The 63,120-nt window shown below is 34.7% G+C and overlaps 1 protein-coding gene across 1 annotated transcript; it reads left to right on the top strand.

Moving 5' to 3' along the window:
- Positions 1-18,634: 18,634 nt before the first annotated feature.
- LOC150093056 (very long chain fatty acid elongase 7-like) lies at positions 18,635-62,854 on the top strand. The gene is made up of 7 exons (XM_090414133.1): positions 18,635-18,814; positions 30,500-30,580; positions 32,505-32,561; positions 35,350-35,455; positions 35,805-35,941; positions 57,964-58,015; positions 62,820-62,854. The coding sequence occupies exons 1-7, from the start codon at positions 18,635-18,637 to the stop codon at positions 62,852-62,854; spliced, it is 648 nt and encodes a 215-aa protein (XP_090270259.1).
- Positions 62,855-63,120: the final 266 nt, after the last annotated feature.

Raw genomic sequence — 63,120 nt, 5'->3', positions numbered from 1 at the left:
AAAACGACTATATTTTGCAGAAAAAAAAACTTGCCTATGAGATGTTCTCGTTATTTTCTGGTTATTTTTATTGCATCTGTTTAATGTCGTCATATAATAATTTTTACAATATCTGGAGGCCAGTATATTTTTCAAATATTATGGATGTCACGTCTTGAATTCACACTAATATATGTTGTGTTTCGCACGTAACTAATTTAACCTTGAACACCTATGCGAATACAAAAAATATTCGCACAGGTAGCGAATAGTGTTTGCTTGGGGATCAGAATCCAATGATATCAAAGACACTTACACTTTTCTATGGGTAAAATGACGCCAAATAATTCCCATTTTTATTTAATAATGTTCAAGTACGAATCAGACTCATATTAGCAAAATTAACTTAATTGTTTCACTTTAATAACAGTAAAAATAGACAACTCGCAAAGGCATAACATTCCTAAAATCAAGGCGCATCAGCATATCCATTAATATTTAGTCTTCACCCGCACATGACTGGAAAGTGACCAGAAGACTTTACTTGTGTTCTTTTATTCCCATCTTTCTCTCTCTATCTAGATAGTAGTATCGATTTCGGAGTTAGTTCCAGTTAGCTAATCTGCTAGCATTTTTCGTCTCTTGCAGAGCTTGTATAGCCACCCAGGGTAAATGACCTACCATCTAAAAAGTCTACATCTTCCTGTGATCTTTAGATAGAAAGTCATCAGAATAACGTTAATAGCTTGAATACCAAATAATGCTTTTAATTATGCTCAAAGTTGCGCTCCAAAATTATCCCTGTCATAATCCGCTTTTCAGTTTTTCCTGCTTGTCCACTATCTACGCAATAGAGTGGAAACAAATGTATACTTAGCCCATTCCAAAAAGTAATATAAAGTATAAAAAGTCAACTATCCGACAGTTGCCTTCACCTTCGTTCTTTGGGAGAAAAAAAATGAATAAAATCATCAACAGTCATTCTCTTTACTGTCCTACATGCTCACCAGCTTATAATAACAATCGTAACTCTACATCGCCTAGCAAGCATTACCCAAAGCTATGGAAAATTTTGAGGAATTCATATGGTTGCACTTCATATTTGTAGATCATCTGATCAAATCTGACATCGAAAACTTAGTTACCAGGACTACCATGTTATGATCTGTCTTCCATTAGTTGAAACTGACTCCACGGTTTCCACTCTGGTTAATCACTAGATGTAATGGTGGAAAACTTTCTCTCTTTCTTTCTTTCTTAGTTACTAATACTGGATAGCTTTCTCTCTCTTCTTTTTCTCCTTCTTCCGCTTCTTCCACTCCCTCTTCTTCTTCTTCATCTTAAAGATTCATTTCAATTACTTTGTCTTCAGTTGTTCAGATAGTCTATTTCATCATTATGACTTTCCTGTAGGTGTGCTCATGGTCGCTGTTAGCCCGAATTTACATCCTCATTCTATCACTAAAAACTAAAAAGCCTTTCTTACATTGTTTTCCTCAAGTCCTACATCATTCCGGTTGTTCATCAAATACGTCAATAGATTTCTTCATTTTCCCTAACCATTGGCCCACATGTCGCTATAGTTTTTGCCATTTCTTCAGCCATTAATCTATTTCATATCTGATTTTCATATAGAAGAAATAGTATTTATTCATTACATAATTTGTGTATGTAAATTATTGAAGTAATTATTGAAATTGATTTTTCAAATTTTTATTCGAGATCTGTAATGCACAGTGGAAGACCAAATATGATACTTCGAATGACAGCGTAGTCCGTGAGATGTAGCTAGCTCATCCCTATTTCAGGCACATAGAGATAAATTGACATCTGAAATTCCGTACATATTTAAACGACCCCTAAGTTTATATTGACGACAAATACTAAAAAAAATCCCAAAGGTATGCACATCATATACGACCCCTGGATGTGTGCAGGAATTCTGAAATGCCATCAGAAAAAATGCGCAAATAAAACGTGATTTATTGTTCAAAAATATCTATAGAATGCATTAAAATGAAAGAGGATAGGGTACCCTTTATAGCAATATCATATACAGAATTATTTTAAGTGCCAAACACTGTTGATTACATGTTCCATGCCATGTGTATTACCAAACATCATGATTCAGCCATTATAAATGCAGCCTATTAGAAAATAGCATGGAGAAAGTATATGAATAATGATCTTAAATTAGTAAGGCATGTAATAATCTGTTAGCGGGGTTGTTTGTTCAAGATAATGTGAACCAACAAAGGCTATCTAAAGATTGCATTTACGTTTATTAAGGAAAATTTCTTCCATTTGAAAAACCCTTATAAGTGTTTACATCCTACTCACGATATTCCAATCCAGCATTTTCTGACCAATGGGACATATCTTTCTACCAACTGCGCATCGCCTTCGTGTTGTAATAGAACACCGGATACGGACAGCATAAATCGGAGTAAATCCCCACTGGAGATTGAATTTATATTTCATGAAGAAGTCTGTATATTGATTGAAGCATCTAGTCCCTCGTGTCTTCAGCAATACGTCATAAGTAAGAGAAACGAGTGGGTTGTTCAGTCAGTTGATATTGACAGTAATGTTCTGCATAATAAAAGACTGAAATGACGTCCATGAAGCAGGAAAAACTCGTCCACTAATCCCTGGATATTTGTATCGATTTCTTAATTTTAATCGCCTGCAATTTCCCCAAGACACAAATAGTCTTCCTAAACACTTATGCGATAATCGTATTACTTATGTCCTTGTAACTTAAGATAAAATTGTTTCGAAATGATAAGCATTTAGCTATTTTTAGATACGTGTAAAAAGGATAACGATCTATTCGATTAGATTCCTTAGTGTGGGTACACATCTAGTAACTAATTCTAATATGACAGAAAGGATTTTTTAAAAATTTTACTTATTAGACGTCGTCACGGTTTTGGTTTAAATATAATTTAAATTTAATTTTGGTTTAAACTGCAAAAACTTCATTTTTTCATATTAAGAATACTTAATTTTTCAATGAAATAAATATCTGCATATTTATTTAGAAATACCCAATGTGTAGAAAACCCTTATAAGAATCATCCTTTCCGATATAGTAACATTTAAGCCTAAAGGGGAAAAAAAACAGACGAGTACGGGAACTAAAGCGTCATTCCCTTCTGCTGAACATCAATAGAGGAACTTTAACTGAAAAAAAAGAAGAAAAAAAAAGAAAGAAAATGAAAAATAAAGGGAGGAAAAGCCATTTGATTTTACACTTCACATCGTCGAAATCGCTTCACTATGCTATACACTTAACCGCAAGAGGTCACTGTATATGCGATCGCTCCCAATGCGATCACCAATTTTTCCTTACTGCCTATGGAAGAATTTCTACTATGTATAATTCAGAAGGTGAATGCTTCCCACATACACATAAAAGCGAATAAAAAATCCAAAAGAAACAAAAAAAAATTCGTGTGGTCCATATTAATGTTCTCTGAGCGTGCATTTTTGAAAGTCTCTTATTCTATGAAATTTAAAGATGTCTGCACTTACTTTTCCTTGTTGTTCGCCACGCTTCATTAATATTATTAATAATGAGATCCCGGAAGTGGATTCGTTAACCACATTTTAGTAGATGTTCATTTCATATATCTCATTAAATAACGCATAATTTAAATAAACTATAAAGATGTAAACAGAATGCGCTTATTCATTTTAATTCATATATGCTTAATTTGAGAATCTAAATAATTTATTCAAGTTGCAAACATAAGGTTCGAATTACGACAAAACCAGTTTTTATATTTGGCTTTTAAAAAGTATAATAAATGCAGCGTCGTAATTCTTCTTGTGTTAAAACTCAGATAGAATTTCCTATTTCGTTGAGCAGTCAGCAATTGTTTTTATTTTACCTTTCAAATTTGATGAAAAATGTAGCAGGTTAGCTTAGCACCTTATGTTTATTTATGCGAAATTTATTGAGACGAAGTCACATGAAACAATGCTAAGCAGTTTATATCGGGTACGAGGCTACAAGGCAATATAAGCGTCGCCTCAAGAGACTCAGAAACGAGATAAATAATATTATTATTCATTCATGTTTTATTATTAAACAATAATATATGTTAATAAAATAATGTATAATAATATAATTTTAAATGTAAAATATAGTTTATTAGAGAAAACGTTTATATAATAATTTAATAGAAAAACTGCAGGCACAGCTTAAAATATAAATCATTTGTTTGGTACAAAGGAGCTGGACGAAAACTTAACATGCTGTTGAGATTAGCGAGCATTTTTTTTTTAAGCTTAACAATCAATAGTATTGGAATTGTGTGTCTTCTCATCCCATATTCCATGCATTCATTAGTCTGTTTTTTGTGGGGTAAGTAAAAGATAATTTATGCAGATTTATATGTGTTTTGAGATATTATATTATACAAAAATCGCGATAGAATTGAAACATTTTAATTCATTATCTTTCACCATAGTTATAAGAATATGCTATTTTATTCATCACAAAAACTAAAGCAAATAACAATGCTAATTTTGAATATGTACTCGTATAGGGATATGTATATATGATTTTATTGTTGTCAAAAGAAAAGTCGGTATTAAAGGGGTTCTTCAAGTAAGAATTTCGAAAAACTGTGTAGAAAAAAGAAAAGAAAGAATAATTATTTATTTTAAAATTCTCCATTCGTAAATGTAAGCATGATGTCAAACAAAGGATTTATTTGCTTGGTATAAATTAACGATATGTATCTATATATAATAAAATAGTTTCCTTTTTTTTTTTTTTTTTTGAATAACAAGGATAGGGCGTACGTTTCCATATTTCCTTGAAAAATAGAAGCAACAGCTTGCATCTGCCATATGGCACGTACTATATGACAGGAAGCAGCTGATGGAGAAATGAAGGGGTTGTCAATAACATATGTTATCTCAAGAACGACAGTTGTGTTTCAGCGATACGTACTCGATGCTACTCCCAAATATTTTGTATTCCACTCAGCTTAAAATTCAAAACAATCACTGGGGAAAGAGACTCTGGAAATATACAGAACTCACAAAATATCCACTTTTTTGAAAATTTAAAATAAAGACAAATATGACATTTTAGCCTGTGCGCGCAGAACTTGGAATAAAATGGTATTTCAGTTTTTTTTTTTTTTTCAGCTTTATGTAAACATGTATTTTCATCATGTCTTTAAATGCCGCTAACTCCACAATAATTTAATAGAAAAACATAAATATATCATCTTCCATGTTTTACAAAACGAATTACTTCTTTGTGATAATCACAAAAAATAGTAATTCTAGAACTGTTACCTGTAAACTTGAGTGAAGCATTATACCAAAAGTTAAATGACTAGATGCAATACATGTAGTAAGTTGCCCTGAAAGTTTTCGAGAAGTTTCTATAAATAGCTAGTATACGTAGTTTATATCGTAAGTAGTTTAAGTCACTCATACAATGCTATTCAATTGCAATACCGAAACAAAACACCAATCGAATAATTCTGTTAATTCAAGAGTTTATTCCTTTTAGAATTATTAGTATTATAATAAATGCATTTACCTTCATTTAAATACGAACATGTTTTCTGCCGAGTTAAGGCTATTATGTTTAATTTCGGAATAAACCTATAATTAAGATAAGTAATTTATTAGACTACTAACTTGCAAAAGTGATCAACTGCGTTTTAATTAACTGAACATTAAAGCTATTCGAAAAAAAAACTGTTAAGCTGATAATAAATTGCAGCCAAGATTTAGCCGATAAATTATATAATATATATAAACATTGTTTCATTAGTAAATATTAGTTATGAAATCGAAATATTTTCTGTAAAACGACAAGTGCCAGTAGAGGGCGCCACAATCTCAAAATTGAAAATCTTTTTTTTTTTTTTTCTAATATCCAAATATTACTTTTCCTAATATCGAATATTTTCGAATAAATAAAATTTTCCTATTTATTTTAACAATAAAAAGATAAGTATAACATTTAATGTATAATGTCCAATCTTTAAAATTACTAAAGATACTGTGAACATTAAAATAATACATATTTTTATATTATGAATATGTGTAATGAGAAGCAACAGTGAATGCTTCGATATGGCTTGGAGAATTGAACTGCGTATTTAATGAAGTAGTGTGAGATCGCAAATGGCAACTCTTTATCATCCTCATGCAGCTTCGGATGACAAAAAACATCTGATGATCACATCCATCATTCTTGTTGTCATGTTTACGTAGATTAACTGGAGATTTCTTCATACAAGATCTTGTATGAATACCAGAATGTAAAAAGTGCTATTTTGATGAGGATTATAGGTGAAGAATAGGAATGTATGATGAAAATATATTATTTTTTCTCAATTTTGAAATAAAATATCGTCCTGTTCATAAGTTTTGTTGTTGTATTGTCGAAGGGTAGCGGCATTTCTTTTTTTATAAATTTTAGACTTTAAAACGAAGGATAATAAAATAATAACAGCCTTTATTGTAAAAATATGCGCTAATAATAAAATACTAAACGATTTAAACTCAATAATTAAATATATAAACTAAAAATATATCCCACACCTAGGGAGAAAACAATTAAATAACTATAAATTCCATTTAACTTTCAAGAACCATTACCCTTGGAGGGTAATGGATAGCAATGCTGTAGCCAATGAAGTTCTAACTGAGTAGAACCAATGCGGAGATTTGGACGGTCTTTCGCCCACGAATGAGTGGCCTAGAGATCGTCCGATATTTTTGAGATATCACCTTTACTTAAACAAGCGGTGATTAATACCCTTGGAGGGTAATGGATGGCAATACTGTAGCTAATGAAGTTCAACTGAGGCTCGGCTATTGCTGTTACCCTCCTGCCATGATCAGAGCTTTAATAGCTCAATAACACCTTATCCCTACACTGTCCTCTACAGATAAGGGGTAAGATGAAAAGCATTCTTGCTTCGCCCCTTTAAACCAGTCCTTATAAGAATATAATAAGAATGTAATGCTAGGAGGAAGATGTGGTGATTAATAATATCCTTGGAGGGTAATGAATGGCAATGCTGTTACCTTTCTGCCATGATCAGAGCTTTATAGCTCATAATAACACCTTATCCCTACACTCTACAGAGAAGCATTCTTGCTTCGCCCCTTTAAACCAGTCCTTATAATAATGTAATTCAGGATAGATGGGTGCCATAATATCAATATCATAAAAAAGAAATGGAATTGAGAGAGAACATATAATAACTAATACAGCAGATGAGAAGCTGAAAGATGAAAGAATTATTGAAACTGACAGTTTCGTGTGTGCTGAATTTAGTATCTCAGAACGCTCACAGGATTCGTTGCACAATATTGGAATTTTAAAGAGTGTCAGTGAAAGCGTGCTTCCCAATAAATTAAAAAAAAAATCAATGAAACTTTACAGCTGTTGAATCCATTAAAATATCTTTAAAACAGGCATAATTAATTTAGTGATTGTCGGGAACCAGGCAATTGGCTGCTTATATTGTTGGGAAATAAATAATATCGTGTAATGGAATATTGTGAATGTTGGCATATTGATGAATTTTATTTGATTTTATTTATTTATTTTTTTAGAGCTACTAGAAAAAAGGAAGGAATAATGCTTCGAGGAATGAGTTTTATCAGTCTGACACATTAGCCAATTGTGCGATGTTAATTCTATTAATAACATTGTAGTAATTATTATGCTGCGTGGTCGTACATTTAACAGTAGGTAGTCTGTCGTTTTTGATTAGCTGCGAACAGACAGAAAAGAATGAAGTTTTTCCTGGCAGAGTAGCGCCATCTACAGTTCTAAATTCAATTATGATTGATTTCAAGTTATTCTCAGAGGAACTTCCTAGCTCGTGTCGATTCGCTGCTATCTGTTTATTGATGAGATTGCTTAATGAGATTTAGGGAAGTGGCAGTAAGGATTTGTTGGAAAAATAAACAGGGAAATGTATTATTTATCGATATTATGTTAAAGGAAGAGAAGATGTTATTATGATGCATAGAAACATAGGACTTATAACTGTGTGAATAATAATTGCCGAATTATTTATTTATTTTTAGAAATTAGCATTATTCCTGAATCCATCTGTGCTGTGAAGAATGCTTGGACGTCGAAATTTGATGATTTTGTTTTTAATATTTTACCTGTTCTTTAATCATTTCTTCGTATCGATTCAGACCAAATTTCGAATCCACTACATGCTTTCAATATTTATGTGATAACGTCATTGCTCTTTAACTAAAATACATTATGAAATATCTTGCACTTAATTATGAGATAGTCTATGAATATATTAAAAAACTCAGCGTAAGTTAATTATGAATCTCAGTAGCTCATCCGGTATCGACAATCTCGTGGAAAACCCCAGGCTCCAATCTTGTCTAGGACTTGAAGAGCCTTTCTCATGACTTTTCAACTAAATGTACGTTAGTCGGTCACATACGTGGAAGGTTTTTCTTGCCAAAGAAACAGGTAAAGTAGCCAGGATAGGATTAATTGCGCTACTTTTAGAGGCAATCAGATTTCAAAGAAACTAATTTGGTCCCTCCATTGAGCCTAAGACGAAAGAGCAAGATGAGACAGCGTAATTACAAAATCGAATTAACTGAACGAAAAACTACATTATTAAGTATTATGCGTTTGCAGACCTGCCTTATTCAATTTATGATTACTTATATGATTTGAATGAGAATTTGTTGGATGTTGCAAATTACATACTGATATTATTTACTAATACACCACCATTTTGTTGATCATCGTTTAAATGTTTGTATGTGCAAATATTCCCGTGCTTCACCTTCGTTTACTGCATTAATACATGATGTCTGAACACCATTCATTGTGATTTTTATCCTTTTATTATGATTATTATTATTATCGACCTTATAAGAAATGATGGAGTACTCATGCTTTAAAACAATCTGCTTGATGCTAAACAGGTAAAATGTTATTTCTAAATTTGACCAAGTTCTAAGTCTTAAGAGGATGAGTGAACAAGATAATTTTTATGATAGGAAAAAATGATGTTAGTTTTGTACTTATTTTAACGGATTTCCATCTAAACTTTTTATGTTATGGTTTAGTTCAATGAAGTAACAAAGGTTGTATGTAAATGCAAAGGTATATCTCTCATCTTTGTTATTAAAGTCATGATTCAAGATCAGAATTATGGTGTCTAGTCCAGCCAATTCCATCCAATCTTGATAAGCAAATCAAAAAGGTATGATAGAGAAAGTTGCTAGGAAATCCTGCATCATTAATATCAGAACAACATTTATGTAAGTATCAAACAAAGCATCACATAATAAGGTAAATGAAGGTCCTTTTCTACCCACTGTTATCAGAAATGTCTGCTCAATAAACTCTTCACAGAATTTTTCTTTCGGAGAAGATTATGGATTCTTAGAAAAACTTCAGTAGTAACTTGGTGGTAAATACCAAGGAACTTCTATCACTCTTTGCTTCTACTAGAGAACAAGAAATGTTAGGAAAAGTAAGAAAAAATAGAAGTAGTACTCACCCCTCATGATGAAGGAAATGATCAATTAGCGTCATCTCTTCACAATGCACAAATATGAAATGACACGAATTCAATAGTTTCCAAAGAAATTTGAAGTTAAATTAATAAACAGAAGAAATGGTCTAAATTTCTTCTGTCACATGTTCTAAATTCTGTAAGAAAATAACAGTTGGATAAACTTCGCCCTCATAATCAGCACTTCCTTTGATGGTTAGAAAGATAACAAAGCAGTCACTTTGGTGACATTTGACAAAACTGGTGACATTTACCAGAGATGATGAGAATATCGTGATGGGAAGATAGGAAGTTCCTCCGGGATCATCTGACTCTGAATTTAATAATCTGGTCTCCCTGAGTTTGGAGTGCTATTGTGTAATGTTTACTGACTGGTTTGGGAGAGCGAGAGCGAGAGAGAGAGAGAGCAGTCTTCTCATGTAATTATAATGATTTAAAGAGTACGCATGTAGTTGCAGAATATGTAAATAGTTCAGTTTATTATGCTGTTCATTTCGTCAAATATAACTTGAACACACATGTCAGTATTATTAAATTATATTTTCCATTACTAATTCTGTAAATACTCTTAAATGTTTAATCATTCGAATCTCTTTATCTGCTCTTAGAAATACAGAACACGTGACAGAATATTTGTATTCAAATTTTCATTGCGTGTACGCTCATATTCACTCATTTTGAAGTATCTAGGCGAATTATCAGGAAGAACATGAATAAAATATAAGTAATTGAATAACTAAATGAAAATTTACATGATAACGTTTCCACAGAATTTTCGCTGGAAAGAAACACAAAAGCTGAACGCTAAATGACCTTTAGAAGAACTGTCACGTACATGAAGCTGGTCTGCAGCGAGGGTTTCGCCTCGTGTAGTATCGTGTCGAGAATGTAAGACGGTGCGCCAAAATTTGTTTATGATCATACCGTCCATTTTGTTGCAGTTATATAATAACTTGAGCTGATCATCCACAAACACTTTCAGCGACTCTAGTAATTTTTTTTTGTGTGCTGTAACTTGATTTGTTGTTTGATCGGCTGTTCAGATATCTGAACCGTAGGTATTTTTTATATTCTTTTTCGCATTTCGACAACTGTTAAAAAACATTATGAATTTGATAAAGAAATATCTAATATTTGTGGACTATAAAAGCATATGACATTATATATTAAAACGCATTCTGGGATGCAATTGTGATGTTTTTGAATATCCAAAAAGTATATAAATATAATAGAACTTCGATAAAGAATTATATTGTAATCGGAAATCCTCTGCAAGGCAAGTTTAATTCAGGAATATTTTCGTCAATTTTTGTCACTGTCCTTGTTAGGGAGGATAAATGTAATTGAATTCTCCCTGACTCCTGTTGCAGCGTCACCTGCCTGTAATCACGATCATGATTATTCACATGAAATACAACATAGATTTTGTTCTTAACAGATAATACGACTCTTAATAAGCAATATTGGAAACGGACGATTTCATGATCTGACCACAACCACCATAGTTATTTTATGCTGGAAATGATTGGGGGGGGGGGGAATGCTAAGATTGATGTGTACAAGAGATTCCTAGTTACCATCCAACGATCTAAATGTGCAGTTTTGTGAGCCGTCATTATCATATCATAGTATGCACATTAATAACAGTTTTCCAGATTACTAAAAAAAGAGAGTCAAAAGGCTTCACTTCGGCGATGCAAAATTATTTAAATTAAGTGGATATTGAATCCAACATTATTTCAAATCCGAATAGAGAAACTACAAGAGGTTCATGCCGAATATAGATAGAAACTATAAACGTTTCGGCGGATCCAAGCGTAAACGAACTTTTCATGACCACAAAAAAGGTCGAAACCGGCCTGGGTAGTAATCCCCTCATAATGTACAACATCATACATGTCTGCTAGGAGATGTATGATGTTGTACATCAAGGCTTACTCCACCTTTACTACGAGTTTCCCCCTGTCATATAGGATTTGCTTGCACTCGGATCCGCCGAAACTTTTATAGTTTCTATCTATATCTATATAGATAGAATATTCGACACGAAATTCTAGTAGTTTCTCTATTCGGCTTTGAAATAATGTTGGATTCAATATCCACTTAATTTAAATAAGTTTTCCAGATGTTTACAGAATTCTTTTAATATCTGATATCATCTTTAATTACTCCACGGACAATTTTTAATTTTCTATAACTTTTCATAATTATTAGATATTGTTCTTTCATTAATAGTAATGACTGATCACTTAATTCTTCTTCTTTTGGCTCTATAGCCGAAATCAATCACTGATCTCCTGGATTTGTTGGCTCCAACAGTGTCTGTCCAAAACTTTAGTTTGGACATCATAATATGATGCTGGTATCTTGATTAATGGTGTCTATCCATCTTTTATCAATAATTTTAATATCTACTCTCTCTTTTTGGTTTTATTACCAATCTATAATTGCTAAAGAAATTAGCCCGTTACGTCTTGCCTGAACGTAACTCATCTATTATGTATATGATATACAATACTGAAGTCTCAATCCACATCCGTTTGTCTAATTATAAAAAAGCAAGATTCTAAGATAAATCATTAAATTAGGATACACACACACACGCACCTTTTTAATTTTAACTATTTTTTTTTACGTCCAGAATAAACGACATGTGAACATTATTATTAAATCAAAAGACGAACAAACGGTCCGTAGTCATCCTCAGTCGTATTTTGACCTTTCCGTAAGATAAGTTGCCTCCACACTTAGAGGATATGCTAAAAAAAGGAATCTTGACCATCTGATCCATCGACGTCTACTCAGGCCTGATAACCTCGGAGTTTATCTTGTGTGTTTATCTTAGTAGCGTTGAGTACAATGGCACCTGAGACATCTGTTTGTCATAAAATTTGAAACTCTTTCTTACTCACTGTTTATACGAATAAGCGATTCACGCTTGTATAGATCACTCTTCCTTACATAACAAAGCATTTCTCCATAAAGCATAAATCTGGCTTTTCTTGTGAAACAAGAGCAGACATCGTTCTTCAAAAAAAAAAAAAAAAAAAATTCATTGTGGTTAAGTACCGCCTGTAAATTCGAACGACCATCAAAGGAGAAAAAATTATACCTTTTGTTAAGAAAAAACTGTGAAAGAAAAAAGGAGAATAAAAAAATGGATGTATTATTGTGTTATTTAGAATGGTTGCTTTGGGAAGATATTTACTTAAGCTAACGATACTGATGTTCAAAATATTTCTTAACTCTTCTAAAATATCATTGATTTTATTTTTATCCTTTCAAGACGAGTTTCAGACAGATAAAAAAGGGGTCAAAAGTATTTAGAATGAAGTGTGTAGTGTAGCAGAGTTAGTGATAAAAATACGATACTTTTTTTTATAATGCAGAAATTAGTTCAATGGAAACATGATGTGGGCTTGTACGCTGTCCTTGTCTTAAAATGCCTGCTAAAATCAATCAGCCATCCGAATTTATTTCTCCAAATATGAATGGTTTAGCCTTTTTTTTAATTGTTTTTCATTTGAACTGATCCTATGATTTGCATTTAAAATGTCGAACTTGGAAATCTCTCCAAAGTGAAATTCAATTTACTATTAATTTATAAATATTAAATGTATCAACAATAATAATTTTACTCAAGTATTTTATTTATTTAATCAAGGAATATGATATACACATTTCATAACATATATAGGATATGTTATGAAATACGCAAAGAGTATGGAGAATTGTGTGTTACCAATGATGCAACTCATTGTCGTAAGAAAAAAATATCTTTAAGACTCAGGAACAAGGACTCTATAGATTATATGGATCATGTCATATGGTTAATGTCTGCTACTTTAATGTGAACATCAATAATAAGAGCAACTGCAGATTATGTGATCAGAAAGATGAAACTGTAGAACATGTAATCAGTGTCTGCAGCAAAATAGCTCAAACTGACTATAAATATCCCCATGATCAAGTGGCCAAAATAGTTCATTGGCATGTATGCAAAAAATATGGCTTTCCTACTTTTGGTAACTGGTGGCAGCATTAAATAGAGACAGTATTGGAAAACGAAACAGCAAAAATTCTCTGGGACTTTAGAATACAAACTGATCGGCATTTGGAACACAATAGACCTGACATCACAATTATCGAACATCGACAAGTTTGGATTTTGATATCGCAGTACCCAGTGATAACAACATTAACAACAAAGAACTGGAAAAAATGACTAAATATCGAAGTTGGCCGGCTGTGGCTTAAACACACCAAAATCATCCCAATAGTTATCGGTGCACTTGGTGCAACTTCAAAGAAGCTATCCAACTATTTTAAACAATTAAACATATTATTTAAATATTAATATTATTTTAAACATATGACCTACAAAAAAAAAACAGCATTACTTGGAACAGTCCATAATTTACATCGCTACCTGACAGACTATTCTTAGATTCTTGGGCAGAATCTGAATTGTTCTGTTTCACCAGTCAAATTGTTGTTTAAATGATATCTTGTTTTACGTGAATAAAATAATAATAATACTTTTTTTTACATGCATACATATTGTTTTATTGATTTCTAAAATATTTACACAATTACAATAATCATCTTTAATGACATTCCTACTTGTAATTTTTTCAGCACTAAGTGCTGCATATGTGATTCATTTTCTACATTGCATTTCAATTAAAATTTTGATAATAATACTTTTTTGCATCTATATTTACAACACTTGTTCTTCTAATATTAACAATGAAGATTACAGGGAATTTTTGAATAAAGGATAATAATAATAATAATATGATAATGTCTCATATAAATTATATTCATAAATTAATAGTAATAATAATAATTTATATATATATATATTATTTATAATACATTACACGAATAAAATTGTTCATAACAGATACGTACACGTACATAGTATTTTTTTAAAATATTAATAATTGTTTACATTGTATATATTATAATATTAACATTGATGATTATTACAGACATTTTTTTGCATGTTTACACATTATGTATAAAATAACAATTTTCTATTTTCATCGTACAGAGTATTTATATCTACAATTAATGCATATTACACTTGATGCTCTGTACATTATATTGTACGTTGTTTAAGGCACATTATTTCTTTTCAATATTTTTTTTCTTTGGATACAAATTCATGTACTTTTTCTTTTATATTTGCATCTTCATTATTATTATACACCATACTGACTGTATTGTTACATAATTGGCAGTTTTTGATTTATAAGGATTACGTGTGGATGATTAAGGCAGATTAATCCCACCTACTTCGAAGCTTGGGTTAGCTTTTATGAAGAGAGTGGGATTAGCCTTCACTATTTATGTTGTTAATACTCTTTATGGATGGGAGATGTAGGCATTGGATGCTGGTGATTTGTGATGTGTATATTCAGTACCGTCGACAGGGTGTAGCATAGAGGCAGCCTGTCTCACGGCACAGCTTAATAAGGGCACTCTTTCAGCCATTTTGCAATAGACGACGCTGTTGCTACGCTAACAATATCTCTTAGCGTAGCAAGTGCGGAAAGAAGTTTTTCCAAGCTTAAGCTGGTTAAAAATGATTTTCAAACAGCAATGACCCAAGAAAGATTAGTCTAGCAACTATATCGATAGAGGTAGACATAGCTTGTAATTTAAATTTAGAAGAGCTTATAAACAGTTTTATTATGCGATATCCCCGTAGAGCAAACATTTAATTAATATTATTAATATTATCTTGTAATAAAAACAAAGTTTGAATTGGAGATTTTCTTATATTTTTGTCTTATAATCCAACAGGGGCGACTTTTAATTCTTTGCCTCAGGGCGCGATCTAATCTGGCGATGGCGCTGCGTATATTAGTGTTAATGGTATATTAACTTTGTTGGTATATTTTACAGAGTTCGTATTTTAATGTACTCGTCTATGAGTTTTAACTTTCTTGGTAGGTTGTTGAGTTGCGTGGGTATCTGATGTGATCACACAAAAGAACCGTAAGAGTTGTTCAAGGGTGCAGGGATGTAGAGAGTTGTAGGTCATGTTATCCTTATATATCTCTGTTGTTTCGACAGGTGATGTTGAAGTAATTCCTTATTATTGTTATGTAGTGTTTCAGGTTTTTAATGCTCAGGATTCTGTGTGTCACCATGTGCTGGTCGGATATTGGTTGTTACGTGTAAGGTGTCCAAATCACTGTTGACACGATTTTCCTGTGTAGTGTTTCTAATTTTGTTAGGTGGCTGTTTGATATGTTTGCATAGACTGTTATTCCGTATCTGAGTAGGGATTCGCAGATACCGTGATAGAGGAGTTTTTTTTTTTTTTAAGTTAGATGGAATAACGTCTTTTGCTTGGAAGAGTTTTCCTGCGATGATGCGAAGTTTGGTATGTAGGTATTCTATATGTTTTGTCCATTTAAGGTGGAAATCTATGTAAAGACCAAGGTATTTCGAATGTGTTACAGGTTTGATTTCGCGACATTGACAGTTTTTTTTTTGTTGTTGTTGTTAATGCAGCGGTATGTGTGACAGTGTATCGATAGTCGTGCGGGTAGCATGATTTTTTGGTTGTGTATTATCAACATCTGTGTTTTGGTGCAGTCGATTACAATTGCGTTTTTGTAGAGGTATGTTGTGATTTCATTTAGGTCTTGTTGTGCTTTGCAGAGAGCTGTGTTTATGTCTGAGTGGATTGCTAGTAGTGCGGTGTCATCTGCGTACAGAAATATTTGGCTTCTTATGGCCAGGTTATGAACATCGTTAATGTATATGTTGAATAGAGTGGGTGATAATATGGCGCCTTGAGGGACACCGTGTTTAATTTGTATACCCCTGCTGTGACGTACTATTTTTTGTTACTTGTGTTCTGTTTGAGAGATAGTTCCTGAACCAGGTATGCAGTGTTCCTCTTGTACCTATTGAGTATAGTTTGGTGAGTAGTATGTCATATTCAAATATATCAAATGCTTTTGTTAAGTCAAGTAGTATAAGGACGGCGTACCCGTTTTTATCGAGAGCTTTATTTATTGCCTCGGCGATGTGATGGTGCTTTTTGTTTTCTGAAAGCCGTATTGGTTTTGTGAGATGATGTTGTACTTCTGTAAATGCTTCTGTAGTCTGGTGTGTGTTATTTTTTCTAGAATTTTTGAAATGACTGGTAGGGTAGCTATTGGTCTGTAGTTCTGAGTATCGTTTCTTTTACCATGTTTGTAAATTGGCGTAATTATTGTAGTTTTAGTTGTTGTGGAATAATGCCAGCGTCGAATATTATGTTCAAGTGTCTCAAAAGTATTGGATTTATTTGTTCAAAGTGTGTTAAAAGGTCTGTGAGTCTTATTTTGTCTCTTCCTGGAGTGGTCTTTGGTTCTAGCTGTAAGAGTGCTTCTTTCAGTTCCTGTTTTGTTACAGTATTATTGTAACACCTTTTATAGGTGTTACAATAATAATAATAATAATAATAATAATAATAATAATTTCTCTTAAAAGTTGAAAAGTATAGGAATGTGTTATAGATTACAACCATACTTTAGGGAAGATGATCCCAATCCCCTTTTTTGTAAATAAAACAAAGTACATTAAAGATTGTTTGTTTGTTTTTTTTACTTCGTAATTTCTGGTTGTTAAAGAAAACAATCCACTAAATTTATAACAGTGCAGATAATTCGGCAGTATAAAGAAAATGAGTGCCACTTAAAATAATAACATCAAGATTACAGATAGTCCTAGACTCATTGAACAAACGTAATGGCCTTTTATGGCCAAAGGAAATGGGCTTTAATTTTATATATAACTTTTTTTTGGTAGTAATAAGGAGACATAACCTATCTGTTATATCTATGAGCCGCATTTATTTCATTTTCTGTTCAGTTGTCTTCTGTGATGAAAAACTCCGGTAACTCATAGGAAAAAGAAATCTTTGTAATCTCTTGAAAAAAGATTTTTTTTTTAATATTTAGCAGAAAAATGTGAGGATGAATACCAATTTAACAGAGAACGATATCCTTTGATTTTTATAGTTTATATACACTGTTATTTGTCTTTAAAAACATGAGAAAATAAACTGATTGATTAACTTAAATATTATGTTGTATAACTACTTACTACCTTTCTTACTTGCAAACTATGGGGAATTTATTTCTTAAAATTCATCTTTACGTTCTGAATCATATTGCCTCGCTTTTACTGTTAAATGCGATTTAAGAGATTCACCAAAGACCTACATTTTCAAATGAGAGCAGTGCTCATTCACACTGATGTCATCAAGTTACATCACATTAGATACAGCCACGTGTTACGAATTCCGCGAGTTGTTGACGTCACAAACGTTCTATTCTCAGCGAAAACAAATTAGATGAATAAAGATAAAAGATGGTCTTGATTCCTAAAAAACAGCACATGCTCGTGCAGCTCCGTCTGTAGGGAAAAAAAAGATGCATATTTTTCATTAAAGAAATAATTAAATGTACTTTTATAATTAGCCAAGCGTTACGGTTACAGTGATGAAGAATAAATCATTTAAATTTATGTAAATATCATTATGATTAAGTGTTGAACTTTTAAAGTATTAGAATTGAATTAAATGTAAAGCTTGTTCTGCATTTTTGACCATTTTGTTCCCTTTTTTTTATTGCTGCATTTCATAAGAAACTTGTTAAAGCAGGCAATTATATTTAAGAAGTCCTGAAGAGTTTTTGTGGATTCATTTGTTTTTAATAATTTGAGTCATATGTGTACGTGGTAATCGATATTAAAGTGCTCAGTTTAAGGCCTTGTGGAGCGTCGTCCAGTGATCTAAATGTTAAGATTGTGCTTCATGGGGAAGCGATATTTGAGAATAAAAAAGCAGTTCCAAAATTCTGCACAACAGGGGAGGGGGGGGGCGTTGTAAACACCAGATGCATGAAATTTGCACATCAGGCAACCAAGCAAGTGCCAGGAGGGTTTAGAAACTTGAAAACGGGATTTTTACCTTCATTTTGGTTGTCAATACCGTCCACACTAATGACACTAACCTTACCCCAATCTGCGCGACGTCGCCTGAACAAATGTCGATGAGATCCACATCTCCATGTGCTCTGCGACGAATGACTACTCGTTTTGATGAAACAGGATCATTGGAGGTTACACCTGGCAGATGTCGCAAACCCATCAGTTCACAAGTGAATGAAGTTGCTACTGCCGTTGTGAAGCAGGCCACAAATAACAGTGCTGGTTCTTGTGGTGCACATTATGTATCAAGACACATGGGTGTACCTTATACAATTGTCAGGAAAATACGGAAGCTTCTGCATTTCTATCATTCAAGATAACAGACACAGGAGTTGCGCCCACAGGACTTTGAAAGTGGACTCTGACATGCACTTCAAGATTCCTTCTTCGAGTTACACTAAACCAATATGCAATCCAACAAATTCCTTTGCATTCACCCAAAGTTACTGTCTAGTAAGTGTTTACAGCTTCTTTTATCATTGGACCATTCTTCTTTAAGGACATTCGCCAATCGGGTTCTGGGACCTGCTTAGCTACTACTGAGAGGTATCGACATATGCTAAACAATTTTATAGTGACACAGCTACAGCAGCACAGCGCATGCATTCATTAATTTTAATGTACGATGCCTCCCCTCCCTTCACACATCGGTCGATCCATAGAGGAAGTTCTTCGAGGACTTCCTCTATAACCAACATTTCGCGTCAGCCAGAGTGATCAGACGTGCCTTACCCACCAGAGCTGAAAGGCAGCACGGGCGCAACATCAGTTATCTGACGATTTTACATCAAACCATTGTCCGGTACATTCTTCTAGTATAACTGTACAACTTAAACATAGGTTAGTATGAATTTGTAGAATGTCTCATTTAGACCATATAATTGTAACGTTTTGAACAGTTTTTTTTTATCACTTATCATATATCTTTTTCTCGTCTAGTCACAATACTTAAATGCATATCATTATTACATTCCCATTATTTCTCATCGTAAAGTAAACTTTTGGTCCTTACGATTCCTATTTGTCCTGAAAACGGATTGTTCTTGTTCCCAATTCTTCTGTTGTTTCTTCTATTACTAAAAATACTGCCAGCAATGTATACCAACCACAAAATAACAGAAAAAAAGTTGTTTAATCTTCATGATCCAGTTTTTGTTCTTCGTGATAATAACTGCCCATAGAAAATCTACATCTGTCTCTGATAAACAACTTGGCGTTATTTTTTTTTAAATATTTTCTGATGTTAGATACTATATTATCTGTAGGTACCAAGTTTTAAATTGGTGTTCCTATATTTATGTTTTCATTCAATATTCGTATTAAAATATACGACGTGTGGCTATTAAATAATGATACAAGGTGCGCTGTGAATCGTGCACTCGTAGCAGTGGGATGCGCTTGGGCTGTGAATGACCTTGAAGGTTCTAGAAGCAGTTGAGATAAGCATTGTTCGCTGTCGCTCGTAGTTAGTCTGTAGGCAGTTATAAAAGAAACACGTGTGATGTCGCTTTGCCGGAATAATGTCTGATGTTAAACTCGAGCAGTGCATTAATCTCAAATTCCTTGCGAAATTGAAGAAATCGCCGACCGAGTGTTCGAAACTGTTACAGGAGGTGTTTTGATTTTGATATAAATGGTGTGGTAATGGTTGAATGAGTATCAGACAGTTAACCAACATTATTACCTTGAGGTTCTGGCCAAGCTGAGAGAACAAGTGAGGAAGAAGAGACCCTATCTGTGGGAGAATAACGCTTGGATTCTCATTCAGAACAACTCTCCAGTCCACTGTCTGTAAAGCAGTATATGGCTAAGAAGATCTCAGTGTCGGACCATCCACCTTACTCACCGGACTTAGCTCCATGCGACTTTTACCTTTTTCCAAAGTTGAAATCCGCATTGAAGGGCACCCATTTTCAGTCAGTGGATGAGGTAAAGGAGAAAACGGCAGCGCTACTGAACAGACGACACCTGATGACTTGCAGCACTGCTTCCAACAATGGAAAATTCGTATGCAACGGTGTATAGCTAGAGGAAGGGAGTATGTAAAAGGGGGTAACAATTAAGTTGTACAGTTGTAATAATAAACCACATGTTTACAACCGGACTCGTTATTTAATAGCCACACCTTGCATAATTAAAAAGCTACAAGTATGAGACATTTTATTCTTAGAAGAGGATTTCTGTGCTGAATAGCTTTTCTAGAAATGTATTCTGGAACTCTCATTTGAACTTACCGAGATCTTCATTTGAACACGCGCAATTCCAACCACCTTGTCACAGAGCCAGACGTTGTGTGGAGAGGTATTTTTTGTCTGTAGAAGTGTATGTTCACAAAGCCCGTTTACTTGTTCTGAGGGACGAAAACCCTCCACCTCCGTATGAGACCTTTAGTCGAAAGAGACCAAATAAAGGTCCCTCACGTCATGGACGGGAATCGAACTCAGGTCTTTCCGACCAAAGGGCTTCGTCTATACCGACTGATTTATATATATATATATATATATATATATACAGGGTGTTCGGGATAAATTTGACAGTTTCGTAAGGAAAAAGAAAATCTTCTTTGTATCTATTAAATTTAATGAATTGACAAAAAAACATTACAGGCAGAGTTAATTACAATACTATCAACAAGATTTACTCAAAATAACCACCATTAGCATCGATCACAGCTTCAACTCTGCTTCGGAACCTCGAACAAGCTGATGCTACAGTCTCCCTGGGAAGGGCCGCAAAAACTGTTTTAATTTTATCCATTAACTGGGCTTTTGTATTACTGGAAGTGCGATTGGTGTCTTTTTCAACTGCGCCCCATACAAAATAATCCATGGGGTTATGGTCTGGGGAGTTTGGAGGCCAAACATTTGGACTGGTGAAGTCGTAGAAATTTTCAGACAACCATTTTTGACTTTTCCCAGAGGTGTGGCAAGGGGCCGAATCCTGCTGCCATACATACGGCCTACCATTGGCCACCCTTGTTATCCGGGGCTTGGCTACAGTTAGCAACTCCACGAACAAAGCCCGAATTCCAATGCCAGGGTTCTTCAACACCTGTTCCTGCAGATTTGCGAGGAATTCTGCTGTACGAACGCAATCAGATCGTCTGCTAGGGATCTTTCTTCTTGCTACATCCTCGTAGTCACCATTGCAAGTCTCTAGTTCATGCCTGATTGTTTTTACTGTATTCAGGGAGCATTGGGCAGCAGTCGTAATATCCTTATTTTGATGGCTGGCACGAATCATCATGATACAAGTTATTCTCTTCCACGATTCAGGTGGGGTCCAGCTATCCATCCTTTCTGACATCTTGTATATGAATGAAGAAGGGTCCAAACTTTTAAATGAAGAGAAGTGTGTGTTAATACATGTAACTTACGGAAAAATATAATTAATTATAAATATGTCAAATTTATCCCGAACACCCTGTATATATATATATACATACATACAATTTATTATTATTAGTTGTACTTTTTTCATCAGGTATATATTAATTGTTTGAGCTTTCCTTAATATATATGAAGGATAATTAATTATCAATTAGCAATGACCTTTACCCTTTAACCTTTTAATTTTTCTGTTAGCCAAACATTACGCAAACAGTCTTTTTTCCATTTTTTTTCTTTATGAAAATAATAATTACTACTAGAGTGACCTTTAGTTGAAGTTGAATGCTGTTTGTAAGCTTGCATAAAAGTGAAAAAAAAAATTAGTTTGCGAATATATTCTGAAGCTAGCAATTTATCGCTTTTTCATGTATTTAAATTGTTCATTCTTTTTCCTATCATAATTATACGAAAAATAAACTGCTCGAAATAACTAAATATTTCCTTTTTTAAGCATAATGGGAACTTTGTTATTTTTTATGCCACAGAGAATAACCTCTGTAGAGTAGTACGCTTTCTGTTAAAGCTATTCGTATGGGAAAATTATTCTTGTGTTTTGTATTAGTGAGTTTAATAAAGGCGCATCGCCGCTTCAATTTTCATCCAGTTCTCCATATTTTCATAAATGCATCCTTCTCATGTTTGCGAGTTTTCAATTAAATTTAGATCGCAGATAGTTGGTTCTTAACATTTAAAAAAAAATGATAGACAGTTTCTTGAAAGTTGAAGCAAAAATAATGAAGAAATTTTACGAACTTTCTAGAAAAATTCCTAGATTATAAATACGAAGATGGTTATGCAGCGTTTTCTTAAACTGAATTAAAGCCCGAATTAATAAAAATAAATATTAAAAGAACATTCCCACTTAAAAAAGAGGGTTTAACATTAAATCATCTTATATTTCCATGACTTTGAAAAATGACATTGCGTATCCATCATGGTGTCAGCAGAGCTGATCTAATTATGTAAAACGCAGGCGATTATTTTTTAAGGGAAAACAGCGCATTTTTTTCTGGATGTAAAGTAGTGAGGTAGGATTTCTGGCGACATGAATTGTTTTTTTGTTGTTATTGTTTTATCCCAAAGTGAAAATAACCTTTCATGTTTGCTTGTGTAATTTGATTTCTCTGTAGAAACATAAGGTGGGACGTCAGAGGGCTTAGGAAAGCGACTACAGTCGACAGGGTAAAAAAAAAAAAAAAAAGCAACCAACAGCCACACAAATGTAGGTTATGATGAATTTTTTAGGTTAGGTCTCGCATGGCTGTGAAAAAACTAATTTATTACTGCTAAAGTGGAAAATATCACAAAAGCGGAAACTCATTATGTTACATACTAGGAAGGGGCGGCTCGTGCATTGGTACCTAGGAACTGCAGCACCCCCAACGTTTCTCGATATATAAATAGATTTATTAATTTATTTATATTTGCTTGTAATGTTTAATTTTATCATCAACGATCCTATACAATTCTCTTATTTTGTATAAAAAATAATAAAAATTCATCTTGTAGCATTTAAGAAGGCGAAGGACGCTAGCAGCACTGTGTTTACCACAGTGTCATATTGCTACGCGCCAAGCGTATGCATGTCATAGTGAGATGCGTGCTATTAGCGTAATGCGGCACTGTCCGTCGCGCAGTTCCGATAGCCGACTGTCGTCTAATTAAACGAAATGCTAAAAATAAATTCAGGTTTAATTTTAACTAATTATTTATATTTCCTGTTTATTTTTATTATGTCATTTGTTTGTTTGTTAATGCTTATTTTATTTATTTTTATTATTTTTAAAAAAATCATGTTTTGGCTATTTTAATTTAACTTCTGAATGAACTAAAATTTTCCTTCGATATGTAATGTGTACTAATTCCACGCGATAAGTGGAATTAGTACACATTACATATCGAAGTACACATTAAATTTTTTTTTTTCTTCATTAGGAAAAAAAAAACATTGATTTGAATCATGTCTAGGACTCGAAACACCTTTTTTTTTTGTGAGTGTGTTATTATTCAGCTTACGGTAAGTTAGCCACTCACTTACGATGGTGGTAGAATTCTTCACCCCCTCGTAGACCTCAGCGACTCCGCCAATAACTGAAATTGAAAATAACGCATCCATTGTTTTTCCAGTTACTTTTTCCTTCTACAATCAGAGATCTACGTTGTAATCATGGACGTCCTTTTTATTATGTACAGACACTTTTTTTAAGATTACCAAATGCTTTATCTGTGCATTCAGTGAATTATAAAGTCTACCCTTTCAGATTTTTTCTTCTTTCCATTTACAAAATTTCTCCCGTCAATTTTAAAAATTTCGACGACTTTTTTAACGGTGCTGTAAAAAGTTCTCAACCATAGCCTTTGATTTTTACAGAAATCCATTATTACGTAAAAAAAAACTCCAAATGGGAAATTTATTCGAAACCAGATAATCTATTTTTAAAAAGTGTTCAAAATTACGCAAAACAATTAAACATAACCACCCATCTGAGAGAATTGAGTTCACAAAATTGTCTTATAAGAACTTACCTAAATTTAACTTGCTTTTCTAGATGTAGAGATAACATAGTTTATCTCTTCAAGCGCACACTGCACTACAGACATTTAAAATCAAATATCAAAACACGTGGCTATCTTTTATTCCCATAGTCTGTCATGTCTCTTAATTGCGTGCTCTTGCTCACTAAACTGCACGTCATGCTCTGAGCGTTATGCTTTTAAACATATTGCTTTAGCACTAATTGCCTGCAAGTGGCTTAATATTTCATTTGTAGGAAGAATATAAAACAAAGATAACTTGAAATGGGTCCATGCATTGCGGATAAAAAATAGTGTTTTGGGAACACTAAATTTCCAGTTTTCTCATCAGAAATTACGTTTTTTTTTTTTTTTTCCCATCTATCTGATTTCAAAACACCTGTCTTCTTGGCATTACAAAATTATGATTGTGACTGGATATCGCTTAGAAATAAGCATTCCAGTTAATATGTGAGATCGAAGTTCGTTTCTAAGCAGCAGCGAGGTGCGGTAGACCATTAGCAGTTTTGTAAATAATAAGTCAGCAGAGTTTTTTTCATGGTGACCTGGCATAACTGGCCATAAAATTAGAAATCTTTATGCAGATGTAGGTAAACGTCACTTACGCAGCCTATATGCAAAATACTTGGTCACGTGTTCTAGACCAGCGTTCTTCAATCTTTTTACACCAGCGGACCGTGGAAAATAGGAGAAATATTTCGCGTACCGGCTGACGGCTAAGACAGAAACAAACCAATGTAGATAGTATTTTATTCATTAAATCCAATGTTATAAAAATTACAATTTTTAGGTAGTTTGTAGTCCACCGGACCGATGCCGGTCCGCGGACCACAGATTGAAGAAAAGGCTCTAGACAACTATTTAAGAATGTTGCTGGTCAGTAATCGCCAGTAGTGTTGATCGCAGTGGAAAAAATAATTAAGGATCTTTCGGAGTTCGATAAAGGGCTTATTGTGGATGCCCTTCTGGCTTGAGCCACGATTTTGAAAACAGCAGAGCCGACTGCTTTCTCAGAGATATGCTGGGTGTTGAATCAGTTTATAACTTCAAATCTGGAATATTACGTTTGTTCTAATGGCTGATGTGTTATTTCAAGGAATATGTTTAAAAAATAAGCACTGACTACAGGAGTGAGGAGTGATTTCTTTCTTTCAATAAATTAAAATTTCGCGGAATACAACATCCAATCCAAGTATATTTTACAATTGAAAATTGGAGAGAAAAAGTAAAATTAAATAGAACGAGGCTCAATAGTAGCATGAGATTGCAGTTAAGTTAGGTAATCACGTTTTAGAAGCACATTAATGCCAGAAAATATAGGAAAACAGAAGAAATTCAAGTTGCATCATTATTCTGATGCAATTTCAAAAATATAAGAAACTAGTGACGCCACATGTTGTACTTTTATTGTCGAAAGCGGCAACCTTCATTAGTATTCTATCACTGTTTATGCCACTTGTTTCATTAGAAGCCGAGTTATAGTGCCAAAGGTGACAGTGTGTTCCGACGAACGATCGGCCGTCACGATATTCATGCGGTACGCGACGAATTATCGCTGTCAATCGCTTCAAAACATTGAGATAAAACTCACCATTGACCGTTTGGCCAGGAGGAACGAATTCTTTGTGGATAATGCCTTTGGAAGCGTAGAAACAAATCGGCATTGTCTTTACTTTTGACTTCTCCAAGCGACTTTTTCTCGGATGCCCCTCTTCTGGTGGTCTCCACTCAGCACTCTGGATTTGTTTCGGGCGCATACTCAAAACACCACGTTTCGTCATCACTGACGATCGTTTCAAGGAAGTTTGAGTCCTTACGAGCAGTTTTAATGAGGTCCTTGCAGTCTTCAATTCGATACATTTTTTGGTCGTCGGTCAACTTGTGGGGAATTCAATTTGCGAAGGCCCAAACTCTCGGTCAAAATGTTATGCACAGTTGATTTTGGAATCTCAAATTCATCTTCAATCAATCTCACGGACGATTTCTGGTTTTCTTTGATGAAATCACGCACTTTTTGGATGCTAACTTCGCTCAGTCCAGTTTTTGGTCGGCCCGGCTTTTCCTCGTCCTCAGGCTTCTCAGGACCACTATGAAATCGCTTAAACCACTCGTAAACGTCAGTACGGGATAAGTATTTGATGCGTTTCGGTAAAACGTTTACCAAGCTTAATACAAAAGTCAATCGCAGCTCTTTGTTTGAAACTCATTTTCCGACTGTTTGTCAAAGCCACTTTTGACACTATAACTCGGGTTCTAATGAAACAAATGTCATAAATAGTGGACACAACACTAATGAAGGGTCCCGGTTTCGACAACAAAAAAATACAATAGGTGGCGCCATTAGTTTCTTCTATTTTCGAAAAGTTCGGTTTCTTTTTGGACAGAGAGTGCACATATATATATATATATATATATATATATATATATACTGTATATATATATATATATATATATATATTTTTTTTTTTTTTTTTTTTTTTTTTTTTTTTTCCCTTTCGAAACAGAATATGCCAAGGTGTCTCCTTTAACCCTGATACACCAGTAAAAACTTCACATGATGAACGTCTAGATGAAAATACCCAAAATTGCTGTCAATCCTTAAAGGTTTTGGATAATTTTGGCAGTTAGTAATGACTTATTTTAATATTTAAATTTGCATGTATTCGAACATTTGTTTCATGACATCTGTGTGTAACCGTAAGCTGTAGGCGTTTAAAAATAGAGCATGAGTTGATACAAATGTATCATCTTTTTTTTTTTTCCATGATTGATTATTGCGTTTCTTATGATTGAAACAGTTTAATCATTTTTTTCTGTTGTATCGCTGTAAATACTTAGTTTGAATTCATTCCCTTTGTGTATAGACGATTCATAAATATGGCTGAACTATGGAGGTTGATGACAGATAGATACGACCAGTTCTTGGCCAAAGGAGGTGAGTACCATTACTGACAATTTGTTTCATCCAGAGTTAGAAAATTTAACATAGGATAATTGACTTACGATTTGCATGCACGTGCCATCTTCGAACGATGTATTTCACTGTAGATAGAGGCAATATTGTTGTCAATTAAATAATTTACAATTTTTTAAAATTATTATTGGGATTTAATCAAAATGTATAAAATATTAAAAAAATTTTCAAATTTATTTATAATATATTGCTAAGTTTAGATTATAAATTTTTTAAAGTATTTTTAACGTCAATACTTAAATATTCTTATAAATGCATACATATATATAAATACACCATATTATTATTTTGTTTTACATTATAGAAAAAGTAAAAACAAGGACAGCTTCCATATTTATCGAGAGGGTGAACGGAGGTGGTGAGGTAAGAATAGATAGGACCTCTACAGTCCTTTTTAGGACTTCCAGGGTAACAAATGGCAATGCTGTAGCCAATGAAGTTTTAACTGAGGCTCGGCTATTGCCGTTACTCAGCCATGACCAGAGCTTTTTAGCCCAATAACATCCAATCCATACAGATTTTCTTCATTCAGGTGACGAGATAAAGAGTCACGGACTCAGTCCATCGCCCAGTTCTTTTAAAAACTTAAGCTTCCACGTTTATTTTGATAAGATTGAATAATTTTATCGTTTCTGCATAGAGTTTGCTGAAAAATTTTAGTTTTATGTAATAAAAAACATACTAAAGCATTTTAGTCGGGTCGTTACGTTTTTTTTTTTTTTTTCTAAAAAGAAAAGATATTTTAATGTAAATAATATTTAGTCCATTATTTTGATACACAGTAACAATAACACAAACGTCACAGCATGATATTTCTGAGTTAAATTCATGATATGCGCATTTCCTTTGAAATAAAAGATCGTTTTTATAAAAATAGAAATAGACTATCTTCCACCTTTTTTCATTTAAAAAAAATCAAAAATTCTAAAAGACCTACAGGTTTCTGATCTCCGGTATTTACTAATACTGCGAAGGGAAAAAATCTTAAGAAGAAAGAAGGCATTCTAACATTGGATTTGAATATCTGCCATCTTGAAACTTTTCTTTGAGATCGATGAATAGAACTGATCACTTTTGGTAATCACTTAGGGAAAACTATTCCGAATATCAGTATAATATTCAGTAATTGGACAGATTGGTTTTTGTGCAGAGTTTTGTACGGGTTTTTTTTTCTCCCGGAAACTGAAGTTTTTCATCCCACACACAGAAAAATCGGCCTTCAGAACACACGCACTTTACAGACAAAAAATACTGTTTGGCAATGATGGGCGTTGATGATAGTGATGGCTAGTAGGAGAATTAAATAGTAGTGGAGAGGGTGAGATGTATTCAGTGCAGTAGAGTAGAGTGCCCTCCCGCGATGAGTCCTTGGACTCCATGGAGGTGTTGTCATGTAACAATAATAATAACAATAACATGTTCATGTCAGTTGGAGATTTGCGTTATTATTCCAAATATAAAAAAATTTCCACTCTATCTAACGTTTTTCGATATAGCGCAAAAGTAACTGCGTGAAAAAAAAGGGTTCTCTTTTGTGATAAATAAAACAAGAGCTTTGTTAGTACTGAAGGCAACAGCGTTATCGGAACCCAATTAAACAATGGTATGGATAACAGACTTTACAATTGTAGAAGCAAATCTTTCCTCCTCATTCCTTATACCCTCTTTTACCTTGCAGTGTCGAGGGTCCATCGATCATCGGACCTCACTCCGTTTACAGGATAAGGTGGTCAGCCCTACGCCCCGGTGTATCCTATGTCCTGTAGTGTTGAGTTCTCAAGGCCAGTTTGCCTGCTTTGCGGGATGAAAAACCCCAGAATAAACTGGGGAAAAACCCTGCTGTCCACGCCCAAGACTGGCTAACTTGGCTATGGCTGAGGAAGATCCTTCAGCTCCTCACGTCACCGACGGGAATCGAACCTAGGGCACTCCTTCCCCAGGCATATGGTTGCGAAGCGCACAGCCACTAGGCTAACCGCGCGGACAAAGCAAATCTTTTAGAAACTTTATTATGGAGTACAACCTTTGTCAAATGAAGAACAGGTGTGTGTGTGATACTGATCTTAAAAAACTATGGATTAGATTACAATCAAGTGGAGGCCGTCGATATACAGAAAGTAGTGAGTAAGGGTTGAGGTTGATGGATAAAGCAGCATCAGTCGCACAGTTGGTGGATAAAGATTCACCCACTGTCACATAATGTGTTACACACCACAAATTCGGAGCTTGGTAAATCTCAACTCCAAACACATTCGAAATTTAGAGATATCATGAATAACCACTTGAGTTTTGCCGTCTTTCTCCAAAGAGTTAAGAACTGATAGTTAATAGATGTCTAAAGTGGTGAATGTTGACGAAGAAACCACAAAACGATAATTTGATAGCTAAGACTTGTCTCTCTTCTTAGGAACAGGCTGAATATGAATTAAATTGCATGCATGCATTCTAACATATATTTATAGGTAGTGACATATAAATAATGAAACATATAAATATTCTAACATATATTTATATGTTTACAGTCCTCTACATGTACATATATTTTATATTTAGTGTCACCAGTATGGTTAATATATCCATAATGGTGTTGACATAAACACACCTTCCTAACATCCTAGCAGCAATCCTTAAAACTATGTATACTTTTTTTCATCAAACAGGTTAACTTTCTTTTCATATCTTGTCAGATCCACGCGTCGCCAATTGGCCTCTTATGCAAGGACAATCTCCCGTTCTGCTCATATTGGCTGGATATCTTTTATTCGTAAAATGGCTTGGTCCCAAGTGGATGGAAAACAGGAAACCTTACGAAGTCAGAAAAGTGATGATCATTTATAACTTTGCCATGGTAGTGATCAATGGATATCTGTTTATCGAGGTGAGATTGGAATGCGTGCACAGTGAATAATATAAATAATGGTCTTAGAAGTTTTCTTCATTATAATTTCTTCACGTTCAGTGATCACCACATTTCAAGGTTTGCAATGCGAGCAAATATTCATGTTTACTTCGATAAATTATCGAACTGGGTAGCTTACATTTCTTCTCTCTCTGCATTTTAGGGAGGTCGCATCGGATGGTTCGGGAAATATAGTTTCTCATGCCAGCCAGTTGACTATTCCGATAACCCCGAGGCAGTTCAGGTAAGATATTTACGTAATTCTTGGTGCGAGAACTAAACATGGTAGTTTCAGTGGCGTTTTAATATTTTTAGATGTATCACTACCACGATAGGCTTACAACCTATCTATTTAAATGATTTAATTTTAATCTATTTAAATTTTGGGCTTTTCCTTTGTGAATTATGGCTTGTTTTTCTTGTTTTCTTTAATTTGTTTATTTGTGTCTGTCGCTATGAACTTTTGAATTAATGAGCTGAACGTCATTGAACCTTATCAATGAAGATTATGCGAAAAGACAAAAAAAAAACGCTATTTAAAAAAATCCCTCAAACATAGGAGAAAATGTGGCATAACTATAAGCATTTGTAAACATATATTCGTGTTTTAAATTGTGAACATACATAATGGGATTCCTTATAGCGAAACAAGATAAAAATGACTCACATAGAATTACAGTATGATGAAAGAGACACAATACATGGAAATATGTTTAAATGGTGACATTTACTAAAGGGGAAATTTCTGCTGTTACCCACTGCATTTTGACATCAAACAAGCAGTTAAAATGAAGGGGAAAAAAAGCGAGCTTTTCAGATCCCCTACTATATCTATGTCGCAAAGCATACAGGAAAAGAATATATTTCACCTTAATTGTATCATTACTGACTAAATTGCTTTATTGGAAATTATTCTTGACTAATATCATGCGCGTTTCCGGTTACGTATTTTACTTCCGGTGTCGAGGGTTTATTAATCATCGGACCTCAAACTCTTCACAGGATAAGGTGGTTAGCCCTAGTGTTGAGTTCTCAAGGGCGGTTTGTCTGCTTTATGGGATGAAAAACCCCAGGATAAACGGGAAAAACCCTACTGTCCACGCCCAAGACCAGCTAACTTGGCTATGGCTGAGGAAGATTCTCAAGATGCTGACGGGAATCCTAGGACATTCCTTTCCCAGGCATATGGTTGTAAAGCGTACAGCTACTAGGCTAACTGAGCGGACATAAATGAATTTTTTTTGAAAATTTATACTTTTCCTAAAAGATCAAAAAATGCTGAAACATTTTATTTCTACAGAATTTTTTAAAATTATTAAACTTATTTAGAATATTTTTTAAATTAAATTCATAAAGATTTTTTTCCTTAACGCATTTAAGTAAAAACGAAATTATTATTATTATTATTATAAATTTCGTAGTTTAATATTTTTCGTGAAATTGGTGATAGTTCGAAATAATTAAAACACAACTTTTAAGATCACTGTTTTCTGAAACCAGAAATTTATTATTATTATTATTATCGATCTTCCACCAAAAGACCGAAGTCCTTCTGGGACAAGCTTCGCAAACTACTCATGTTTATACTTATATCTGGAACACCATGAGGGTATCAACAAAGGTGCCTCTTTGATTCAGGAAGTATCGACGATACCGTTTGGATGGAGAGACGAACTCTGTCTAGGACATACAAAGCTTCAGGCTTTTCAGCTTTGTAGGAAGGATAAAACATCTAGCATGCAAAGTTCATTCGAATAATCGGCATGCCGCATATCGGTATGCTTTCCCAGTATGCCACATATATAAAACGAGTTTGCCTCATATCCTTGGGTGCTTCGGTCATAACTGTTAAATAGCCCGTGGTTCGCCTGGAGTTCCAGGAGGGAAAACGAAGCCTACGAATACCACATTCCGAACAGTCTTTGAGCTGTATACCAAATAACTCTACTGTGACCAAAAACCTCAGATTGCCGCACCCCCGCCTTATATATGATCTAAACTATAATTAAATTATAGTTGATGGTAATAAAATTACCTTTTGGATGATGATGTTGTAAATTGCTCTTTAGCATTAACATGTTAATGAATTATGTTCTCAAGATTATATGAAAGTAGTTTGTTTACGAAGAATTATATTCGAAATATTTAATTTCCTTTTTCTGTAACAGATGGCGACTCTTGTATGGATGTTCTGGATTACCAAACTGTTAGAGTTAACTGACACGGTATGTAATAATCTGGACTTTCTTCGAATTTTATTTATTATAAACATTATTTGTATTTTGAATAATTAGCAATTTTAAATGATTTTTGATGATTTAGAATAAATTTAAATTCAGTTTATTCTCTCTCACACACACACACAAAGTCAACAACAGATAATGTTCTCGTTGCGTGTGCTTTAACGAACGAGGTCATCAGAAGATATCTATTAAGGGAACACTATTTTCACCGGTCTACTTTTGAATAAATATATTCACATTAAATAGTTACATGGCAATTTAAATAATTATATTACAATCATTTACACGATGGAATACATTGTGTGTCATGCGGAAGTTCCAACATTTTCCACCAGGAGCGCTGCATAATGTACCGAATGTTGATGTAGTAATTTTTCTGTGTGCGTGTGTGAGAGAGAGGAGAAAAGCGACAAGCATAAATATCATATTTTTATTCATGCACAGGTGCTGCTGTGGATATGACACAATAAAATTGTTTACCATATCGCGATACCTCTCGTCAGTAACTGAGCAGGTCACAGGACACGACTGGCGAATGTCCTCAAAGAAGGATGGTCCAATGATAAACCAAGCTGTAAACCCGCACTAGACAGTAACTTTGGGTGAATACAAAGGAATTTGTTGGATCACATGTGGATTATGTGTAGACCATGCCCGGGAACTGTTGGCATTCACAGCTCTCTTCAGGCGAAAGTGATCCTCATCTCTTTCTCCACAAAATCATGCGCGGCCACGTAGCTTCCAACTCCACTCAAGCAAGGAATGTTAAAGCAGATATCAAATTCCGGTGTCAGGGTTATCTTGAATGGATAGAAATGCATAATCTTCCATAATATTTTCAGACAGTTTAAAAACGTACGATCCGGTTTTTCAAAGAGCACATGGAGATAGTGGACTCCTCGATATTTGTTCATGCGACGAAATTCGCAGAATGAAGCAACAGCATTGCGGTAGTACAGCTTCACGAAAAGCACATTGAGGCAAGGTTAGTGCGATCACTGTGGAAGGTATTAACAACCTGAATGAAGGGATAAATCGCATGTCCAACCTTTTTTTTTTTAAACCCTCCTGGCACCTGCCGAGTTGTGTGATAAGCGAATTCCATGCATTTGTTATACATACGCTCTTGGTGGTGAATTTTGGTACCACTTCAAATACATGAGAAAAATATAACTCTTCACTGAAGAAATAAGATATCTTTAGGAAAAAATTATTTAGAAAAAAAAATGTCTTAGATATACAGGGTGGTTCAAAATTCCACGTACAAACTTTGAGGGGAGGTAGAGGACATCAAAATCAACCATATTCACAGAGGAAAGCATGAACGGAAACGTCACCGGAAGGTACTAACAGGGACACAAAGATACAGAAATAACATGGGGCAGTAAGTAGTGTAAAAAAAACTTTATTAGGCGTAACTGAACAGTTCAATAGCAGTTGGATACATAATATGGTAAACGAGGTGCATGTCTGCCATCTCAGCGTACGTAAAACGACGCATGATTTTCGTACGACGTCGAAAGCTTGAATGAGGAAGCCAAATTGCTCACCTGGAGCACTGGCGAACAGCGCTACCTATCACTTTCGGGTGACGTTTCCGGTCATGCTTTCCTATGTGAATAGGGTTGATTTTGATGTTCTCTACCTCCCCTCAAAGTTTGTACGTGGAATTTTGAACCATCCTGCATAATTCGTGATAAAATACCAAAGTACTAGATAAAATCATAGAAGCAGAATTAACGCCTTATAAAAATTGGATTTTATCCTTCCATTATAGAATACTTGAATTATTCAAGTGTTTCTAGGATTTTCTTTTACATGTTGGAGACATTGGGAGAGGGTGGGGGACTCACTGTCAACGGTTTCGTTCTTATTACCCGAAACTTGCAATTTTAGCCCCTTTAGTTCCATAAATAGCAAACCAGTTGAAAAAGACGCATAACTGACAGACTTTGTAGACGATCGAGATAGGATTAGGCTGCGTTCTAGCAAGAGTCGGTTTTTTGCATGTTCTGAATTTGAGGCGTTTTGACGATAGCAAGAATTACGAAATCAGAATTATATATGTTCATCCAAATTTTTTTATACATTCAACGATTGATTCGAATGGGCGATCAGCACGGGTCATCGACGTTATTTCATTTTTCCATGGAAAAGCAACAACCCACTATTTTCTTATATTGTTGGTTGCTATGGTGATATGAGCGCTTTTAACAGATTCGTACAAGTTAATTTTTTATCTTTTATTTTTTATTTTTTTTTTGTTTATTTTTTAGCTATTGCTGTTACCCTCCTGCCATGATCAGAGCTTTAATTTAATAGCTCAATAACACCTTATCCCTACACTGTCCTCTACAGATAACGGGGAAGATGAAAAGCATTCTTGCTTCGCCCCTTTAAGCCAGTCCTTATAAGGACTATGTTTATTTTTATTTTTACTCAGTAAAAATATAATTTTATTTATCTTTAAATGCAAAAAATTATTTGAGCAATTCATAAATGCTGTATTTTCGTAGAAAATAATTATGAATAATACTGTTAATTTGTTTGCTGTTTTTGACATTATGGAATTTTCCATTTGTTTATTGTTTTTAGATTCATAAATTTTGTAGATTTCGTGAAATATTGCTTCTCCCCCTTGGAAATATGTAATAAAATTAAACCTGTAAATTCCTTAATCAATTTTAACTTCTTAATTGTTAGTAGTTGAACTATTATAAAAGTGATGATTGCGATATTGATTGCTTACATTTTTTGTTCCTACTCTCAGATATTCTTTGTTCTGAGAAAGAAATTCAATCAAGTGAGCAAACTCCATCTTTTCCATCACACGTTGCTACCTTTGACAGTTTGGTACGGAGTCAAATTTAGTCCAGGTATAAATTTCATATACTCAATATTACTGTGGAATAAATAAAGTTAACACTTATATAAATAAATAATAACAGCTTGCTTAACTGAAATTTTAATTTTGAAGCGTTATTGGTTGTTGTTATTATATGTAATTAGATTTCATTTTATATGAATAAAATTAAATGAAGTCAAATTTAAAAATAAACAAAAAATTAAGCTACTTTACTTATATTTCGTATTCAAATATTAATTGATATATTTTTAATTAATATCGACATAAAAGAAAATTATTTCTTATATTTGATTTTTCAATTCATCTCTATTTGATTACAAAAATAACAATAAATTATTATTTTTCCTTTATCACGTTAGGTGGCAGCACCAGTTTTGGTGGATTTATTAATTCTTCAGTGCACACGGTAATGTATACTTACTATGGCATGGCAGCTTTTGGGCCAAGTTTACGAAAATATCTTTGGTGGAAGAAATACCTCACTGGCCTTCAGCTGGTAAGAGCATTAAGTCGCTACTCACTCATCATTGAATAGATTCCTTTAAGCAATCATGAATAATATAATCATATTATCTATTTATTTTACTTTAGGCGCAGTTTCTTTTAATTTTCTTCTATTATTGCCAACTGCTAGTGCGCTCATGTTCTGATAGTGTTCCATTCATTCTACTGAATCTAAGTCATTGCGTCATCTTCTGGATTCTGTTTATCGACTTCTATAAAAATACTTACAGAAAACAAAACCAAATTGCTTCTTCCATAAAACTAACATTCGCTTTTCCAGGGAGTAAAACCAAACATGATGAAAAAGAATTGTTGAACAATTCAGAGAATTCTACAACCCTGCACAAAAGAACTTCTGCGTATAAAATTCTTGCACACTAAATACGAACACATGAATCTGTAAAATAATTTGAAATAGAAAGTCATAAATAAATAAGAAAAAGAATTGGAATGACCAATTTAAAATAAATTTTGTAAATATTAAATACGAAAAACAATTAAGATAGTGCCTTTAAAAAATGAATTTTATTTTATATTTAAAATAAATTTTATAAATGATAATTATTAAATAATGTGAATGGTGTTGTTTGAAATAAATGTTATACTGAAAATATTATATTGTTATTTTTTTTAAATTTATTTTAAATGTTTTTTTTAGTTTATTACATTAAATTTTTTTTCTCATTTTCCATATTGTCAGTCTTTAATGACAAATTAAAAAAATATATATACCAGTAACGTTCTTGAAACGTCAGCAACTCCCATATACACAGCTTTTTTGTTTGTTCTTTTGTTTTTAGCGTCATACTGCCATTTAATGCAAAACTAATTTCTCACACAAGATCGCTTAGTGATAATCAACAACGTACATGATTAGTTACCAAGTGTGAATGGGCAAGTTACGAAAACTCATAAATCATAGGAAGAATGTCATCAAGTCCAACAATAAAAGAAAACACCTCAGAAAAACGCAAAAAAAAAAAAAAAAAAAAAAAACAGAGGTGTAAGGAGGAATTTCCTTGTTATATCCACAACGTTGTGATGAAACAATGATTCCATAATACCCAAGATGCCGTCGCTATAGCAACAGCGAAACGTTTCCAAGAAAAAAAAAATGGCGAAAGTCAATATGAACTGCCTTCTCTACTATAATTTTCTTTCTTGTGATGAGGAAATGGACATATTCTCTCTCTCTCTCTCTCTCTCTCTCTCTCTCTCTCTGAATACAATATTTATTTCACATAGGTTAAAGAACCACACGCTTACATACTGCAGTGTTGACTGTTCCTTTTATCCATGGAATTGGCCAGTACATTATACCGAGCTGTTTCCGTTTGGTCATAGTACACACACACACACACACACACATACACAGAAACAACGTTTCTGTTTGCTCATAGTTGTTTCCTTTGTTGATGCATACAATGATGCGTACTCTATAGAAAGAGTTTGGGTCACTGGGTCATCGACCCTCTGTTACTGTAGGAAATTTCGTAAATGTGCAAATCCCAAGCCTCTAAATGACCAGAGTTATTTGGAGAAGAAGGAATATTTAATTTAAATACATTCTTCTTAAAGATACAAGTGTTAGATATATGGATCAGAATCGATACTGGAATTTATTTGATGAAGATGATAAAAAAAATTTTTAGCATCTTCAGCATCATTTTGGGGGGGGGGGGAGAAGAGTTGATCTAGTTTCTGAATCAGCTCTACCCTCAGAAAAATATTAAAATAATTAATAATTAAATATATTTTAATTAAATATACTTTACTAAGCAAATTTATGTTAAATAATACTCGCATTATTATTTAGTTCAAAGAGTTTGGCCAATAAAGTAATTAAAATCCTGACTTGGACGACTGAATAAATTTAGCCCTAAAATTAATTTTTCTACGTAAGCAGTCTGAGAGTCACTTTTGTCAGCAGCGGAACATCTTTCGATAAAATATCTTCGTTGCAAACAATACTTTACTATCGACTTTGAAATGTAAACAGGCTTGCATTTTAAGGGTATCTTACAAAGATCTCGGTCCTCCTTTTTGTACTTATAAACTGTAATAGTAATCAGAATCTTTGGGAAGCCTAAAGGAAAAATCTTCGAAAGGGTATTCGTTGATTTAGGAAGAGTGAAGCGAAGCGTGATACCTAAAATTGAAGGTAAGTGAAAGGGTAGAAAAATAATTGAGAAGAGCAAATACTGAAGCAGTGAAGTAGAAGTAAACACAGAGCGAGGGAGCCACAGGAATCAGACTATTACTCTCAGCGTAAGTATATATGTGCGTTGTGCTTCTAAAGCATTTTCGTTTGTTTTGCCGGAAATCAAAGCCAATTGTTTTCTTCAAGAAAAAAATATGCACGATCATCTTGGGGTTTTAGCCCACGTCATTCTACCCTTTCATGGAAAAACAGTAAAAATCGATGAATTTCCAACTCATGTATTTTATATGGTCGTTTATAAGAAAGATATTTAAAAAAATAAAATAAAATAAATTTCTACTTGAGAATACTACTTATGATCAACGTCATAATTTCGCAAAAACGGATTAAAAAATCACAATTTTGGAAAATCACTCGATGAGTCGAATTTTTTTTCATTTAAACACCTCAGTGTGTTAGAAGTATTTTACAACAATATTATTTTGTGAAAAAATATTTAATTATTTATTTATTGTATATCAGTTCACTCACGAGTGACAGCTAAACGTATAGGACGGTGATACTGTTTGTATGGACGTGATTAAGGTTGGTTTGGATTGGATTACTTCGGGATGTGAGATCAGCATATTATGGATATGAAGTCAATGTATTTGGTCTGTTAAACCCATATGTTTCCCGGCTGATTTTACGTTTAGTGAGATGAAAAACCCGAGTTTTTTCCAAGAGGAAAAATAATATCATAGTGTAAAGGGTGTACTACTTATGGAAACGTCAAAAATGATATAAAATGCTAGGATCGTACTTGAAATTACTTTTCCTTGAATAATAAAAAATATTTCTATATTTTGATATTATACTTTTTGCTTTTTTATTGTATAAGAATAAACTAAAGTATTTTTCATTAATATTTTACAAGTCAGACTCATTCTTCGCATTCACTGCTTTAGAGAATGCACCAAAAAAAAAAAAGAGAGAGAGAGAGAGAGAGAAATAACATTAGAATAGAAAGAAAAAATTAAAAACATCCTACATTTGTTATTGATCTGCATGGCTTTTGTCTTTGTCTTCCTCTTTCCCTCAACAGGTAATTCGAGAAGTGTCCTTTGTAGGCAGTTATGTCTCAGAATATGTCCGAAATAGCTGACTTTTCTCTTTTTAATTTCTTTCATCAGGCTCCTGTTTACGCCTACCATCTCTAGTACCTCTTCATTTGTCTTTTTGTCTTTCCATGATATTCTCATAATTCTTCACGGCATCCACATTTCAAAGGCCTCCAGTTTTTTTTTCACACTCAGATTGGTCCTTGTCTCTACTCCATATAATAATGCGGACCATATGTAGCATTTGGAGATTCTTAGTCTTGTTTTCAGATTTAATTCTCTAGATGTTAGTAGATTTTTCATCCTGTTGAAAGTTGACCTTGCAATTTCAATCCTTTTTTCTAATTTCATCTTCTGTCCTGCCATTCTCTGTGATCAAGTGTCCGAGGTATATGTATGTTTGCACCTGTTCTAATTTATTTCCTTTTATATTCATGCATGATTTTGGTATTTTCTATTCTCTTGAAATTATCATGATTTTGGTTCTTTCTAAAGTTGAAACTGAGGCCATACTGTTCGCTATACTTGAGGGTTTCATCTATAAGAGTTTTGAGGCCATACTGTTCGCTATACTTGAGGGTTTCATCTATAAGAGTTTTGAGTTCATATTTGTTTTCAGCTATAAGAACCGTGTCATTTTCATATCTTAGGTTATTAATATTTCTCCCCCCTAGAGTGATTCCTTTGAGGTTACTAATTTTATTAAATATTTATTCTGTGTACAGGTTAAAGATAATCAGAGAAAAGACATAGCCTTCTCTCACACCTTTCTGAACCGGGAATTCTTCTGAGGTCTCTCTATTTATTCTCAAAGATGCAGTCTGTTCCCAGTAAAGATTCGTTAATAGTCTAATGTCTTTTCAATCCATGCCTATTTTTGAAAGGATTTCAATTAATTGTTCATGTTGGACATTGTCGAATGCCTTTTTGTAATCTATGAAGCAGAGGTACACATCTTTTTATTTTTCTAGATATCTTTCTACGATGGTTCTGACGTTGAAAATACCTTCTCTTGTACCTACATTTTCCTTGAAGCCACTTTGTGTATCATTTGTTTCTATGTTTATTTTCTTTTATTTCTTTCAAGAATAACGTATAGGAGGACTTTTGATACTCGGCACGAGGCTGATTGTCCTGAACTCTTCACATCTTGTAGTTTTTGTTTTTTGGGTAATTGGAACGAAAATTGAGTGATTAATATCTTTCGGTAGAAATTCAGTCTCGTATATTTTATTGCATAATTTTGTTAGAAATTTCAGTCCTCCTTCATCGAGAGCCCTCAACCATTCTGCCAAGATGTTATCTATTCCTGCAGCTTTATGTGGTTTAAGTTTTCTGACGGAATTTTCAACTTCACAGAGTAAAATAGATGGTTCTTCTAAATCAGTTCTGTTCAGGAATATCATTTCTTTGTTGCTCGCATAATTTACTTGTGTATTCACTCCATCTTTCCATGATTTCTTTTTTATCCATTAGAATATGGTCTCTAATAACACTTGCATGGTTTGCTGTATTTGTCCTGCTTGTCATTTCTCTGATCTTTTCGTGCATTTCTCTGCTTCTGTGTTTCTATCAAGGTTTTCTATATCTATACATTTATATTTAATCCATTCCTCTTTGGCTTTCCTGCATTCTTTTTTTATTTCTTTATTCATCCTTTTATATTCAGGTTTGTTCTTTAACTTTTTTCTTTGTTCCATCAACATCAGTATTTTTTCATTCATCCAAGGTTTATTCCTTTTTAATTGTGGGAGTGTATTTTTGGCTGCTTCATTGATGCTATTCTTGAATGTTTGCCAGTTCATGTTAATTTCATCAATTGGTGTTCTATTTTCTGTGTGAGTTGTGGTGTCAGACTTGTTAAGGGATTTTGTGAATTCTTTTATAAAGCAGTCTTTAACTTCTTGGTTGTTAAGTGAGTCTGAATTATAAGTTTCTTTTATGAACGGTTGGATTGGTATCTTAAGTTTTATTTTGATTTTTGCAATCACTCGGTTGTGGTCCGATCCTATGTTTGCTCCAGAATATGTTTTTGTTTGTGTTATTGCATTTCGGAATCTTTTGCTTCTTATTATATAGTCAATTTGGTTTCTATAGATGTCCCTAGGGCTTTTGCAAGTATATAGTCTTCTGGGAAGATGTTTAAACAGTGTGTTGGCAATTATTAGGTCATTGGTTTCACAGAATTGAATTAATCTTTCACCTCTTTCATTTCTGATTCCACGCCCTTGGTTTCCCATGCAAAATGAGATTTTTTGCTGAGCCCACTTTTGCATTTAGGTCACCCATCATTATAATAGCATAATCTGAATTAGCACGGGAGATTGTAGTTTGGATGTATTCATAAAATTGTTCCAACTCTTCATCTGGGTGATCTTGGTTTGGCGCATATGCTTGGATAATATGCAGATTGAATGGTTGTGCAGTTATTTTGGCTGTTATGATTCTGTCCTTTATGGGCCAATATCCCTGTAGAGATTTCGCAATTCGATTACTTAGGACAAACGCTACTTCATTAAGGTATACGTCACTGCCATAGTAGATTATAGTGTAATTTTTTCTTCTTATTATGCCTGTATCTGTCCACCTCACTTCACTGATACCTGCAATATCGGCCTTCATCACTTCTAATTCCTGGAGTAGGCTATCTAATTTGCCTGCCTCGTAGCGTGTTCTGACGTTCCATGTTACTATTTTCAAGAGATTGCTCCTGGTTTTCAGACAAGGGACATTTGAGTATATCTTCCTTGGAGGGTTTGGGATGTTATCTTCATGCACTACCTTAATAGTTCTTGTCTTACAATTCCCGGTTTCAAGTACTAAACCATTGTTAAAGTATTAATTCATTAAACGCATTTAAAATGCATTGCTTTGAAAAAAGTTAATGGACACATCCCAAGGGGGCAAGGTGCATCACGCATGTAACGAGTCACGTGATTTTAGCCGTTATAAATGAAAGGAATATGATTCTCCCAAATCAGTGGAACTGCGTCCGGGTGAAATGGTTGCGAGAAGGGAATTGACGGAGTTTGAAAGAGGCATCGTGATGTTACAGGCCCATCTCTTCAGCAAATTGTTGACAGATTGGGCTATCTCAGCTCAGCAATCAGTGAACCACACCGAGATGGAACTGCAGGGAGTCAGCTGCAAGTGCTACCCGCAATAGTCACTCACCGAACGTGACCATAGGGTGCTACGAAGGATCATTTGTAAAAACTGCCATTCGTAGGCAGACACGTTGAATGCGCAGTTCCAGGCATCGACTGGAACACGAATCTACACGTAAACATTCATAATCGAGGTTCTCAACATCGGTTTTTATGGTAGGATCCGTGCGGTTAGCCTAGTGGCTATGCTCTTCGCAACCATATGCCTGGGGAAGGAGTGTCCTAGGTTCGATTCCCATCGACGACGCGAGGAGCTTAAGGATCTTCCTCAGCCATAGCCAAGTTAGCCAGTCTTGGGCGTGGACAGAAGGATTTTTTCCCCCAGTTTATCCCTGGGTTTTTCATCTCGCAAGCAGGCAAATCGGTCCAGTGAACACACACACGCATTACACTCAGGAACACTGACCCAGCCATAGGTCTCATTCGTCAGCTATGCCGGTTCCGGAGCCCGGATAAAATTTGGGGAGACTAAGATGGTGCCGTACCTCCCTGTAAAGGGGGGGTACAGTTCTACTATAGACATAGTAGTCTATGGTAGGACTGCACTATGCAAATCCCATGTTACCCGAACCAACATGCAGTGTCGTCTTCAGTAGTGCAAAGAGTGTGTATATTAGATGCAACTGTAAACTGTAAAAAAACTTTATAATCTAATCTCTGTAAAACTTTTTTTCACACTACTACAAACTCATCCAAAAATTTCAACATATATCATGTCAATATTAGGTCGATAGGGTCAAATGTTGATAATTTGATTACTTTTCACAGAGATTGAAAAGTAACATTAAATTATTAAATTAAATCGTTCCCAAAATTCACGCAAGAAGTAATTTTGATAGAAAACACAGGTTTTTAATTAAAAATTGTAATTTCTTATTGATTCATAAAGTATACAGTATAGGGTTATGCATGGAATAGCATATCGGGTAAATGGCCTCGACGGCTTTGCTGGCACATACGCACTCTTTTGTCGAAATTTTCCATGACCGTTTTGCATAAATGTGGTTAAAATTAGTCGATACAGAGCTCAATTAACTCCTTCAAGGCGTGGGTGGTCGTGGGCTTGTTGGCATAAACCTTAGACTTAAAAAAACCCCAAAGAAAAAAGTCCAACGGCGTTAAGTCACATGATCTGGGCGGCCAATTCTGATCACCAAAACGGGAAATTACACGACCAGGAAATGACTCATGCAGTAATTGAATTGTTTCTCGGGCTGTATGGCATATAGCACCGTCTTGTTGAAACCACATGTCGTCCACATCCATATCCTGCAATTTAGGCACAAAAACCTGGATTATCATGTCGCGATAGCGAACACCATTAACTGTTATTGCCTTACCAGCCGCATTTTCGAAGAAGAATGGACCGATGATGCCTCCAGCCCAAAATCCGCAACAAACAGTGACACGTTGTGGATGCATTTGTTTCTCAATAATCACTCGTGGATTTTCTGAACCCGAAATGCGACAATTTTGTCGATTAACGAAGCCATCAAGATGAAAATGAGCCTCATCGCTGAAGATGATTTTGTTCGAAAAATAAGCATCCACTTGTTGTTGTTCCATAATCCATTCAAGCGTTGTTCTTTCGTGTAGCGCTCCATTTTTAATAACCCTGAACTGTCAGTTGTCACGCTGTCTTTTTTTTTCTCGTTGGCAACACTTTACCGCACAAATGGCGCTAAATTTAAATCTTGAGTGAATTTTGGGACACCCTGTAGATGTACTAGTCCCAAGTGAAATATGGATCAAACGACTTGAGATTGATCGTTATGCTCTCAAAAATTACAATACGTATTATGTTTGTCGCGACTGTAATCGTTCAGGTGGATTAATTCTATATGCTAAGAAAAATATTTATAAATTCCATAGACTGGAATCAAAAATGCTAAAGCGCTGAAATTGTAATGATTTACGACACAGCAATGAATATACTTATACAGTATTTGCTATATACCGTGCACACGATGGCCCAGTATATCTTTCTATCAGAGCTAAATAATGTCCTAAAAAGCTTAAAGCATGACAATATAACACTAGTGGGGGATATAAATCTGGACCTTAATGAGAATAATATTAAAATTGAAGAATATACAAATATACTATCTACTCATGGGTTTCTTGCTTACATCGATGGCAATACGAGAGAAGCGAACAACTCATCAAGTTGTATTGATCACATATTCATAAGAAACAGAATGGCCTGAGGTATCCACTGCAATCTACTTAGTAAAATAATAGATCACCATTCGATACTGTTGAATCTATCCTTACCTAATAGCGTTGACATGATCCCTGCAGGTGGTCATAAAAATTTCGAAATTGGCACCAATTATAATAAATTTAAGAACTACACGGTGGCCATAAAATAACTTTCCCTCTTTGGAAGCATCTGTAACTAAAACCAATAAATGGAATGAGACCACATTTTATATTGAGACTTTTGAAGGCATAGGGAAGGTGATTTCCGCGAAAAAAAGATTTAGTACCAAAAGTCGCCGATAGTTGACATTTTGGCGCTGGCAGAGCCAAAAACAAGGGAATAATTACATTAAAGGCAGATAAAAGGGAATAATAACATTTTGACGGTGGAAGCGACAGCCACGTCACTCATTCCAGCTGGATATGTGTCGCGTTACAATGATAATAATAATAATAATAATTAAACTAACACAACAACTTGCGAGAGACACAGAAGTTAATGTAGTGATTGAATTCACAGGAAATAATGTTTTATTCATTAGAATCAGGGTCCCCTGGACCACATACACGATTTTCAATGTGCTGACCTCTCTTGTGTACGACAAATTGCATCCGGTGTGCGGTAGTTAGTGCTTACACACGACTGAACTTATACGGATAGAAGTAAAGCATTTTCCAGACTGTACCAAAAGCCATATCAAGTTTGCGAGCTATGGAACGAGCGCTTGGACCTGTACTGATCCCTGTGTCGTCGAAGAACCGCAGTAGAAACGTCTGTTACTGTCTCTTCTTGCACTGCTTTCCGTTCGCTTCCAGGTCTAACTCCTGGTGATCCAGTTTCATCAAACTTCTTAATCATAGCTCTCAGTGCTACAGCTGACATAGGACCTGTACGCAGGTTATGAGGCCTTCTAAATTTTCGAAGGGCCGCTACGGCATTGCACTGTTTAAGGTAAAACAACTTAACAAATAAAGCATGCTGAGGCAAGGTAGGACGCATATTGAGCACAATTCGTCAGTCATTCGAATAACTGCCTGAACGTTCCCAATCCCTTTTTAAGTGGAATTGATGGCGCTGCTGTCACGTACTCGCAGTAAAATGTGCATAATCCCTTTTACCTGCGTTTACTGCAAATATATGACTGTTTTGGCGCCACCAGCGCCAAAATTTCTGCTATCGGCGACTTTTGGTACTAATTTTTTTTTCCCCGCGGAATTCATCTCCCCATGCCTTCAAAAGTCTCAATATAAAATTTAGTCTCATTCCGTTCATTGGTTTTAGCCACAGATGCCTCCAAAGAGGGAAAGTTAATTTATGGCCACCCTGAACATAAAACATCATCAACTGCCTCAAACCGACATATTAAGCTATATGAGGAATTTATCAAAATGATTAAATATGCAGACAGCAAATCGCAATATCACAAAAGAGTTACTACAAAAAGGATGTTCACACACACACACACACACTGGATAACAGATGAACTAAAAAATGTGATAAGGACAAAAGAGAAGCTCTATCATAAGCATAGGAAAAATCGCTACGATTTTGTTTTAACACGACTACAAAAATTTCGTTAAACACCTAAAGAAAAAAATAAAGCAGGCAAAAGAACATTTTCTTCTATCGAAATTTCTTTCTTGTATGAATGATAAATGTAAAGAATGGAGGTTAGTTAATATGATAATAGGAAGCATAAAACTCGCGAATTCCCAGAGGGCAATGACGTCACCGATGTACTTAACAAAATGAACAACCTCCTTACAAACTATGGTAGTTATGATTACGACACTGCAGAAAGGACAAAGTACGTGAGTCACCTTCCGTGGATTAAGAATTCTATATATCTACACGCAGTAAACGAAGATGAAGTAAAGAGTGTAGTAATCGGATTAAAAAATGGGATGCAACAATATAAACGTCAAAAAACTAAAATTATCATTAAATACAAATTACAGTTCTTCGCAAATATCATTAATAAATGATTTAAACACGGTAAATTTATAAAACACCGAAAGATTGCTTCAATTATACTGCTATTTAAAGGAGATAACAGAAATTAAATTTAAAAAAAAATAAAAAAAAATCATCCCAAACGAACAATTCGGCTTCCGCCGTATGCACAGCACAGTGCAACAAATACACAGAATAGTGGAGCATATCACTCAAGGATACAACTGGAACCTTCACACAGCTGCAGTTTTTCTGGATATTGCCAAGGCCTTTGATAAGGTATGGCATCAAGGATTACTCTATAAACTCATTCAGGCCAACATACCAACAAACCTTACCCGTTTAATAAAATCATACCTCACTGACAGATCCATGCAGATAAAAATAAATGGCACCATCTCAACTAGGCGCAAAATCCTGGCAGGAGTACCTCAGGGATCTCTTTTGGCTCCTTTACTTTTCACAATCTACGTGGCTGACATTCCACAGAACCTGAGGACTACCATCACAGCCCTATATGCAGACGACACAGCCATAATGACAAGATCTCTCCACCCACACCTGGCCATCAGTCGTCTCCAGGATACTATCACAAAGCTAGAGAAATGGTTCTCCGACTGGAGGATACAAGTAAACCCCGTCAAAAGCTCAGCTATACTCTTCACCAGACGCAAAGCCTTCATCCAAGATGATATTGAACTTCTCGGAAAAAAGATACCATGGCAGGCAGAAGCCAAATACCTTGGAGTACAGCTAGACAAAAAGCTAAATTTCAACAGCCATATCAAGCTCATAGGCACAAAGACATCCAGAGCCATAGCCCAACTCTATCCCCTGATCAATCGCAACAGCAAATTTGATAAACGCAACAAGCTGTTATTATATAAGATGGTAATTCGACCTGTAATCACATATGCATCCCCGGCATGGAGTCACACATCCAAATCTAACATCCAGAAACTACAGAGGATACAAAACAAATGCCTGCGGATGATCTTAGACGCCCCATGGTTCGTCAGAAACACGCAGATCCACAGAGAAACCGGAACCCCTGACATCCGTTCTCTCCTTCATGACCATGCGGAAAAGTTCTTCAGCAAGGCACATTCTCATCCCAATCCACTAATCAGACAAGCTTCCAGTTATAGTGAACATGACTATCAAAAACACAAAAGACCCAAGGCAATCCTGCTTTCAGCAGAACAGAGCTAACTCCACAATTCACAAAGTGCGAGCATAAGTCTCACAACCTCCCCCATCAAGCTTCTCCACACAGATAAATGGGAAAATAAAAAACATTTTATGCTTCACCCAGCAAGCCAGTAACGTTGTTGTTGTAAATAAAAAATTGAGGTGGAGCATGAATCCAATACTCTTGGAGGGTAATGGATGGCAATGCTGTAGCTAATGAAGTTCTAACTGAGACTCGGCTATTGCTGTTACCCTCCTGCCATGATCAGAGCTTTAATAGCTCAGTAATACCTTATCCCTACACTGTCCTCTATAGATAACGGGGAAGATGAAAAGCATTCTTGCTTCGCCCCTTTAAGCCAGTCCTTATAAGGACTATAAATAAAAAATTACAGACAAGTCTATACTATCCACAATTTCAAAGATTATTGAAATCCTAATAAAAAAACGTTTAAATAGCTATCTAAATATCATATCCTTTTACGCAAATAATCAATATGGGTTTAGATCTGGATACAATATCAAAAAAGCGCTATTGAAGTTTCATAAAAATAGAAAACAATATACCAGCTACAGTACATTTAAAAGCGCAACAAACATAATAAAATACGGAGTCCCGCAAGGGTCTGTACTAGGACCCATCCTATTTTTAATATATATGTTAATGATCTATGTAACACAAACTTTTTAGCCAAATGTTATCCTTCGCTGACTACACGTCATTAGTATACACCGAAACGACCCCCGAGTATATAGAAAATCGGATTAATCGTGATATGTTAAAACTAAATAAATGGTTTAGAAATAATGGACTTAAAATTAATACCGATAAAACAAGATATATGTTCTTCACATTAACAGATAAGCTAGACCATAATATAACCATAAAATGGCATGAAAGGAAATGTAGTGACATCCTAAATTGTAACTGTAGCTTAATAAAAAAATATAAAAAAAGCAGTCAAGTATTTGGGCCTCCATTTCGATAGCAATTTGAAATGGAACTCCCACACCACTTTCTTAACAAATAAGTTCAGAAAGGTAAATTTCTCACTGCAATATGGCATCACCATACGAATACAAAGCAGAATAATTAGAGCCATAACCACTACCGACTTCGCGCATTCAACCAACGATCTGTATGTCGTTCATAATATTCTACCACTACAGAAACTACATCTGTATGGTTGTCTGTTATATGTAAAAAGAAACGCTGAAAATTTCTTGGTATATAATGTAGACTATGGATTACGCTGCGGTCGGAACATGCTCGTAGTACCCAAGGCAAACAAAGAAATTTTTCATAAATCCTTCGAATACCTAGCGACAAGCAGCTACAATAAACTCCCAAATGAAATCAAATCTATAAGCTCAGAATTTGTATTCAGGAAAAGATTGCGAGACTACCTCATGGGACTAAACAATGTTGACATTGAAACATATAGTATAAGAGATCACCGAAACTCACATATCATATCCAATATACTAACTAGTTCATTTAATTAGGAGACTAATATACTGACGTACATCAAATCAAACCGTGTAAGGTGAGCCCTCATAGATGCGGTCACGGACTCTCAGTGACTGTTTCGAGCTAATTATTTCTCTAGTAACCAGTATGGCTCGGCCCTTGGTTACACATATTTGCCTTAGCTAAATTACTTTATCACTAAAACCAATAACTTATTATAAACTACAAAAACTAGTCGAAATGTATTCTACTCTATTTGCATATATGAGAAAACTTTTTATTAACTATAACAAAATAAATAGCCACAAATAAGTATAAGTACCACCAGAAAATTATATTAATACTTGAATTGTATTGTATAATATTGTACAACTTGAATTGTATTGTAATATATTATACATTGAATTTTACAACATTTTACAATACAACTTGAATTGTATTGTAAAATGTTGTACATATGGTATTTCACTGTATAACAATGTTAAAGAAAAAGAAATAAAGTATTAAGTAAGGACGTGGAAGCTTGGAAAGCTGTGTTATGGAGCGACGAATCACATCACACCCTCTATCAAGAAGATGGACGGGTGTGGGTTTGGTGGATGCTCGGTGGACGTCTCTTACCAGAGTGTATAACCCTAACTATGAAATTCGGATGTGGTCTTATGGTCCTGGTTTTCTTAGTTTGATCTCGGACCTCTGTTTGTAGTGCCACGAACATTGAACTCCTAGAGGTATCTGAATAATCTGGACAATGCAATGCTTCCTGCTTTGTGGCGTTTCTACGGAACTGACCGTTGACTCTTTCAGCAAGACAATGTACCGTGTCATAAGGCTGCTATTGTAACTGCGTGCTTTGTGGACATGAACGTCATTAGCCTGTTTAACATATTAATTAGTTTGCACAGATTCCTGATCTCAATCCTACTGAACATCTGTGGGATGGACTCGCGTGTCGGGTGAGATCAACGGGCGTCCTTCCCACAACAGTCCAGTACCTCATCACATGCATACAGGAAGAATGGTTCAAAATTCCCATTGATGGCTATCGTATATTTGTGGAAAGTATGTCCCATAAGATTGCTGCACTCATCAATGAAAGGAGGTCCTACATCTTTTTAAGGGGGGCGCCATGACTGTTTGTTCCTCACAGTATGGTATCCGTTGGCTTCTTTCCTAGCAGTGTATTTATGCGATTGGTAGTGCTAGACAATTGGTATTGTCTTTGACTAGATTGTTGAATTTCAGTCTCAACTCTGTTAGAGTCCCAAGGAAGTGAAAGAAGAGGGAAATGGATTTGAGTATGAAGCTAGTGAGTTGAATAAAAAGGTGGCTAATGGAGAAGAATGAGAGACCAGTTTATGGAGCTACTAACTTCAGAGGAAGACGCGCGTCAAAGAATATGTGGCAGGGGGCTCTGCACTCAGAGGACTGCTATTTAACTTGTACTTTAATGATAAGGGAAACGATCTGAAGGAAAATGTTTATTTATTTACTGATTATGCACAACAGGATAGAGCAATAGTTAATAAGGGTGATTATGAGCAACGAAGAATGATTATTAGTTTAATGTCGCAAAGTTATGTATTTTGGGATGAAAGGATTAATAGCTGCGTAAATGCGGTAGCATTGATAGAACTAGGCTGTAAAATATTAATAATGTGAGGATTTAGGGGATGTTAGTGGCCTCTGAGTTAGTGTAAAGGTCAGTTTGTAAAAGTGGGAAAAGTCTCATAGGATTTCTTGGGTATTGAAAAAGAACACACTGATAAGCAGAGATAAATAGGTTATAAGAGATCCTTGTAGGAGCTTGATATTGGCTAGATCTAGACTATTGTACAGAGATCTAGTCACCTTGACTTCTTAAATGGTGAAACTGATTCAGAGGCGAGTGACAAAGGCGATTGGTGAGTCTATGGAATGCATTATGTCAGGAAAGATTATGATCAGAGGTACTTTATGATCAGTTTTTGTTCTTTCTCTAAGATCAACCATTTTAGAAATCGTAATGTCCCTTTGATATACAAGAGGTTTCCGAAAAGTAAAGTAACACTTTTTTTTTCTTAATAATGGTGATAAAGCATGAGATAATCACACGGTGGACATATAGATCCGTTAATAAAGTTCAAAACGTCTGTCATTACAGTGTGACGCTCCACTGCAATAGCAAACTCTTTTTGTTGCCTCACAGCTAATTCGAGTTGCAAGATGGCGGCTGCCCTGCAACTGTGGTCCAACACAGGTGGCAGTGAATTTATTCTTTGCAAGGAAAAGAGGCTTCACCAGGTGACATTCACCGTGAATTGGTTGTTGTGTGTGGCAAAAGGTGATATCAAAGAAACAGATACGTTTTTAGTGCAATGAATTTAAAGCCTGCCGTGGTGACATTGAAGATCGATCGACATCGGGCGGGCAGGCTTTCATCGAGCAAGACAGAAGAAGGCATTTCGCTCATCGTTCTTGAAGACCGGAGAGTGAAACTGCGTGAAATCGCACAAGTGGTGAATTTGAATAAGTCCACTGTTTACGAAATGTTTCATGATGTATTTGTGTGCTCCCACTGGATTCCCTGACAATTGTCAAAGGAACAAAAGGTAGCACACATGAAGAAGTGTCTGAAGAATCTGTTGAGATACAGCGACAAAGGCGAGGATTTTCTCACTCCCCTAGTCACGGAACGTCGGTTCATCGCTTTACCCATGAGAGCAAACAAGACTCCGTGACTTGGAAACATCCACAATCTCCTATGCAAAAAATTCAAAACTGTTCCTTATCCCCCCCCCCTTTTACAGCCCACAGACTTCCATTTATTCTTCCCCCTAAAGAAACAGCTTTCCATAAGGCATTTCACTGCGGATGAGAAAATTTGAAGAATTATTTGAGAAAAAAAAAACTATAAATTACTTAATCAAATAAAAAAAAATCGAACCTTCTATTCTCCCGTGAAACTTGACTTACAGATTTGCGCATACCGGAACGGAAAATACGGCATTACAAGTATCCAAATAATTATTTTTTTCCCAAACACTTTATCAAATAATTAAGCTTTGAAAATAGGTTATGACGACAACTTTTTTGTATTCAGATATTACGCAGAACTTCTTGATATCATTATATTGAGTAGACCTTGAAAACACTACATAACTGATGAAAAAAAAAACATTTAATTCTTTCGTTTATAATTTGGAAGTTTCGAACTTAGAATGCTTTTAAAATAATTGAAAATACTGTAATGGATAGTTTCATTAATTGAAACCAAAAAATAAACACGAAATGCAAGCACGCTGTTGTTATTAAGATAACAGTGCCATATTTTAATATTATTATAGAGAACTCGCAATGAGAAACTTAAAAAGAACTGCATGGACTTCACCAGTATATTAACGTTGTTAAAATCAATTTGGTTTCATAAATCATCGTATAATATCATGGGAATACAGTTGCTCAATCAGTCTGCTTCCATGATAAATTTACATATCTTTATGTTTTCTGAAAGTTGTTGGATTATTTGAATCAAACTCACTTCTCATTAATGCGCCTACAGCTTGAAAATTTAAGAAGATTCGTCCTTCAATAATATTACACCCTCGGGAGGAAGTTCTTAGAAAGTGGAATGTACTGTTTGTTTTACTCTACTATCGGAGGGTTTGATAAAAATAAAATAAAACACAATAAGGGCTTTTGTGTGAAGACGTTATTCCAACATAGATGTGTATGACAGATCTTGGTAAATAACATTTTTTTCCATACAGTCACCAAACATGATTACGCATTTGTCGCAGTGGCGAGAAGTGAGTAGGTACAGTATAATGCTAGACCTACTCACTTCTCGCCTTGGATATCTTTCCAACCTTTAGCAAAGACTACATCAATTCCACACATCATTTCGCGTGTTCTGCGTGTCTCTACCAACTGGTAGTGCGCAACCTTTACATGGAGACATAAGGTCGACATATCACTATGATTCAGAACCTCTTGGCATCTTAGATACTGATAACGTGGCCTATAAAATGCCCGTTGATGCCACTTCGTTGACTAAAAAAAGAGGGGATATAGATAATTTCTTCACCTACTCAATTTCTTGCGAACAATGAATTACAGTGTCTTTTGCCTTATTTTTGGAAGAATAATTGTATTCCATTATATGTCTAAATCCTATTCTATCCAATAATGTGAACTACATAGTATGTTATCAGTCTGGCACGGATTGGGGTTATTTTATTTTCCCATAGAAAAAATTAATTATTACCAGTAGCGAAATGGTCGCCAGAGACAATTAACTGTCAATAGGTTTAATGGTATTATAGGTTTGTAAAGATTTAACATTAGTAACATATATATCTTAGAATAAAGTTATCATGACATGCTATTAGACTTAAATTATAATAAACTGAAAGATCTTATAATAATTTTTATATAATTTCAAAGAAGGATCTATTTTTTGAAATCCTCAACAATATATACTGGGGTGGTCTGAAAGGTTCTCGACCTAACAATGAAAAAACGAATTTACAATTTCAAATTATTTTTATTTTTCAACATAATCTCTCTCTTAAGAGTAATACATTTCTTCCAGCGATGCTCCAGCGCCATTATCCCATCCCTGTAGTGGTTCTCAATAAGATCTGCAAAATACCCCCTCTACAGCTGCAATCAGCTCTTAATTCGAAGAAACACCGACCAGCCAGGAAGAGTTTTAGTTTTGTGAAGAGATAGAAGTCAGAGGGAGACAAATCTGGGGAATAGGGTGGATGTTCCAACAATTCATAGTGCAGATCCCTTAATTTTCCCATTGCCAAAATACCTTTATAGGCAGGTGCATTGTCCTAATGAAAGATGATTTTTTCTTCTAGAAACATTTCTCACGAATTTTTTCGTCTTGTCTGGTTAAAAGATCGAAATAATATTCCCCGGTTATCGTTTAACCCTTTTCAAGATAATTAATAAACAAAATGCGTTTAGCATCCCAAAACACCGATGCCATGACCTTTCCTACTGATGGAACCGACTTTGTCTTCTTTGGAGCTGAACAACCGGCTTCTGTCCACTGTTTTGACTGATATTTGGATTCTGGTGTGTAATGGTGAATCCATGTCTCATCCATAGTAATAAATGAACGCACAAAATCAGTTTTATTCTTGTGAAAACGCTCCAAGCACTGTTCAGAGATTTTCATGCGAGTGCGTTTTTGATCTGCTGTGAGCAAGCGCGGCACTTATCTTTCGCGAAGCTTTTTCATTTGCAATTCTTCATGCAAATTTTATCCTACACGTTGTTTTGAAATGCCTATAGTCTTAGAAATGTCACGCACTTTGACTCGCCGGTCAACCAATACCATATTGTGCACTTGATCAATGATTTCTGGTGTTGTTACACTTTTTAGACGTCCTTCCGTGGATCATCTTCAAAACTGGTACTGCCACGTTTAAACTCGGCAGCCCATTTCTTAATTGTCGAAAACGAAGGAGAAGAGTGCCCGTAAACTTTTATGAACTACGAATGAATTTCTTTTGGCATTAAATTTTCTTATATAAAGAATTTTATTACCGCACGATACTCAATTTTATCCATTTCAAGGGATACAGATAACACTTTGGCTTCCGACAGCTGTAGAAAACAAACTTCTTGATAGAATAACTTGCAATTTCACATGGATGTTTACGACAGATGTACTAACTTAGAAAAAAAAATCTTGCCGATAGTGTTGCCATCTATGGTCGAGGCCGAGAACGTTTCTGATCACCCTCGTATATTGTCCTCATACTGAAATATCTAGTAATGCACTGAAATACATTAAGAAAATCTTATCAGTACATCGGAGATCTGTTTAACGTATTTACTGTATGTTAAGAAAACTTAACGTTAATATTGTATCTTCGTTTAGGTCTATGCGTCATTTTGGAGAATGCATAATGCTGAAAAGCGACACACGATGTGGCAGCACATTCGTATAATAGTATTCTATCCACAGCCGACTCGAGCTTATGGTCCGTCAAAAACACGATGACGTTGCTTTCGTCTGAAACTAAAAAACAAAACTATTTTATAGAGTGACAGCAATGCTCACGTGGTGTGTTTTCAGAATGTAAAATGATAAGCATTCACATAATCATATACGGGCCTGATAGTTTTAGTTACTGTTTAAGAGACATTGCGTAAGGGATTATTTATGATCGCTGAACTAATTTAAAAGGAAAGGTGAAATCACAAGAACAACACATTAGATCATCGAATATGTTATTAAATAAACGTTATCACAGTTTAGGCTTCAATTCAAGGTCGAAATCTACAAGATAGTGTAGTGTTTTATAATCATTATCATCACCAGTAAAAGCTGAGAGATCGCATCCTAGTTGTAAGCAAGAAGAAAGAGCCAACAACGTCAATCTTCAATTATAGGCAACCTTCAACTACAAACTACATGACAGAAGTGGGTTGCATATGACAAAAAACCTTTTGTATCAAGTAAGGAAAACAAAAACAGAAGGGAAAAAACTATAAGTTCTAAGGACTAAAGATTCACAGGTCTTATGTATTGTTTAATCACCCCATTACACACACACACACACACACACACGCACGCACGCAAGCACGCACGCATCCTATAGAGAGCAAGTGTTAATCCATTTTTGAAACTAACATGGCTAAAGTAAATCCCGGCTAACATAGTCCACAGGAAAACGTTAACTGTGTTGTATTCGGAGCTTTAAATAATTGGATAGATAACTTTTATACAAATTCTGACTCCCCCTCCCCATACTACAGACAAATATACCAAGTATAAACAAATACCATTATGCTCTCAACTCTGCTCAATAACACCCTGACGAATATCGATGTTCCAATATTGTCCGAAGTTTCTGTATGTGATATAGAAACGTCTTCGTATGAAAGGCACAGTGGGATTGAAATCATAACCCGTTGCGAACATGCAGAAACATTACTCTTAGAATCATGACTGACGACAGTGTCTGTCGTTTTGGTTGCGTCAGTCACAAATACACGATAAACACAATATACAGACCTCCCCATATACAGGGTGTCCCAAAATTCACGCAAGATTTAAATTTAGCGCCATTTGTGCGGTAAAGTGCTGCCAACGAGAAAAAAAAGACAGCGTGACAGCTGACAGTTCAGGGTTATTAAAAATGGAGCGCTACACGAAAGGACAACGCATTTTCTTTGTTGAGCAATATTTTAAAAATAATGAAGGTTTGGCAGCTACAGTTCGCAATTTTCGTACAAAATATGGTCGGATTAGTGATTTAACTTCATCAACTGTGAAAAGATTAATTAAAAAATTCAAGGAAACTGGATCAATTAGTGATCTTATACACTCTGGCCGTCCTTCAACAAGTCGTTCAACAGAAAACATCGAAGCAGTTCGTGAGAGTGTTGCTGAGAGTCCAGGAACATCAATTCGCCACCGTGGTCTTGAACTGGGCATTTCGAGAATCTCTCTACAGCGTATTTTCACGAAAGATTTGCATCTTTATGCTTACAAAGTTCAATTCACTCAAGAACTAAAGCCTACTGACCACACACAGCGAAGAGAGTTCGTTGAATGGATTATGGAACAACAACAAGTGGATGCTTATTTTTCGAACAAAATTATCTTCAGCGACGAGGCTCATTTTCATCTTGATGGCTTCGTTAATCGACAAAATTGTCGCATTTGGGGTTCAGAAAATCCACGAGTGATTGTTGAGAAACAAATGCATCCACAAAGTGTCACTGTTTGGTGCGGATTTTGGGCCGGAGGCATCATCGGTCCATTCTTCTTCGAAAATGCGGCTGGTAAGGCAATAACAGTTAATGGTGCTCGCTATCGCGACATGATAATCCAGTTTTTTGTGCCTAAATTGCAAGATATGGATGTGGACGACATGTGGTTTCAACAAGACGGCGCCACATGCCACACAGCCCGAGAAACAATTCAATTACTGCATGAGTCATTTCCTGGTCGTGTAATTTCCCGTTTTGGTGATCAGAATTGGCCGCCCAGATCATGTGACTTTTTTCTTTGGTTTTTTTTTAAGTCTAAGGTTTATGCCAACAAGCCCACGACCACCCACGCCTTTAAGGAGGAAATTGAGCGCTGTATCAACGAAATTCAGCCACATTTATGCAAAACGGTCATGAAAAATTTCGACAAAAGACTGCGTATGTTCCCGCAATGCCCTGGAGGCCATTTACCCGATATGCTATATCATGCATAACCCTATACTGTATACTTTATGAATCAATAAGAAATTACAATTTTTAATTAAAAACTTGTGTTTTCTATCAAAATTACTTCTTGCGTGAATTTTGGGGCACCCTGTATATGTGGAGTGGAAATGTATGATTGAAATCGATTTTTATTTAATTTCATGGATCAAAATCGTGCTTGCAATTTACCAGCTCTACCTTAACTCAACGAGTTTTACGGGAAAGTGGAATTCTTCAAAGAATTCTTCCTGGAAGTTTTTTATGACGCAAACAACAGCTGACATCGATTTTCCAAGCCGCAGGAAAAAAAAAGAATAACTAAAAAAATTTCTTCCGGTTTCAGCTTCATTCTAGGTGTTCTTAAAGTTCCACCGCTTTAGGTTTAGTAAGAAAAGAGGGAAAACCTTGATAGTTGAATTTTTGAATTGTATATTTAGTACTGATTATTCACAAAATCGGGTTTATCTTAATATAAATAATAGGCACAACTGTTGAAATTTTTCAAATATGAATTGAAATCAATTATCAATTTTTTTCTATTTTTATTTATTTATTTACAGATTTTGGCTTCCACTATTTTCTGTGGAGTTGAACCTCGAACCATTTTTAAAGGTTTGTACAGAACGTACTTATCTTTATCCTAAAGTCAAATTTCATTAAGTGATTTCTATTATTTCGATATTTTGTCTGCAAATGAGAGACGAAACGAAAACTAGGAGGGCTTTACGAATCTTCGTAAATATTCCCAATTGGGAATTCAAATAACATCCAGAACAACTTGTGTGCGTCTCCGAAGCGTCACTGAAACTTGACCAAGTAAACGATTAAAACACACATTTTTGTATAGAGAAACTCATTATCGCAACCTTTGCAATGTACACAACGTAGATGCCGTAATATGTACAGTAGCGAACAAATTAATCTGAACAAGTTGAATTTTCGTCAAGTCTTTAGTTCTGGTTTTGCTTCGCTATTTTGATTGAGTGCTGCATGTTTTAAATCAAGGGTCGGCAACTTTTTCAGACTCGCGGGCCACGTTCAACTTTTATTTTTAATAATCGGGCTGCAAGCGCTTAATTAAGAGAAAATAATGAGTGAAAAAAAATACTTAAGTTATCAATTTTTATGATATCAATCTTGACAAACAGAAGTATTTAAAGTACGAGATATGAAACAAGCATGAAAATAAAACTCGATAAAAAATTATTATTACCTAAAAACAAAGGAAAATGGTTATGGATCACAATATGTGTGTCTTCCAGATTAATGTGCCTTTTCTGATTGTCTTCCCTTAGCCAAATTACCTAGATCCACTTTATAACCTGAGGCACAAATTCGAATCTAAGCATGCAAATATTCATCATTCAGTCGAGAAAAAATATTTTTTCTAAAACTCATGGCAGAAAATGCTTGTTTGCAAATGTATGTGATTCCAAATGCCACTATCGTCTTCTTTGCAAAACTGATTAATCCTTCGAATATTTTTGGTAAGCATCAATAAAATGTTTGGACATTTGCTAACGAAAATGCGTTCTTTAAGCGTTCTTTAATGTTTCATTTTGTTGTAATTCCAAAACTTTCATCTGTAGTTGGTTTGGTACTTCATCAATGTCGACATTAAAAAGGGTTCAAAAATAATCGCATTTCGATGCTATTTTTATGAAAATCCACAAATCTTGTTGAAAATTCCGTTTCTAAATCTTCAATAGTATCAACAAAAAAATTTCCTTTTATGTTTGCCATTCAACTGTAGATGTAAATTTGCAACAAATATATTGATGTAGATCTTCTTCCATCATATGTTTCTTCAACAGACATAGTTTGCCTTCAAAAGCTTTTATGTCAGAAAACAGTTCTGCTAGTAATTTACCTTGGCCCTGCAGGTTCAAATTAAGTTCATTAAGGTACGTTGTAATATTTACCATAAATACAAGAGATGTAATCCATTTTTTACTCGATAGTTGTGGGACAGTATTTTCGTGTTCCGTCATGAAAATATCTATTTCTTCACATAAATTAAAAAAAATCTTTTTAGCAGAGCACCTCTGCTTAACCTTCTAACACCTGAGTAGTAGATAACATCCTCATACTCCAATTCTATTTCTATCAATTATTCTTGAAATTGGCAGTGTTTCTGACCGTTGCGTCAGATTAATTTACAGTTGATATCACAATGTCCATAATGTCTTTCATTGATGATAAAATTTTGCTACAAAGTGCTTCCTGATTAATGATGCAATGGAACACCATTGGATTATCATAACCTAAATTTTGTAATTTCGCACAAATTCGACCTGCTGCACTGGTGTTAGAGCCACGGATATTTCTTCCACCATTGGTTGCCACAATATAATTTTTTTCCAGTCCAATTCTAAAGAATCAATAGTTTATTTTACCTTTATGTACAAGTCATTGGGGGTTGTAGTACCTTTTCAACCACAAAAACTGGCCGATTCTTCATGAACATCAAAGTCATTATCGATGCCCCGAATAAACATCATTAACTGCGCAGTGTCTGTTACTTCACCATTGCCTGTGCATAACACTCAAGTGATTTTGCTTTAAATTTAAGCTGCTCAAATAAATTGACACCGATTTCTTCTACTCGCCTTGTACAAGTCCTGGCAGATAACTAATATTTTGAAATAACGTCTTCTTTTCTGAGCATATTTGTTCATTTTCAGCTAATGAACGTCGTTTAATAAATTCTGAATCTGTATAACACTAGTAGTAGTCCGGGAACTAGTGACAAGATCAAGATCAAGATAAGATAAGGAATCGTGACGTGATTGGTTGATAAGAATATGAAGTCATTGTGGGCGTGACGTCATGAGATTGGAATGTTTGGAATTTGTCTGGGGGCATATGTGTCAGTGAGGTGAGTTCTTGTGTTTTGGTTCGCGTATGAGATTATGGGTGATGGTAGCGGTAAGGATTCGTGTTGTGATTGGTGGTGCACTAGTGACAAGATCAAGATCAAGATAAGATAAGGAATTTTGACGTGGGTGTGTGTTGTTATGAGATGTAGATAAGTGACGTCATTTGTTAGTTGTAAATAAGTGACGTTATCGTTTTGAATGGAAAAGGGAGATATATTAGTGGATAAGGAATCGTGTCGTGATTGGTGGGACACTAATGACAAGATCAAGATAAGATAAGGTATAGTGACTTGAATGTTTGTTGTTATTGAGTTTGGAATGTTTGGAATTTCGCTGGGGCCCTTGTCTGTCGGGTACATCACGTGGTGTGTTTCGTGATATTTAGAGATAAGAATCGTGACGTTATGTGTTTGGAAATTTCTGGGGAACATATGTCTCTCTGTGATACCACATGGTGTTTTGGTTTGGCTATGGAATTGTGGGCAATATTTTTGAGATAAAATATCTGGAATTTTCCCAGGATGACACACATCTGTCATTGTCATCATGTTTGGTTGTCTATAGATGGGTGTACTAATTTTCCAATACATTTTGGGATATTTCTTTCCTGTTAAAAGGTGGGTATTCTTAGAGAAAGTCGTGATGGCAGCAGTTTTTCGAGCTTTTCTGAATAATTTAATTATATACTGGTGTCCCTTAAACACACACTCTTTTTCCATAGCTCATCCATATTTTCTTCTATATTCATATTCTACTTCAAATTCATATTTTATTCATAATTCGTCCGAATATTTTGATTTGTCGAAATTAAGAGCTTAAAGTTCAATAAATAAATAAATAAACAAATCGTGTGGGAATTCACGGTGTTAAAGGGTGGGAATTCTTAGAGAAGAGTAGAGTCGTGATGATGGCACTGTTTCGAAGTTTTCTGAATAATTTAATTACATGCTAATGTCACTCAAACATACAGTTTTTTTCTTCTAAAGATGACTACTAATTTTCCAGTACATTTTGGGGTATTTCTTTCCTGTTAAAGGGTGGGAATTCTTAGTGTAACTCGTGATGGTGGTAGTGTTTCGAGCTTTTCTGAATAATTTAATTATAATGATGTCCCTCAAGCACACACACACACACACACACACACACACACACACACACACATACACAATAGACATGAAAACTCGCTAATGTGTCCATGTTGAAACTCTAATAAGTACCTATGATTATTCTTATGAAAAAAAAACTATTCAGTATTAGAATTATGCTTACCAAAAACATACGAGCAGTCATTATCGAAATTACAGTTATCTATTGTTACGTTTAAGTTAAAAAATTTTAACTTACATTTCTTTCAAGTGATGAGAACATCTTGGTACTATCAAGGTTTTCTGAATATTAAAAATTGTTGATTTTTAACATATATTCACAGCACAGAACACAAACACAAGTCTGAAAATCCACTTGACGTTTTCATTATAGGTTTTACTTTTAAAATTCAGTTAACTACAAATTATAACCAGAATAACTGAGTAAAATAAATAAATAAATTGTATGTGAATTATTTTCCCACACTGTTAATTTTCATTAGACTTGTTTGTAGATAACTGAGTGACTCATTTCCGGTCAGTTATCGTTCTTTTCATAGCCGTATAGCGGTTTCTTCAAAGGTAAAATTTTTCCCAGGGTTGTGTATTAGTCAAGCTTTCTGATGTGACTAATGTTTACACTAGTGTTAGGTAGCAAAGGTTTTCAATTGACCTCATGTGATGATCAGAACTAAGTTGTTAGAATCAATTCCTTTCCTAGACATATCATGGTTTCTTCAAAGGTAAATTTTCCCAGGATTATGTATTACTCAAGATTTCTGTTGTGACTAATTGTTTCGAGGTGATACAGGAATTGATTACACTACTGATGGGTAGCAAAGGTTCGCAATTTGACCTCCTGTGATCGATGAGAACTAAGTTAATGTCACATGTTGTCTTTATTGGTTTTCCATTGGTTCTGATTTTTTATAAATAGACTAATGGTCTTGCTGCTTCCATATGCCTTTCTAGTATTTGTAATAGTTGTATGCATTCAGAAGTTTGTAGTTCCAAAATGAACTACAAAGTTTTTCTGGAGAAAATGTCAGTTAATTTTATGTCATTTTTATAGCAATAGCATTTGAAAATTTAACATTACTTGAATTTTTAGTGACTACATTAGCGAATTTTGTTCTATAATGATTATAAAGTTATAAGGTGATTTTTGCAATGGAAAATTAAAAAGCATGTTCATGAATTTCAATCTGTTTTGTGTTAAGTGAAATCCCATAAGGCATTATATATATATATTTTTTTTTTTGAATTGGGAAAAGATATTGAATGCGGTTATTTAGTAATATTGTGTTAGTGAAACGATCGTGTAGTGTCGAATTTGCAAAAAAACATTATGATGAGTAACATTTCATGAAAATACTTCAAACTGTTTCGTGAAATGTCCACAAAATATTTATTTTACAGTATTTTTATTTTTTATTTTTTTTTGTTTGTTAGGATTTTGGGGAAAAATGTTGAGGGCTGATGTTTAGTAAAATAGTGTTAGTAAAAACATCATGATGTAGTGTGAAAATTGCCAAATCACCTTATGATTTTTTATTTCTAAACAATATTTCTGAAATTGGATAGTTATTTCAGAAGGCAACATAAAGGGTAAGTTAATATTGCTTTCTAAACTGGATGCACTAATGCCCAACCGAATGTGAGAAAAAGTTCCTGAACTCGATAAACGCTGAATGATCTCATTAAGCATATCTCGAAATATTTAAAAAAAATACTCTTGTGAAAACAGTTCAAG

This window comes from Typopeltis vanoorti, chromosome 24 (genome assembly GCF_054136105.1).
Source record: "Typopeltis vanoorti isolate ZY-2024b chromosome 24, IOZ_Tvanoo_1.0, whole genome shotgun sequence".
Classification (NCBI taxonomy): domain Eukaryota; kingdom Metazoa; phylum Arthropoda; class Arachnida; order Uropygi; family Thelyphonidae; genus Typopeltis; species Typopeltis vanoorti.
The sequence above is the reverse complement of the archived record's forward strand: the minus strand, read 5'-3'. Positions and strand labels throughout refer to the sequence as shown.

Bases quoted from the DNA above. Each gene is read 5' to 3' on its own strand.
- LOC150093056 (XM_090414133.1), top strand. From the start codon at position 18,635: ATGACTACTCGTTTTGATGAAACAGGATCATTGGAGGTTACACCTGGC. The intron at 35,456-35,804 runs GTATAAATTTCA...TTATCACGTTAG, and splicing joins CGGAGTCAAATTTAGTCCAG to GTGGCAGCACCAGTTTTGGT. The intron at 35,942-57,963 runs GTAAGAGCATTA...ATTTATTTACAG, and splicing joins ACCTCACTGGCCTTCAGCTG to ATTTTGGCTTCCACTATTTT.